Source organism: Lepidochelys kempii, chromosome 10 (assembly GCF_965140285.1).
Source record: "Lepidochelys kempii isolate rLepKem1 chromosome 10, rLepKem1.hap1, whole genome shotgun sequence".
NCBI lineage: Eukaryota > Metazoa > Chordata > Testudines > Cheloniidae > Lepidochelys > Lepidochelys kempii.
This window is the reverse complement of record NC_136389.1, coordinates 69,735,223-69,807,311: the sequence shown is the minus strand read 5'-3', so window position 1 is coordinate 69,807,311 and position 72,089 is coordinate 69,735,223. Positions and strand designations below refer to the sequence as shown.

Genomic DNA, 72,089 nt, shown 5'->3' with positions numbered 1-72,089 from the left:
CCTTAGAAAACTATTTACTGGTAGCTCCTTTACGTGGTTGTAATGCAGTAACATGTATTTGGGGCCTCAAGTGGCTCTCCCCCACGCTGCTGTAGCTCACAGGATGAGCCTCAGATTTCTTAGGGGTGATCCTACATATGGCAGCTGAATTATAAGTGGCATTAACAGGCTCTGAAGGGGCTGTAATCCAGTCCTCCTTAAATGGTTGATGACCATAGGGCCTGATCTTAAGTCCACTGAAGTCAATGGAAAGACTCCCATAGGTTTCAATAGACATTGGCTCATACTCATAGGATGACCCAACACTCTCACAAATCTTGGGAGACAGGCCAGTCCTTGCCTACAGACAGCCCCGCAACCTGAAGCAAATACTCACCAACAACCACATACCACACAACAGAACCACTAACCCAGGAACTTATCCTTGCAACAAAGCCCGTTGCCAACTGTGCCCACATATCTATTCAGGGGACACCATCACAGGGCCTAATAACATCAGCCACACTATCAGAGGCTCGTTCACCTGCACATCCACCAATGTGATATATGCCATCATGTGCCAGCAATGCCCCTCTGCCATGTACATTGGTCAAACTGGACAGTCTCTACGTAAAAGAATAAATGGACACAAATCAGATGTCAAGAATTATAACATTCATAAACCAGTCGGAGAACACTTCAATCTCTCTGGTCACGCGATCACAGACATGAAGGTCGCTATCTTAAAACAAAAAAACTTCAAATCCAGACTCCAGCGAGAAACTGCTGAATTGGAATTCATTTGCAAATTGGATACTATTAATTTAGGCTTAAATAGAGACTTGGAGTGGCTAAGTCATTATGCAAGGTAGCCTGTTTCCTCTTGTTTTTTCCTACCCCCCCCCAGATGTTCTGGTTTAACTTGGATTTTAACTTGAAGAGTGGTCAGTTTGGATGAGCTGTTACCAGCAGGAGAGTGAGTTTGTGTGTGTATGGGGGTGGGGGGGATGTGAGAACCTGGATTTATGCAGGAAATAGCCCAGCTTAATTGTCATGCACATTGTGTAAAGAGTTATCACTTTGGATGGGCTATCACCAGCAGGAGAGTGAATTTGTGTGGGGGGGTGGAGGGTGAGAAAACCTGGATTTGTGCTGGAAATCACTTTAGATAAGCTATTACCAGCAGGACAGTGGGGTGGGAATAGGTATTGTTTCATATTCTCTGTGTATATATAAAGCCTGCTGCAGTTTCCACGATATGCATCTGAAGAAGTGAGCTGTAGCTCACGAAAGCTTATGCTCTAATAAATTGGTTAGTCTCTAAGGTGCCACAAGTCCTCCTTTTCTTTTTACTCATAGGGCAGACAATTATGGGAGGGATGAAGGTGTGGGGATGATGAACATTTCATCTGCGGCATGGAGGACTTTCCTGGAAGTAGTTGCTTCCTTCATATTTTAACTTTCAGTGGACTATTATTATTATTTTCTTTTAGAAGATCTTAATGTGTAGTATTTGGCAATGAGTCAGGAAGCCACCGGGAGACAGATTGCAACAAAAATTCACCTGAAATCAACTTCTACTTTACACAGGTTAGAAATATCTTCTCTCTCCAGTCCCCAGTATGGAGGTAATACCTTCCAAAGTCCTAACAAGAAACAAATATGTCTGTTTCAGAGTAACAGCCGTGTTAGTTTGTATTCGCAAAAAGAAAAGGAGTACTTGTGGCAACTTAGAGACTAACCAATTTATTTGAGCATAAGCTTTCATGAGTTACAGCTCACTTCATCGGATGCATACTGTGGAAAGTATAGAAGATCTTTTTATACACACAAAGCATGAAAAAATGGGTGTTTACCACTACAAAAGGTTTTCTCTCCCCCCACCCCACTCTCCTGCTGGTAATAGCTTATCTAAAGTGATCACTCTCCTTACAATGTGTATGATAATCAAGGTGGGCCATTTCCAGCACAAATCCAGCGTTTAACAAGAACGTCTGAGGAGGGGGGTGGGTAGGAATAAACAAGGGGAAATAGGCTTGAATAGAGACTGGGAGTGGCTAAGTCATTATGCAAGGTAACCTAAGTTAATTGTATCCAATTTGCAAATGAATTCCAATTCAACAGTCTCTCGCTGGAGTCTGGTTTTGAAGTTTTTTTGTTGTAACATCGCAACTTTCATGTCTGTAATCGTGTGACCAGAGAGATTGAAGTGTTCTCCGACTGGTTTATGAATGTTATAATTCTTGACATCTGATTTGTGTCCATTTATTCTTTTACGTAGAGACTGTCCAGTTTGACCAATGTACCTGGCAGAGGGGCATTGCTGGCACATGATGGCATATATCACATTGGTGGATGTGCAGGTGAACGAGCCTCTGATAGTGTGGCTGATGTTATTAGGCCCTGTGATGGTGTCCCCTGAATAGATATGTGGGCACAGTTAGCAACGGGCTTTGTTGCAAGGATAGGTTCCTGGGTTAGTGGTTCTGTTGTGTGGTATGTGGTTGCTGGTGAGCATTTGCTTCAGGTTGGGGGGCTGTCTGTAGGCAAGGACTGGCCTGTCTCCCAAGATTTGTGAGAGTGTTGGGTCATCCTTCAGGATAGGTTGTAGATCCTTAATAATGCTTTGGAGGGGTTTTAGTTGGGGGCTGAAGGTGACGGCTAGTGGCGTTCTGTTATATTCTTTGTTAGGCCTGTCCTGTAGTAGTTGACTTCTGGGAACTCTTCTGGCTCTATCAATCTGTTTCTTCACTTCCGCAGGTGGGTATTGTAGTTGTAAGAATGCTTGACAGAGATCTTGTAGGTGTTTGTTTCTGTCTGAGGGGTTGGAGCAAATGCGGTTGTATCGCAGAGCTTGGCTGTAGACAATGGATCGTTTGGTGTGGTCAAGGTGAAAACTGGAGGCATGTAGGTAGGAATCGTGGTCAGTAGGTTTCCGGTATAGGGTGGTGGTTATGTGACCATCGTTTATTAGTACTGTAGTGTCCAGGAAGTGGATCTCTTGTGTGGACTGGACCAGGCTGAGGTTGATGGTGGGATGGAAATTGTTGAAATCATGGTGGAATTCCTCAAGGGCTTCTTTTCCATGGGTCCAGATGATGAAGATGTCATCAATATAGCGCAAGTAGAGTAGGGGTGTTAGGGGACGAGAGCTGAGGAAGCATTGTTCTAAGTCAGCCATAAAAATGTTGGCATACTGTGGGGCCATGCGGGTACCCATAGCAGTGCCACTGATTTGAAGGTATACATTGTCCCCAAATGTAAAATAGTTATGGGTAAGGACAAAGTCACAAAGTTCAGCCACCAGGTTAGCCGTGACATTATCGGGGATAGTGTTCTTGATGGCTTGAAGTCCATCTTTGTGTGGAATGTTGGTGTAGAGGGCTTCTACATCCATAGTGGCCAGGATGGTGTTATCAGGAAGATCACCAATGGATTGTAGTTTCCTCAGGAAGTAAGTGGTGTCTCAAAGGTAGCTGGGAGTGCTGGTAGCGTAGGGCCTGAGGAGGGAGTCTACATAGCCAGACAATCCTGCTGTCAGGGTGCCAATGCCTGAGATGATGGGGCATCCAGGATTTCCAGGTTTATGGATCTTGGGTAGTAGATAGAATATCCCAGGTTGGGGTTCCAGGGGTGTGTCTGTGCGGATTTGATCTTGTGCTTTTTCAGGGAGTTTCTTGAGCAAATGCTGTAGTTTCTTTTGGTAACTCTCAGTGGGATCAGAGGGTAATGGCTTGTAGAAAGTAGTGTTGGAGAGCTGCTGAGCAGCCTCTTGTTCATATTCCGACCTATTCATGACGACAACAGCACCTCCTTTGTCAGCCTTTTTGATTATGAAGAGTTGTTTCTGAGACTGTGGATGGCATTGTGTTCCGCACGGCTGAGGTTGTGGGGCAAGTGATGCTGCTTTTCCACAATTTCAGCCCGTGCACGTCGGCGGAAGCACTCTACGTAGAAGTCCAGTCTGCTGTCTTGACCTTCAGGAGGAGTCCACCTAGAATCCTTCTTTTTGTAGTGTTGGTAGGGAGGTCTCTGGATTAGTATGTTGTTCAGAGATGTGTTGGAAATATTCCTTGAGTCGGAGACGTCGAAAATAGGATTCTAGGTCACCACAGAACTGTATCATGTTCGTGGGGGTGGAGGGGCAGAAGGAGAGGCCTCGAGATAGGACAGTTGCTTCTGCTGGGCTAAGAGTATAGTTGGATAGGTTAACAATATTGCTGGGTAGGTTGAGGGAACCATTGCTGTGGCCCCTTATGGCATGTAGTAGTTTAGAAAGTTTAGTGTCCTTTTTCTTTTGTAGAGAAGCAAAGTGTGTGTTGTAAATGGCTTGTCTAGTTTTAGTAAAGTCCAGCCACGAGGAAGTTTGTGTGGAACGCATTATTAAGGATCTATAACCTATCCTGAAGGATGACCCAACACTCTCACAAATCTTGGGAGACAGGCCTGTCCTTGCCTACAGACAGCCCCCCAACCTGAAGCAAATGCTCACCAGCAACCACATACCACACAACAGAACCACTAACCCAGGAACCTATCCTTGCAACAAAGCCCGTTGCCAACTGTGCCCACATATCTATTCAGGGGACACCATCACAGGGCCTAATAACATCAGCCACACTATCAGAGGCTCGTTCACCTGCACATCCACCAATGTGATATATGCCATCATGTGCCAGCAATGCCCCTCTGCCAGGTACATTGGTCAAACTGGACAGTCTCTACGTAAAAGAATAAATGGACACAAATCAGATGTCAAGAATTATAACATTCATAAACCAGTCGGAGAACACTTCAATCTCTCTGGTCACGCGATTACAGACATGAAAGTTGCGATGTTACAACAAAAAAACTTCAAAACCAGACTCCAGCGAGAGACTGTTGAATTGGAATTCATTTGCAAATTGGATACAATTAACTTAGGCTTGAATAGAGACTGGGAGTGGCTAAGTCATTATGCAAGGTAACCTATTTCCCCTTGTTTATTCCTACCCACCCCCCTCCTCAGACATTCTTGTTAAACCCTGGATTTGTGCTGGAAATGGCCCACCTTGATTATCATACACATTGTAAGGAGAGTGATCACTTTAGATAAGCTATTACCAGCAGGAGAGTGGGGTGGGGGGGAGAGAAAACCTTTTGTAGTGGTAAACACTCATTTTTTCATGCTTTGTGTGTATAAAAAGATCTTCTATACTTTTCACAGTATGCATCTGATGAAGCGAGCTGTAGGTCACGAAAGCTTATGCTCAAATAAATTGGTTAGTCTCTAAGGTGCCACAAGTACTCCTTTTCTTTTTGCAAATATTTCTGTGGCACTGACTCTCAAGATTTTATACAGCTTTTTGTTTAGCTGTGGTCAAATAAATCTTGCAAGTGGTTACCTGTCACTCTAGCCACTGATTTCACCCATCAGTCTAAGAGGAACCAATGTCTAACCACATAAAGCAATGTCTAAACAGATAAATGTGAAACAGCATTCCTTTGTCTGGGCAGCTTTTCAGTATTCAGCTAGACTCTCATTCCCTCACAAGGGCTGAGTTGGAAAGACAGCCCCTAATTTAGTAGGTTCAATTTTTCACCTGTAATTAATTGCACCAGTATTTGTGTGCCCACCTGTTAATTGTAATATGCTGCTGATGTAACCTGATTGTACCTGACAATGAAGTGACTAAATCCTATCCTTCGTACACACAGTTACCTGTGGGTGCAAAAATTATGCCCAGTGTGGGGCTCATTTATAAATGGACTGTTCACCAATATTCAAAATTTGAGCTGTGCAGGGTCAGCTGTGATTGGTTAGACAAGTCACATTATAATGATTCTCTGCCCTGACAGGATCAGGCTGCAACCACTTTTGGTTCAAATCCTTGCATGTGTGAATTTTAATTTCTATTCCTATAAACACTTACTCCAGAAACATTGTGGTTTGCTTTCTGCAGACATTTGTGCCACTCAATCAGCTGACTGTGGGAAGTAAATACAAAGGAGAGTCAACACAGTAGAAGGAAACACATTCAATTTACACTGATGTTCTCAAAAATGTTTTTCGTTATTCACCTAGCTCTAGAGTTATATCCTGCTTTGTTTATAAATATATTGGAAAAAAAAATCACTCTTGCCTAGAGCTGGCACGAAGTACTGTACTTTCAAGAATTTGGCATATTCTTCAATCAGCACATCTGGCAGGGGCGGATATCATTCAACAGATTGATTTTTCAAGCAATGCTATGCCAACAAGCCTTTAGCTGAACAAGAACTTGTGCCCATTATCACTCACTCGCTGATTGCCATTGCCAACTCTAAGACACATCTTTCTAGGGGATGGTCTTATGCATGCTGGTCACAAAAGCCTAGTTAACAATATTGATACCCTACAGAGATTTCAGAGGAAGTGCAAATATGAAGTGCCTGATAAAAATAGCAAGCTGCAGGTGAAATATTGCTAAAAGCTGCTTAACCATATAATCCTTGCAGCAAGTTTGAGTACTTGATTTCAGAGACAGGCAAAGCTCCTGCCCTTACTATGAAACAGAGGAATAGAGAAGAAAACCAGGGGAGTTGTTTGGGGGAGTGAAGGACCTCTGGTATAGTCAGACAATCCCCTTCTCTTGTTCAATAAAGTGTTAATCCACTGGACTTCTAGCACGGAGCCATGCTTTTGTTCCCAGCTTCCTGAATATCCTACAAGTGTGCACAGAGACATTCAGAGGAGCCATTATGGCAAGCTGGCAAATGTCAAAACATCTTTTTACTTAGGTTATGATCTCTTTAGGGCAGGGATCTTCTCTTTGTTCTGCATTTGTACAATGCCTAGCACACTGGGGTCCTGGCCCATGCCTGGGGCACCTAAGTGCTACCACAACACAAATAATATTTAAGAATAACAGAGAGACAAGGAGGGTGAGGTAATATCTTTTACTGGAACAACTTCTGTTGGTGAGAGAGACAAGCTTTTGAGCCCTCATCCTCTGAAGAAACCAGCAGAACACTTTCAAAAGATGAGCCTGGGAGCTTAAATTCATAATTTTGTGAGAAACTAAAAATTATGGACTGAACAGAGATACTGAATTTATGGCTTATTACAACAATCTGCAACCCACTAACAACCTTTCCCCACCCACCCCCTGCAAGCTTCTTCCCTGCCCCCTTCCTTTCCTCCCTCCCTATGACTGGAGGGGTGTTAACAGGCCACTTCATCTTGAATGGTCCCTTGAAATATATATTAACTATTTATGCTAAATAATCTGTTCCACCTTCTATTGAGCTGTGACATTCTGAGTAAGTTTCTCAGACCTGAAGAAGAGCTCTGTGTAGCTCAAAAGCGTGTCTCTCTCTCACCAGTGGAATTTGGTCCAATAAAGGATGTTACCTCACCCACCTTGTCTCTCTAATATCCTGGCAATGACATGGCTACAACAACACTGGTTTAAGAATAATAGCATTTGATTCTCTTTACTGGATGGTTCCTAGTTAGGATGATGTTTGTGCAGATACAGTAGTTGAGTACAGTAATGTCACGGCAATGCAAAAACTGTTCTCTTGTACAACATAGTAAAAGACACTTCTCAGGAGCTGGCACACGGTTTTAAAACTAATTTCATCAGGTCCTTGGAGGGCTCCTGGGACAGCTCTGCAATTGGTTGGGGTTTTTCAAACTTGTGTATATGTGCCTAGAGATTGCAAGAAATTGAAATAAATAAATAAAGGCTCTGCAAAGACTTACACAAGAGCTCATCTGTGACGAGTCTCTTTGGAGTCAGTCACACTACTAGGCACTTCTGTAAGTCTTTGCAGGGTTGGGGCCTAACTTACTGTGTGGTACCTGTGACACAGGGGTCCAGTGGTGGTTCAATACTCTGCGTCAGCAACTCTTGTCAGGCCTGACAGAATCACTACACGACACTACACTACATCTACAACCTACAGTCACTACTCTGTTGTCACAATATATACTCAAAAGGTGGCATGTGATATATCACTGGAAAACTAGTAACTCCTTGATCATTAATATTCCGGTGTGATCTATGTATGGGGGTGTGTACAAAGAGTCATGGATGTGTGCTAGAATCACATTCTTAAAATGTGTTTGGCAAACGATGCATAAGCCCAACTACGCCTAGACAAAGGAACCTGTATTTGCTTGGTCTGACCTGCCCGTCATCAGGTAGAGTCAATGAAGACACATTTACATGCAAGCTAAACAAAGCCATCCACAGAGCAAGTGGGGAAAGATGGCCACTTAACAATCTCGAGGGAGGATGGATACTGCACCCCCAGGAAGCCTTCCTGCCTCTTGAAGCAGGTTCAGTGAACCCTGGGAAGAGATAAGCAGAGGGAAAAAGGCATTTTGACATCCATCACTTGAGGGACTGAAGGGGTCAGAGCTCTGGAAATCACAGAGCACTGGCTCCTTCAGCCAAGGGGCTGAAGTCTCTGGGAACTGAGGATAGGTGAGAGGCCTGTTTAGGCAAAGATTGTAACTTGTTGAAATTAAGTTTTGGTCATAAAGTGTATTTACCTTTGTTTCTTTGTAACCCTTTCTACCTTTATTCCTTATACTTGGTATCCTTTAGACCTATGACCTTTTGTTTAGTAAAGTTTTTACTATAAACCAATCCAGTGCTTTGACTGAAATGAGGTTTTGTCAAACGCCAGTTAAACTAATGAGCTGCTGTTTACTGTCTCTTCAAAGGAGCAGTGAATTTAGTGATTTCTGTGCGTTCCAGGAGAAGGCTGGACACTACAGGACAGCCAATTATGGGGAAGTTCGGGACTGGGGGATTTGCGGGTTCACCTTGCAAAGCATAACCAAGGTTGGTGGAAGCCAAGGTGGGGTTAATGAGCTATGAGCATGCCTGAACTCAGGCTGCAAAGCACAAAGACACTCAGGGTTCCCGGGGAGGCAGTAACTCAACCCCTTCCTGGTCTGGGTTGAACCCCCAAAGTGTCACAGTACCACAAATTCATACAGAGAGTATCTGACAATAGAACTGAAGCTGGAAGCATTAAGCTGTAGCTAACTGTTGACAACATCAGTTCAGTGCTACTGATGGTATTAGTAACAGTGGGAAAGTTTTGCAAAATTGTATAGACAAGACTTCAATGAAAAAACAAGATTCCGCAGGCTGAAAAAAGTGATCAACAATGACATGGAACCAGAGCACTTAAGGCAAAAAGCTCATGAGGGGTTTTGTAGGAGTCTGCAATGATGCTGAATAAGGTAGATTCTCGCTGGAATAGCCCATCCTCAACAGTCACTTCCACCTGTGCCAAGTATGGGCACTAGGATTGCAAAATGCCACCACTGATGTGAGCGGGGGAAGCTCTGATCTGCACGCCCACTTTGCATGCGCGGAAATGACTACACATGCTACAATGCAGGGGAAAACCAGGCCCCATGTGAGCAGGATCAGGTCCTTAATGTCTTTCCCATGGAAACCTTTGCACCTTCCTCTCCTGACCATGCCTGTCTGTGCAGTCACTACAGCCCAGCATCAGGGCCAAAATCTGGTAAAGAGATTTTTGTCCCACGAAAAGCAGCATGTACAAATTGAAAGGACATTTATGAAAAAATACGGCGATTAATATTCATTAATTAATATTAACGTAATGGCTGTTACACTTGAAGAAGTAATATTCAATTATATCAGTACCAGAAATGCCCTCCCTTTTCCTTATTACACTATGAGAATGTTCAAAGAAAATACAACTACCCCTTGGAACCCTGAATCGGTTTGTCTGTTAAGAATGGGAATCGGCTGTAAAGCAACGTGCTGTCATTTAAAACTTATGAAATAAGTTGTATGGATCCCAACCTCAAGGTGGACATCTAATCCATCAAGTGTGTGTTCTGTTTAAGTTGTTACAAGCCACTAAAGGAGAATAGCTATAAAAGAGGTGACAGTAGCTGCTTAGCTGAGCTTAGGAATATGCTAAGGAAGATCGGAGGAAGGAGGGATTCCAGAAATGAGTGACAGAGGAAAAAAAAAAAAAAGAAAGTGTACAAAGTGATAGCAGGAAAGAGGCAAAGGGAAAGTAGACCAAGGCAAAGATACAAAACAAAGTGGGGAAAGGAAAGAGAAGATGATGAAAATAGAATTAGCTTTAAAAGACAAAACTCCCATTGAACCCACCATTGGATTTGGGCCGAAGGAAAGCATAAAAGTGGGAAGCAGGAGTTAGACAGTTAAGGGAGGAAAGTGAGACTCATTACGAACCTTCAGACTCACAAAATGTTATTGAAAGTGGTGTGTAGGGATGATATGTTAAATGCTCCCGAACTTGGAATTGTAGCTCCCACCTTTCCCACTAACTCCTCCTCCTCCAGGTCTCCGACACAGCCACAAAGAGACACTATTTATCCCCACCCTCTCTTGAACTTCCCTTTCCCCATGTAGCTGGGAGGACCTTGCTGGCATTGAGAACATTATTCCTCCCCACTGCCAGGAACTTTTGTAATGATCATATTGCATGTACAAGTTCAAAGCATTTTTAAAGCATTTAAAACCAATTTTTGCATGTCAAGGTTCCTCCCCCACTCTGAACTCTAGGGTACAGATGTGGGGACCTGCATGAAAAACCTCCTAAGCTTATCTTTACCAGCTTAGGTCAAAACTTCCCCAAGGTACAAAATATTCCACCCTTTGTCCTTGGATTGGCCGCTACCACCACCAAACTAATACTGGTTACTGGGGAAGAGCTGTTTGGACGCGTCTTTCCCCCCAAAATACTTCCCAAAACCTTGCACACCACTTCCTGGACCAGGTTTGGTAAAAAGCCTCACCAATTTGCATAGGTGACCACAGACCCAAACCCTTGGATCTGAGAACAATGAAAAAGCATTCAGTTTTCTTACAAGAAGACTTTTAATAGAAATAGAAGTAAATAAAAATAAAGAAATCCCCCCTGTAAAATCAGGATGGTGGATACCTTACAGGGTAATTAGATTCCAAAACATAGAGAACCCCTCTAGGCAAAACCTTAAGTTACAAAAAAGATACACAGACAGAAATAGTTATTCTATTCAGCACAGTTCTTTTCTCAGCCATTTAAAGAAATCATAATCTAACACGTACCTAGCTAGATTACTTACTAAAAGTTCTAAGACTCCATTCCTGGTCTATCCCCAGCCAAGACAGAATATAGACAGACATACAGACCCTTTGTTTCTCTCCCTCCTCCCAGCTTTTGAAAGTATCTTGTCTCCTCATTGGTCATTTTGGTCAGGTGCCAGCGAGGTTACCCTTAGCTTCTTAACCCTTTACAGGTGAGAGGAGCTTTCCCCTGGCCAGGAGGCATTTCAAAGGGGTTTACTCTTCCCTTTATTTTTATGACACATGTACAAGTTCAAAGCATTTTTAAAGCATTTAAAACCAATTTTTGCAGGTGCTGAGCCCTATGTACTTGAAGGCCATGATTAAGTGTGCCTTTTGAGTACTATAGGCTACAGACAAAGGGAAGGTGTTCAGAGTTTCCTCAAGCATGAGCCTGTATTCAGAGTACCACCTCTGTCTCCATTTCATTCTCTTAGGGGAAAGCAAATTGACAGACGCTGGAGTGGCTGAGAGAAAAATACTCTCAGTTGCAAAGCATGTAATTCAGAAGGCAAAAGCAGCGTGTTGAAAAGCTGCACCTCAGGGAACCTGCCAGGTAACATCCTAAGGCCAGAACTTCAGTTTCAGACAGTGATGATACAAAATACCACTTGACAAATTTAGAATTGCCTGCGTCTGCAACCACTGCACACAACTGGACGCAATATTATTGGATACAAGCCATAACCTGAAACATCTCCCTCTACCCTATCCTGGGAAAGATATTGCAGATAAGGTTCTTTATATCCGTCCCATTAAAGCCTTACACTCTCTAAATCGCTGCAAATTCAGGCAAAGATTTTGTTGTTGGCTGTTTGGTAACACAGCTACAATTCTCAACAGGCAAGTAATGCAGGGTACTGGACAACGTGTAACAAAAATAAACCCTCACAGGAGTCAAAGCAATGCTCTTAATGGGAACTGTAGGTCATGCTAAGATGTTGTGATTAATCTTACCAGTGTGTTCTCAGTGTCTTGCAAAAAAATTACAATCTATGCAACATGATACATTGACAAGAGTCCTGTCAGGCTAAGGCTGAGAGTAGCAGTGATTAAAGCGAGTATAAATTACAAACCACAATGCATACCACAATATAACTGAAAGGCCTTTTTTGATTTGAGCCTTCTGCTGCCCCGTGGACTAGCCCTACCATCTACTGTTGTGATGGTGCCTCTGGTGCCATATGGATCATGTACATGCTGCTGTGTCTTTGCACTTTAGTCTAAAGGCGTTAAAACAATTTCAGATGCCACCTTTCCCCCTTTCAGCCATCTCATAGTTGGGTTTGTGAATTTTACAAGTGGTAGCCAAGAAAGTGAGAGCGTTTAAATATATAACCATTTACTAACCCCCTCCTCCCACACATGCATTTATAAACACCTTCAGATGGATGAACTCTCATTTTTCTAACTTGTTAAATGATTTACATGAAATGTTTTGGATAAGACACCAGTTCTTCAGTGTTTACCCCCTTCTATTTCCCTCAGCATGGAAACTGATAGCATTTGGCTCTAATGAAGTTCATTCAGCACAGTATAACGGTTCTCAGGCTTTCCCTGTGAGCCAAAGGGACTGGCTACATCCTTTATTAATCTCTTCCCTGATAATTTTCTACTGACAGGATGCCTGTCCCAAATATCGCAATAGGTGAATAGATTCTCATTCAAACTACCTCCGGTCTCCTTGCACGATCAAGTGTAAGCCCAATTCTTCAAGGCTGCATGGCTAAATGTGTGTTCAGTTTTACTCATGCCTCACTTAGGTGTGCAACCCCTTTTCCTCCAATGCATGTAAGTCAGGGTAGTGCAAGCACATCAGGGTGGGGATTGGGGTTTGCACACCTACTGTCAAGGTTCCTCCCCCACTCTGAACTCTAGGGTACAGATGTGGGGACCTGCATGAAAAACCTCCTAAGCTTATCTTTACCAGCTTAGGTCAAAACTTCCCCAAGGTACAAAATATTACACCCGTTATCCTTGGACTGGCCGCTACCACCACCAAACTAATACTGGTTACTGGGGAAGAGCTGTTTGGACGCATCCTTCCCCCCAAAATACTTCCCAAAACCTTGCACCCCACTTCCTGGACAAGGTTTGGTAAAAAGCCTCACCAATTTGCCTAGGTGACTACAGACCCAGACCCTTGGATCTTAAGAACAATGAACAATCCTCCCAACACTTGCACCCCCCCTTTCCTGGGAAATGTTGGATAAAAAGCCTCACCAATTTGCATAGGTGACCACAGACCCAAACCCTTGGATCTGAGAACAATGAAAAAGCATTCAGTTTTCTTACAAGAAGACTTTTAATAGAAATAGAAGTAAATAGAAATAAAGAAATCCCCCCTGTAAAATCAAGATGGTGGATACCTTACAGGGTAATTAGATTCAAAACATAGAGAACCCCTCTAGGCAAAACCTTAAGTTACAAAAAAGATACACAGACAGAAATAGTTATTCTATTCAGCACAATTCTTTTCTCAGCCATTTAAAGAAATCATAATCTAACACATACCTAGCTAGATTACTTACTAAAAGTTCTAAGACTCCATTCCTGGTCTATCCCCAGCAGAAACCAGCATATAGACAGACTGAGACCCTTTGTTTCTCTCCCTCCTCCCAGCTTTTGAAAGTATCTTGTCTCCTCATTGGTCAGTTTGGTCAGGTGCCAGCGAGGTTACCTTTAGCTTCTTAACCCTTTCCAGGTGAGAGGATTTTTTTCTCTGGCCAGGAGAGGATTTTAAAGGGGTTTACCCTTCCCTTTATATTTATGACACACCCCCCAAATCTCAGCTAGGGTGAAACACTGGCTGGGATTTCTTCCTGGAGCTCTAGGAAAACAGAGTTAATAAGACACATGTATCTCAAAATATACTACCAAGTACATAAAGACTAACAATATTTTCTACATCTCAAGGACGATTTTAACCAGTTGATTCTGGGAAACTTTCACTGGAGAAAGAAAAGGAGGACTTGTGGCACCTTAGAGACTAACCAATTATGCTCTAATAAATTGGTTAGTCTCTCGAAAGCTTATGCTCTAATAAATTGGTTAGTCTCCCGAAAGCTTATGCTCTAATAAATTGGTTAGTCTCTAAGGTGCCACAAGTCCTCCTTTTCTTTTTGCGAATACAGACTAACACGGCTGTTACTCTGAAACCTTTCACTGGAGAGTGCATCAGCCACTTTGTTAGAAGCTCCTGAGATGTGTTGGATGTCGAAATCAAAATCTTGGAGAGCTAAACTCCACCGAAGAAGTTTTTTGTTAGTTTCTTTGACGGTGTGAAGCCACTTCAGTGCAGCATGGTCAGTTTGCAGGTGGAAACGCCGTCCCCAAACATATGGGCGTAGCTTTTCCAGAGCTTAGACAATGGTGTAACATTCTTTTTCAGTGACTGACCAGTTGCTTTCCCTCTCAGACAGTTTTTTGCTGAGAAACACTACAGGGTGGAATTCTTGATCAGGTCCTTTCTGCATTAAAACTGCTCCCACACCACGCTCGGACGCATCTGTGGTTTCTAGGAACGGTTTGTCAAAGTCTGGGGCCCTTAGTACAGGATCAGACATGAGTGTCGCTTTAAGCTTGTTAAAGGCCTTCTGACACTTTTCGGTCCACTGAACAGCATTTGGCTGTTTCCTTTTGGTTAGGTCTGTCAGTGGGGCGGCGATTTGGCTGTATTGTGGTACAAATCGTCTGTAATAACCGGCCAAGCCTAAGAAGGATTGAACCTGTTTCTTTGACTTTGGGACAGGCCACTTTTGGATAGCATCCACTTTGGCCTGTAGGGGGCTGATAGTTCCTTGACCCACCTGGTGTCCAAGGTGGTTCACTCTGTTTAGGCCTATTTGACACTTCTTAGCCTTAACAGTTAGTCCTGCCTCCCTTATGCGCTCAAGGACTTTGTGTAGATGTTCCAGGTGGTCTGCCCAAGAATCCGAAAATATGGCCACATCGTCAAGGTAGGCAACTGCATATTCTCCTAATCCCGCTAGGAGACCATCTACAAGTCTTTGGAAGGTGGTGGGTGCATTTCGCAGCCCGAAAGGGAGTACATTAAATTCATACAGCCCGAGATGTGTGGTGAAGGCTGACCTTTCCTTGGCAGATTCATCTAGCGGTACCTGCCAGTACCCCTTGGTGAAGTCCAAGGTAGAGATGAACTGGGCCCGTCCCAGTTTCTCTAATAGTTCATCTCTGCATGGCATTGGATAGTTGTCTGGATGAGTTACAGCATTTAGCTTACGGTAGTCCACGCAAAAACGTATTTCCCCGTCTGGTTTGGGAACTAGAACCACTGGAGATGCCCATGCACTTCCAGAGGGGCGGATTACACTCATCTGTAACATATCCTGGATCTCCCGTTCTATAGCAGTTTTAGCTTGAGGAGACACCCGGTAAGGTTGGACCCTAATTGGGTGAGCATTACCTGTGTCAATGGAGTGGTATGCCCATTCAGTCAGTCCTGGGGTGGCTGAGAATGTTGGCGCGTAGCTAGTGCACAGCTCCTTGATCTGCTGTCGCTGCATACGCCCAAGGGTCATGGAGAGGTTCACCTCTTCCACACCACCAGCACATTTCCCTTCGTAGTAGACACCTTCAGGCCACTCAGAGTCGTCTCCTCCCTGGGCTGTAAACTGACAAACCTTTAATTCTCTGGAATAAAAGGGCTTTACAGAATTAATATGGTACACCTTAGGCTTTCGGTTGGAGGTGGGGAATGCTATGAGATAATTAACAGCTCCCAGGCGCTCCTGGAATGTGAATGGCCCTTCCCACGATGCTTCCATTTTATGGGCCTGGAGCGCCTTTAAGACCATGACCTGGTCCCCTACTTTGAAGTAACGCTCTCTGGCATGTTTATCATACGAGGCTTTTTGCTCTTTTTGAGCATCCTGTAAGTTTTCTTTAGCAAGGGCTAAAGAGGTTCGGAGAGTGTTTTGTAGGTTGGTTACAAACTCCAGAATGTTAGTTCCTGGAGAAGGTGTAAATCCCTCCCATTGCTGCTTCACCAACTGTAATGGCCCCTTAACCTCACGGCCATATACAAGTTCAAATGGGGAAAACCCTAAACTGGGGTGTGGTACAGCTCTGTAGGCAAAGAGCAACTGCTGCAACACTAGGTCCCAATCATTGGAGTGCTCATTTACGAATTTACGTATCATGGCCCCCAAAGTTCCATTAAACTTCTCCACCATGCCATTTGTTTGATGGTGGTAAGGAGTGGCAACCAAGTGATTTACCCCATGAGCTTTCCTAAAGGTTTTCCATAGTTCCTGCCAGGAAATTAGTCCCTGCATCTGTGAGGATGTCGGAGGGCCAACCTACCCTGGCAAAAATGTCTGCTAGTGCCTGGCACACACTTTTAGCCCTGGTGTTGCTTAGAGCTACTGCTTCCGGCCATCGGGTGGCAAAATCCATGAAAGTCAGTATGTACTGCTTTCCTCTGGGTGTCTTTTTCGGAAAAGGACCCAGAATATCCACAGCTACTCGCTGAAATGGAACTTCAATGATGGGGAGTGGCTGGAGAGGGGCTTTGACCTGGTCTTGGGGTTTTCCCACTCTTTGGCACACCTCACAAGACCGGACATAGGTAGAAACATGCTTGCCCATTCCCTCCCAGTGGGATGACCCCCCCAAACAGGTCTTTGGTCCTGTTCACCCCAGCATGGCCACTACGGTGATCATGGGCTAAGCTCAAGAGCTTGGCCCGGTATTTAGTTGGAACTACCAACTGTCTCTGAGGATGCCAGTCTTCCTGGTGTCCCCCAGAAAGAGTTTCCTTGTATAAAAGTCCTCTTTCTACAACAAACCTGGATCGATTAGAAGAGCTGAGAGGCGGTGGGTTGCTCCGTGCCGCCGTCCAAGCTCTCTGGAGGCTTTCATCTGCTTCCTGTTCAGTCTGGAACTGTTCCCTTGATGTTAGAGACATCAGTTCCTCATGGGATTGTGGACCTAGGCTTGGTCCCTCTGGAAGCGATGTAGGTGATGGGGCTGTTTCTGTTGACTGTGAACCGCTCTCCGCTGATGCACTATGTTGGGATTCAGGCTCTGGCTGAGCCTCTTGTGTAGGGTTATGGGCTGCTGCCAGTTCAGGTTCGGTGGGGCCCTCTGGTGTTGAGGTTGCAAGTACTGGATTCAGTGCTGACAATGGGTCTGGTGTTGGTTGTTCGGCTGGTTCCAGTTCTGGGACTGGTTTCGTCTGGGTCTCTAGGACTGGATCCACTACTGCTGTTGCAGACATTGGCCTGGGGTCCGGGTCCATCCTCTCTGACTGGGTCCTGATAGAAGTTTCCAGAATAGAGCTAGGCATCATGGCTTGTTTAGCCTGGCTACAGGTGACCATTCCCTCCCTCTTGGCCCGCTTCATATGATTGGCCAAGTCTTCCCCCAACAGCATGGGGATGAGATAATCATCATAGACTGCAAAAGTCCACGTTCCTGATCAGCCCTGGTACTGGACAGGCAACTTGGCTGTAGGCAAATTGAATGAGTTGGACTTGAAGGGTTGAATTGTCACTTGGATCTCTAGGTTGATTAAATTGGGGTCCACTAAGGAAGCATGGATAGCTGACACTTGTGCTCCGGTGTCCCTCCACGCAGTGACCTTCTTCCCGCCCACACTCACAGTTTCCCTCCGCTCCAAGGGTATCTGGGAGGTATCTGGGCCTGCGGACCTCTGGTGTGATCCCGGTGCAATGAACTGTAATCTGTTGGGGTTCTTGGGGCAGTTGGCCTTTACATGCCCCAGCTCATTACATTTAAAACATCATCCAGCTGATGGGTCACTGGGGCGAGGTGGGTTGCTGGAGAACGGGGTGGTGGGACGATAAGGGGTGTGGAGGGTTCTTTGGGAGGTATGTGGGGCTTTGGGCCGCCCCTGGTGATAGGGTGTGGTCTGGGGTTGTCCCTTCTGGTCTCCACTCCAACTGCGGCCAGTTTTCATCTTCTCTGCCACCTCCACCCATCTGGCTCCAATCTCTCCTGCCTCGATTACAGTTTTGGGCTTCCCATCTAGAATGTATCTTTCTATTTCCTCAGGAACACCCTCTAAGAATTGTTCCATTTGCATTAGGAAGGGCAAATTTACTGGAGATTCAACACTTGCTCCTGATATCCAGGCATCCCAATGTTTCACAATGTGGTAGGCATGTTGGGTAAATGACACGTCTGGTTTCCACCTTAGGACTCTGAACCTCTGACGAGATTGCTCGGGTGTTATCCCCATTCTGACTCTTGCCTTGGATTTAAACAGTTCATACTTGTTCATGTGTTCTTTAGGCATTTCAGCTGCCACCTCAGCTAAGGGTCCACTGAGCTGCGGCCTCAGCTCTACCATGTATTGGTCAGTAGAGATGTTGTACCCAAGGCAGGTCCTTTCAAAGTTTTCTAGGAAAGCCTCAGTATCATCGCCTGCCTTGTAGGTGGGGAACTTTCTGGGATGGGAAGTGGTACTTGGAGAAGGGTTTGCTAGGGTTTGTTGGGATATTCTGCTGAGCCTTTATCTTCTCCATCTCCTCCACATACTTCCTCTCTTTTTCCTTCTCCTCCAGTTCTTTGTCCCTTGCTTCCATAGCTCTCCTGTGAGCAGCCGCTTGGTGTTGTTCTGCCTCTTTCGCTGCCTCCCTTTCTTGTTCCTTCTCCTCCTTCTTCAGCCGCATGAGTTCTATCTGTCTTTCATGTTCCCTTTGTCTTTCCTCAGCCTGAAATCTGGCTAATTCCAGCTTTTGTCGAGCTGTGGATTTTGTCATTCTAACCTGTCTGTTTTTAACTAACTTTACACCCGAGGTTTAGAAATAAACAAACAAAACTTGGCTGTAAAATTTTGCTGTGCTGGAATAGAATACCTATTCTCTGATAGTGATTGTCAGCCTACAGAAAAGGACAATTCCCTTTGTCTCTGCTCTGGCTCCAAATCAAAGCAAAAAAACCTCCAACTACTTGGAAACCTGCTTACCAGCAGCCCAAAGGAAAAAAAATTCCTTTTCAAACTTGTGCTCCTTGTAAAAAATCAAAATCCAAAAAAAAAAAAAAAAGCCCCTGCCACTTTTGTCTCCAGGCAAATGGGTAGAACACCCCCCCCCCCCCATTTACTTTTAGGGGAAAAAAATACTCTGGGTTGGAAGACTGTGAATTTCCCTGCAGGAGTTAAGTACCCTGCCTCCAGGCAAAGAAAACCTGCAATTCCAAAGATAATCCCCTTTTGTCTCTGCTCTTTCCCCAAACAGAGAAAAAACAAGCTGCTTTCAGTTTCAGCTGCTTTCTGGACTTCCTTTCCAAAGGAAAAAAAAGTTTCCTTTTTAAAATCTGTATTTCTAGTTCAAAAAAATCTCAACTGGATTTTGGATATTTTCACCCCACTTCCTGGACCAGGTTTGGTAAAAAGCCTCACCAATTTGCCTAGGTGACTACAGACCCAGACCCTTGGATCTTAAGAACAATGAACAATCCTCCCAACACTTGCACCCCCCCTTTCCTGGGAAATGTTGGATAAAAAGCCTCACCAATTTGCATAGGTGACCACAGACCCAAACTCTTGGATCTGAGAACAATGAAAAAGCATTCAGTTTTCTTACAAGAAGACTTTTAATAGAAATAGAAGTAAATAGAAATAAAGAAATCCCCCCTGTAAAATCAGGATGGTGGATACCTTACAGGGTAATTAGATTCAAAACATAGAGAACCCCTCTAGGCAAAACCTTAAGTTACAAAAAAGATACACAGACAGAAATAGTTATTCTATTCAGCACAATTCTTTTCTCAGCCATTTAAAGAAATCATAATCTAACACATACCTAGCAAGATTACTTACTAAAAGTTCTAAGACTCCATTCCTGGTCTCTCCCTGGCAGAAACCAACATATAGACAGACTGAGACCCTTTGTTTCTCTCCCTCCTCCCAGCTTTTGAAAGTATCTTGTCTCCTCATTGGTCAGTTTGGTCAGGTGCCAGCGAGGTTACCTTTAGCTTCTTAACCCTTTCCAGGTGAGAGGATTTTTTTCTCTGGCCAGGAGGGGATTTTAAAGGGGTTTACCCTTCCCTTTATATTTATGACACCTACAGTAAATCCAGCCATGAACTCTTAGACTTATACTTTTCTGAAAATGTGGGCCTTAATTTCCAGCACATGCCAACCTGGGGTACAGAGGTGAATGCTTGAACACTAGGTATGTTTTACTGCATTCATTGATATTGCTGCTGAACGGGGGATTTGTCAATGATTAGAACTTTTCTGTGCACAGGGCTCCTGGGCTAGGACAAATCTGACCATCTAGCCCTTGAACTGGGAATAAAGGCATATTTTCTAGTTTCTGAGTGCTTCCAAACGGTCTCCTGTGTGAACGGGGTAATGGAGAGACCCTTAAAACCAGTGAATTGTTCACATTCTAATTACCTGGAGGCATGTCCTGTAGGAAGTGTAATAGGGCTAAAGTCCCCCGACTGTGCAATTTACAAGCAAATGGTTGTTTATACACATAAAACAGCCTTAAAAGATGGCTTGGTAAAATGGTGGCCAAAGATGCAGACATTCCCTTTATAATGATTTTAATTGATTGTGATAACGAATATCCAATTAATACCCTTTTCTCTGACTGTAAAGACTTATTCTAGCATTTATTTTCCCCTAACACTGTTTGTTTCATTGTGCATAATCATCTTTGTAGATATCATAAGTACTATGTGCCTGATTCAAAGGCCAGAGGCAATGGAAAGATTCCCCATGGACTTTAGAGGGCTTCAGATCAGAGCCCATAGCTTTCTGATTATTTGGAAAGCAGAAAGATGAAAACAAAGATTAAATCAGAATATACTCAATTAGTAATTTTACACCAGGTTGTCCAACAACATTTGTATGTCCTCTCTCTGGACATCCCTTTTAATGTTCTCTGTGTATGTGTGTTGGGACAGAGGAAGCTCAGTATTCTAGTTTCAAAATAAAAGGCAGTAAGGATGGAACATGTTTTAAAACATTGCCATAAAAAAGGCTCCCCCTTTAAATACTAGAATTTTACTTAACTCACATCCCTTCTAATAAAAAGGGATGTGATTGTCTGAGTCCCTCGGTTCGCTGAGCTTACACGACAAAGACGTAATGCTTTTCACTTCTGTACAAAGTGTTTCATCCAAGGGTCTCATAAGTGCATTATGAACGTGTGTAAGTATTACCGTAGCTGTGATATCCATTTTAACTGTGAGCTCTTGGGACAGGAACAGTCCTTTTGTTCCGTGTTTGCACAGCATCTAGCACAATGGAGTTCTGGTTCACGACTGGGGCTCCTAAATGCTACTGCAGTGCAAATAAATAATAATAATTGTGACGGGATCCCCCTGGGGTGCAGCCTGGGATCATGGGACCGCTGTGCCCTCTTAACTCTCTCCAGCCTGGGCTGTCTTTCACAATGCCTTACTAGTGACCAGCAGCAACCCCTCCAGGCACTGTTATCACTCAGCACAACCACATGTGATGACCCCACACCCAGCGAGATTGCATGAATGCTCCCGGAGCCACTCATGAATCACACAGAGAAAGGCACCTGAGACAAATCCCCCCAGCTCACAGAACTGTACCCCAGGAATATACCATCTTGCACTGCTCAAGATGAGCAGTGCAAATTTATTAATTAGTTCACCACTTCAACAATGGAAAGTGGAGATACACCAGCCTTTGTACCCTGAGCAGATTTGCCCCACACGTCATACAAACTCACTGGTAAAGATAAACAGTAAAACAAAATTATTGACCATAAAAGACAGATTTTAAGTGATATTAAGTACTAGGCAAAAAGTCAGAGTTAGTTACCAAAAGAAATAAAATATAACCACGCAGGCCAAACTCTCAGCCCTGTTAGACTGGGCAACAACTAAATTAAGCAGTTTTTCTCACCCCACTGGATATTGCAGTCCTTAGTATACAGATTTCACCCTTGAAATCTGGGACAATCTCCTCTGCTGGAGTCTTGTCTTCTTCTCAGTGTCTTAGTTGCTTGCAGCATAGGTGGGGGATGGAGAAGGGCCAAGCCTGGGCCCCCTGTGTTCAGTTTTATACCCTCAATCCACTCCATGTGCTTGTAGAACACAAGTCCAGGCATGTCTGGGGGGCACTGCTGAGTCTGCAGGCAAAGTTGAGCAATCCCCTTGGTGTGGCCTCATGCAGGTGAGTCATTGAATTGTAGCTCCCTTGCTGGACAATGGTTGTTGATGAGTTGTTTCATACCCCACCTGGGTGTTGGCTACTTTCCTTGCTGTTGCCTCTGGGGAGCGAATATCTGGCTGATCCCCCAATTTACAGCATGTTTTAGTGACAACCATACAACAAAATTCTCATAACTTCACATGCATTAATGAGATACATTTTTGGATAGAAAAATGACTTTCAGCAGATCATAACCTTTCCCCTGATACCTTCCAAGGCATGCTTTATATGTAATATCACAATTATATACAGATGAGGAATGTGGAGGCTTATAGCGTGCTCCCCCAAGGTACAGAATGTCACAATAATTATCCCCATTTTACAGATAAGGATACTGTTTACAGAGGCTAAGTGATTTCTCCCAGGTCACACAGTGGGTGTCAGAGTTGGATATAGAACCCAGAGCTTCTGATTCCCAGAGCCATGCTCTAAGCACCATGACCTTTGCACCATTATCATCAGGGTTCTCTAGGGCAGTGTTTCCCAAATGGTGGGTCCCAAATCACCAGTGGGTCACAGGAAGGCTCTAGATGGGTCACCACATGCAGGGCTAGATTAACTCATAAATGGGCCCTGGCTAAGGTAAATGTACATTTCTCCTGGCCCAGTGCAGAGGGGAGGCCCCATGTGGGGATGTTGGAGAGTGAGCCTGCCCTGCACTGACCCACAGGGGAAGTGCCAGGGTACAGGGTGCTTATATGTAATGGTGGGTCACAAAAAAAAAAAAAAAAAAAAAAGATAAAATGCAGCTGGTGGGTCACCTTAGTAAGAAGTTTGGGAACCACTGCTCAAGGGACTCCAAAAAATGATCCTATTCTTAGTAGGGGTTTTTATGTCACTCTGACAGGGAGACAAGAAAATGTAGCACACATCCAATTTGCACTTGGTGGAAATGACTACACTGGGGCAATGCAGTGCAGTGTAGTGGTAGCCATGTTGGTCCCAGGATATTTGAGAGACAAGGTGGGTGAGGTCATATCTTTTATTGGACAGTGGAGAATGAGGCCCGTTGACATCAATGGAGTGACGTGAATCAGACCCACAATATGTAGTTTTACAATGCAAATGCACAATCTGATTCCTGATGCTCGAGATGTGGAACTGCTCACTGTCAATTCATTTTTGCTGTATTCGCTGATTTGAGAAATCAGCAAAAGTTCACTTACAAGCAAGCAGCTGCACTCACGGGGAAAGACTGGGAAGGGCTATGAAAGCAAGTGTGCAAAAGGAAGCTGTTCTGTAGCATGTCGTTGTTCTTTGGATGACTAGGGTTTTTGTTTGTTTGCACAGCTAAATGGAGTGCTGCTGGTCTCTGAGACTGAAATTAAATTAGGTTCAAAATATTCTGGTGGTCAGTGGATTAAGAGACTCGTTATTACCTGGCCCATGGCACTTCTTGAAAGGCCTTTGGATGACAGCTGCAGAGCTAGATCTGTTTGGGTGGTGCTGCACACACAGAGCGGTGTGATTTACAGTGAGTTGCACTGGCCTAATACACGGGCTCTTACTTGGAAATCAAACCAGCCTGCCCTGCATATTGGTGGGGGACTCTTGTGGTCACGTGACAGACTCTCCATGCAACCTGGGTACCAGTGACAACTCTAGGGGCCGGCAGGAGGATTCGGAGCCGGTTTGCCTGGGGGATTCCAGGAAGGATGGGGGGGGGGGGGGGGCTCTGGACGAGCTGACGATACACTCTGACATCCCTGCTGGCTGCAGATCCCTGTGGGCTGCAAAGGGAGTTGGGTCTAGACAGACAAACAAGGATTTCTTCCCCCCCCCCTTCTTTGCGCCTTACACACCCGATGTAAGTGACCAGGAGAGCCTGCGAGTCCGCACTGCCTGCGGACAAGCCGCCCAAGGCGGGGGCTCATTCGGCCCCTTGGGGGCAGCAGCCTGGATGCCGCATCCCTTGTAGCTGCCCCTCTGCTGGGGTTTTGTTCAAACTCAGCCCGGTGCTTCCTTGGCAGCGGATTTCTGCCCCAGCCCAGCCCCGCTTGCCTGGCTGAGCTCTGGGAGGACGAAAGGGGGGTGGGGTGAGGGGAGCGGCTCTCCAGCGGAGGGGGAGCGGGCTGCGTCCTCCCTCCCGCCTTGCTCTGCCTGCGATGCTCCGGCTCCCGGGCCCTCCTAGCTGGGGAAGGTCCTGAGCCGCTGACGTCTTCCACACAAAGGCAGCGCCAGGAGCAGCCGCCGCCGCCGCGTCCGGAGCTGCCCGCAGTGGCGCGCTGTGCTGGGAGGGGGGCGCTTGGCCAGTGCCAGTGCCAACCTGCTGCCCCCCTTTGCAATCTCAGCCTGGCACCATGGGACCCTGCGGTGGCTTCCAGCTGAAGCAGTTCCTCCTCCTCCCCGCTGGAAAGTCTCTGCTGCAGCAGACAAGCCTGACATGAAACGGAAAACACACACACACACACACACCCAAACAAGAGACAGGTGGCAACTTCAAGGTAAGCGATGCGCCGGCCGGCCGGGGCTGTTGCTTGGTAGAGCGGGTACGAGTCTGGAGTCCTGGGCGCTGTGGGACGTGCTGCCAGGCGGGGGAAGAGGGGTTATTTGCAGGGGATTGAGAGGAGAGAGACTTGCCAGAAAGAAAAAGGGGTCCAAAGGCTGAGCCCTCCCCCCAGCCCATGGCACCCCATTGCACAACCAGGCTGATCCCTACTATTTCCAGCACATAGGAACGTATCTAGCTCTCATTTCTTAGGAGTAGGGGCAGGGGAGAGGGGGTGAGGGTTTTTGGGGGGTAGTCCCCAGTGTCTACCTTGACCCAGTAGGTAGTCTTCTGTTCCCTTCTGTTCCCCTGTTTGGGATCAACAACATATGAATCCCAAAGTCTAAGTTACAAGCCCTGCAGTCTCCCTGGCTCATTTTAGGCATCATTTCCCTTTGCAGCCTTGTAGGGGAAAGAGAGAGTCAAAATGTTGAAACTCATCTGGCGACTTTGGGGACAGCTCCACTTCGAATCCTGCTACAAATCAGTCTATTGAGAAATGGAGGGAATAATGTTCCAACCACTTTGCCTTTTCCCAGGTGCCACTGTACCTAGCCCGAGGGAGCTCAGCAGGATTGGAAATAATGGGGGTTGGCGGGGAGATGAAGGGGGCAATAACTAGTCCCCTGGCTGGAGAAGCAGAGATCACTGGATCTGCAAAGCAATTTGTGCAAAGTCGGCTTTGTTAGCTCTGTACCTTGCAAAATGGAAAAGCAAAACCCAGGTTGGCCAGAGACAGGGTGAAATATTTTGGGGCTCATTTGTAACTTGATTAGCTATTTCAGTGTCTGTTACAGTTTGCAAGGATGCCTTGTTATGTGCAAAAAAATTTACTTGAAGGAGTTCTGATATGTTATTGACAGGACAGTAGTTCCATGTGTGTATATTGCCAATGATTGCTGAATAATAACCACAAGGAGTGATGCAGTAATAAATCAAGTAATTCATTCCAGTTTTAGAATGATAACTTTCACTTTTCCATGTCACACTGAGGATCCGAATGCAGGGTTTCAGTTGCATAACTGAACAATGTAAGTGTGAATCTGAGCATTATTGTGAAAGGAAAATCCTGTATCAAATGGCAAACATCGTTCAACTTGAGCTGTGACACGGCCTTGAGAAAATGCTGGCTTTATTTGCAAGTTCAAACTTAATTTATGCACTGGTGGACTACAGTAGGTGCTGAATTTTGTGGGAGTTGTTGACTGAGTGCTGAGCGTTGTACAACATCCATAAAACAGTACATTCTGCTTTCTTTGGGAAGCCAGGTTTGTAAATGGAATAGTTTATAAGGCTTGTTTCATACACAGTAGCCAAGAAACAGCAACTTCTTTCCAAGCCCATCTAAAAAAACAAAAACAAACCCAACTCCAGCTTAGATTTGTGGAGAGGATGCTCTATGTATCACAGAGCACAAAGCATGCTTCATTTTATGCAGAATATGCAGAATTACAGAAAGCCGTTGGCCACAGCTAGTGAAAAAGCCCCAGGCTGTATGGCATTCTTCTTCTTAGAGTCTAGAGGAGTGAATAAAAATCACTCTGCTGAGGCACACTGCCAGCAGAGAATTTCTTACCTGCCCCGGAGGGTGGGAGTCAACACAGCTGCTGAAATCACAAGGTGACAGTCTAAATGAGACCAACATGTCAGAGGATGGTTGTGAGCAGGATTTGGTCTTGTGAGTGGATGGAGGAAAGGAACAACTACGAATAGCATGGACTGGGGTACAAAAGAGCCAAGGAGTGAGGCAATAAAGCATTGTTTCCAGAGTATGAGATCCTGAGAGCGGGTGGGGTAGGAGTCAAAAAAAAAAAAAAAAGCAGCTGGAGATGCTTTGTGCTGCAAGGTTTCTGAATGCGGTGACATGAAGATGGGTTTGTGAGCACAAGAGAAAAGGCAAACGACAGCCCATATCAACATTCTGTGTGGGGGCTGTGGCAGTGTGGGTTATAGCCGGCACCACTGGGACAAACTGAAGATTTATGAGTTCAGATTAATAGTGAAACAGCATAGTGGCGGGGGGGGGGGGCGGATTTGAATTAGTGTTCTTCAGCACTGAAGTAACTAGCTCAATGTGTGTGAATTTATGTGAATATAGCTCTGTCTCTCTATCAATCTATCACCTCTGCAGTAGTATTATAGGGTGGCCCATTAGTCACTATAAAAAAGCAGAGAGGGCTGTTTTTCTATTAGCAAATTAACGGCAGAGGGAAATGATGGCTGTAGCAACTGCATCTGTGCATTAGCTGCACCTGCTGTGGGTAGTGGGAAAGGGGCAGAGCAAATGTCAGAAACACAAATAGGAAGGAAGGAAAGAGCTGGAGAAGAATATGTGGATTGTCAGTCAGTGGGCATAATTCAGGCTCAGCTAAGGAACCCTCCTATCCGATAATTATTCATGAGAGTACAGTGGTGGGACTCTGTCAAGCCACACGTGCGATTCGTCTGCCACAGCCAAGCCCCCGCACAATGGACATGGGCTTTTACAGGCATAACAGAGGGCAGATTTGTTTACACATGTGGGTGCTGCTGAATGTAGTGGCAGAAGCAGCAGTGGTTCTGGGAGAACAATCTACTGGAGATTTTGAATTCCCAGTGTAGATAAATTAACAAAATCTGAGTCTGAGTACTTATTTGGGAGATGAGGAAAAAGAGAAATATATTCTGGCTCCTCCAAGGGGAAGGACAAAGAGCAACGTACACAGATTTCCCACAAGGGCAGAAGTCAGAGGAGAGAAACCGCATGGAGGAGTTAAGTCCTACCACAACTAGAAAATAGGCAGAACATGCCCACTGCAGAACAGAAAGTAGTCTTGGGAATGAAAGATGGAATGTTAATACTCCAGGACTGCTTCTGCAACAATGGGTTAATTTTTTCTCACATTAACATGGGAGAAATATTCAGTGTTACTCCATGTAGGGTAAAAAAGGGTTGATCTGTGGTAAGCCTAGAGCTCATTTGAACACATTGAGACTTGGCCCCCATTGACTAGCGGTGCCATATGATACTATATGTATCTGTGCAATGGTATAGGTGTGCTATTAGGGCTGAGAAAACTGACTCTTAGGAGAGAAAGCTCTCTAGCTCAAAGTGACCCTCCCAGTGTTAACATTTAATCTTTTATGACTTGATTTTATTAAGTAGCTCGTTTGGTCAGAGGCCATATAGCAGAAAACAAACTACCAAAACCATCTACCTCTGACACACCATACACGTAGATTTACCCTTGTGCACTAATCTAAAATATCTTCTTATACATATTTTGGATCCTTTACATTGCTGCATGTATATGCATGTGTACCTTATACAATCAATCATTCCATATACGCACACACATATAAATATATACACATTATACAATTGTGTTCCACATCCTGCCTTGAGACAGAATGAACGGACATCTAAGACAATATGTGGACAAATGCTTGGTTACTTAGATTTGACGGCTTACTGGGTGTCATTTCAGAAAGCATCTGTCTCAGGTGCTACAGGGAGTTACTGGTGGGTTTTGCCTTGACAAAGACCACACATTAGCTAACATGCTATTAAAAGGTGTGAACACCAAATAAAGATGTGGTTTATGCCCAGATTCTTTTGCCTGGTTTTATTATCTCAGACAATGTGAAAAAGGGGTACAGAATATGCTATTTTACACAGGACTTGAAACATTATTTTCATTGTCAGAGTCTGCCAGTGTATGGTCTTTCTAGCAAGGATGACTGTACTGATAACATTCTTCTGGCACAAACTCACAAATTCTGTACTCATTTTAGTACCTCCGATGAAGTCTGTATATTATGAGGATCACTACACAAGATACACAATTTACCCAAATTCAGACCAGATGAGCCATCGCAATGCAGCTCTGTTACACGCACACCAAAAGGCCATTCATACGACTGCATGGGGAACAGGCAAAGGAGAACGCGTTCTAGCTCCTAGACAGTGCACATTTACGGAACGCCGCCGTCAGATTTTGCAGCCTGTCTTTTAGACCAGAATGTTATTACCTGAATGTCTAAAGCTAGGCTCCGTAATCTGTACCGCCCCCCTAAAAAACCAGTATCCTGATTATCAGAGGTGCTGAACATTAAGACTTCCCAGTAACTCAGTAGAAGTACGAAAATTAGGCCAAACTTTGATTTTATTAATATAATACTTATATCAATGTTTGTCAGTAGATCTCAAAGCACTTTACAAATGAGGCCATTATCATTACTTCAGTTTTACACAGGGGGAAACTGAGCCACAGAAGGGTAAAGTGACTTGCCCAGCATCACAGCTGGGAATAGAACAGGTGTGTCCTGGGTCCCAGTCAGATGCTCTATCCACTAGGACACACTGCTTCTGCTTATATGAAGAAGGATGGTTTGGGAGCCAAATTTTGGCTTTGGTCATCTGTATAGAGGAAACCAATACCTTGGTGCTATTCTAATAATAGTTAAGTGCCAGCTTTGTGCTATGTAGCCCATGAGACAAAGTATAGCCAATCTTTACCCTGAATACCTTACTCCTCAAGACAGAGTAGGCAGGATGTATTCGGAACTAGAGGAGTGAATGGAGTGCGACTTTCAAGCAACTTACCATTAGTGACTCACTGTTTGCATGCATTGGGAAGGAAATGAGCCTGTAGCAGGGGCCTGTATGGAGAGAAGGCAGTGGCATAATAGGGGGGGTATTCTGTGTATTTAAATGCGAAAATGCATATCCACACGAGGGGTTGAGAGAAGCTGTGAAGACTTATTGAAGATAAGGTTTTGCCTTTTCTGGTCTTTTGCATGTTGGTGGTGAAAATGGCACATTTCAAGTCTGCTGGGCTGGCAGAGCGGTGTGGCCATATTTGACTTTCAACACCAGGCATCCCCATGGCCTCTTGAAGAGGCAGCTTTCCACTGGGGATTACATTCCCCCCCTCCCCGAACTGTTCCATGTGAAGTAAACTCTCCAAGTATGTTGTGTTTTTGCTGGCAGTTAGAATTATTTGGGCCCAACACTTCATGAAAGTCTCACTTTTAAATGGTGACACATCAGAGGAATACAAAGAAGTGTTGATGAAGAGGTTGTGCCGTGGAGCACACACTAATGAAGAGAAAAGGGATGTACCCATCCTCCTGTAGCCCAAAGGGTATGTCTGCACCCCAAATGAAAGTGTCATTGTAGCTTTAATCTAGCTAGCACGGTAACAAAGTGCCGGTGTGGACCCGAGCATGGGCCAGCAACCCAAGTACACACCTGGTTTCCCTGGCAGGCTTGGGGGAGAGATAGCTAGGCCATAGTGAAGCCCATACTGCCACTTCCTCCTACCATTGTTACCCCATCTGCTAAATTAAAGCTAGTACAGGTATGTCTACACACACTTAATTTGTGATGTAGAGCTGAAGTATTACTTTCAGCGCTACTCTCTTGCCACCCAGCTCTTAAAAGCAAACATACAAACAGTAGCAGCCCAGGAGAATCCCCAGGTCTATGGGTCGCTGAATGTCGGGTTTGCGTTCAGTAGGACTGCTGGCTTGTACTGCAGCTGCACAATTTCCAGCATATCGGGCCAGCTGGAAGGTGCTTCTTAAATCAACAAGCAAGTTTGAATGTACATTTGATTCATAAAGGCAACCTAGACTCTTCCTTTGGAAGATGCTGCTGTGGCATTTGCTACTGATGCGGATATATGCTGGCCTCTGACACTGACAGTGGATTACTAGTGTGTAAAAAGAAAAGGAGTACTTGTGGCACCTTAGAGACTAAGTCCTCCTTTTCTCTTTGCGAATACAGACTAACACGGCTGCTACTCTGAAACCTGTCATTATACTAGTGTGTAGTGTCAGTTCAAGATGAAAGGCTACAACACGCTGAAAAGAAATCCCATGTTCTAGAGCAGCACTCAAAAGTCCTGACATTTCTGACTGGGAGATGACTTTCTTATAGATAATTTAAAAGAAAAATACCACAAACCTGACTTCATAACTTTGATGCTTTGCCATTTGGGTAGATACACAGCAGTTTATATGGTGGGGAGAATAGTTTTAAGGGCTGGACTAGAGAGGAGAGAGAGTGGGGAGATACCACAGCACTTTGGGTAAGGATTTTTGCCATTCCTGTAAATAAGAATAATACAAAGATTGTGACCAAACATAGAAATTGCCAGATTGGATCAGACCCATCCATGGTCCATCTAATCCAGTATGTCAGCACAAAATATTCAGATGAAGGTGCAAGAAACCAAAGAGTAGGCAGGTGTGGAATAATCTGCCCCCCCCATGAAGATCTCATCCTAATCCCTAATAGTTAGAAATTGGCTTAAGACCTGAAAGCACAAGGCTTTATATCCCTTCCAACATGTTTGTTAGTTTTATGTACTATAAATCTGGTTATTCTGGTTATCCATATAAGTGTCCATTTCCACCATTCTCCTGCCATTTATGGATGGCAAATGGGGCTCCATTCCCCATGTTTCTCTGGTAGTATGTCATAGTCGAGGACGTTCTCTGCCCTTGAAATAGCCCATTCTTCAAACTAAGCCAATTGGCAGTCAGCCATCTCTCATTTCCTGGATGGGTTTCAAGATCTAGTGGGAATATATTTTTAAACAATTTCTTCCCCTTTCTAACATTAGTCCACATTTTATTCCTGAAGCAAGCTTCTCCTAGGCTTACAAGTATGGTGGGTTATCTTAAACTCACAGTCCTTGAGTCTCAAAGTTAGGAAAACCCATTTCTGCAAAGCACCAAAAAAGATCATAAAAATACACAATTCAATGTCAGGATTATTTGCTCAAGTAAACTGCTCAGCTAACTCCTCCCAACATCTCATAGTTTGTTTACCTGAGTCTTCCTGAGTGTCACTGGCAAATCAGATGTGGAAACATCTGTGCTTCACATAATGTGGGGGCTGCTTTTTGATTTAAGAGTGAGGTACTGCAATTATAGCCACATCTGAACCTTTCAAATCCTCTTACAGATTCATAAGCCATTGTGAGAAAGTCCGTTAGCAAGTATGTTCAGATTTTATGTCAGCAGCTTTCTCATCTCTGTGTAGCTTGTGTTGATATTTTAGGGATAGATTGTGCAACCCTTACTCATGTCGGTGACTGCTCACATATGAGCACACCCATTGATGTCAATGAGATTATTTGGGTGAAATCCTGGTCCCACTGACTTCAATGGCAAAACTCCCATTTACTTCTGTGGAACCGGGATTTCACCCTTTGGGTGTGTGTGTAAGTGCTCACCAACATGAGGACAGGTTGCACGACCTAGCCCTAAATTTGTATGGCTGGTTAGTCAAATTCCGTGTATGGCTGAAAGAATGTCCTGGATTTGATCTAAAGGGGATTTACCATCTTTTCTGTTTGCTGTTGTGTGAACTGCAGAACTGGAGTACCGTTTTCAGGCTAAACAAGAAAACTTAGCACACATCAAGCATGGAGACCAACCAGGAATCCTCGCTCTTCCTGGTGAAGATTCTGGAAGAGCTGGATACCAAGCAAAACACCGTTTCTTATCAGGATCTCTGCAAATCACTGTGTGCAAGGTTTGATTTGTCCCAGCTAGCCAAGCTCAGAAGTGTGCTCTTTTACACAGCTTGCCTGGATCCTAATTTCCCAGCGACTTTGTTCAAAGACAAAATGAGATGCACTGTAAACAATCAGCAATCAAAGAAAATCATGGTTGCAGCAGATATAGTAACAATATTCAACCTCATACAAATGAATGGGGGAGTGGCTAAGGAAAAACTCCCTGTTGCACGACAAAAAATGAGGAAGAAAGAATCAGTTGAGTCCTGCAGGTCTGACACAGAAATATGCAACGTGGTGGATTGTGTGACTAATTGCGAGCTGAGAGACAGAGAGTTTAACAGGGGCTACTCAGGTAGAAGGTCTTCCAAATGCAGGAAGGTGGATTGTAAAGATTGTCAACAATTTGTACCTACTTCAGAACCTAACTTTTTGCTTGGTGTTAATAAGGAAATGAAAGGCCGAGCTGCCTCGCTTGATAGGCTGCAGGCACTAGCATCCTATTCCATTGTTAACTCTCCGCCCTGTGAAATGCAGAGCACATACTTCCCAATGAACATTGAGAACGAGTCAATCTCTGACCAGGACTCATTGCCTATCAATGCAGCTATAAAAGAGACTTTTATTTCAAATGATGAGCCATTTGTGTTGCAATCATGTGTACAGAAAAGGAACATATTCAAGGAGGATTTTCATAATCTTATCACAATATCTCCCAATTTAATGCTGCCCAATAAAAAACCAGAAGATGGACCTGTAGAGCCTCAGAACAGGAAAGAAATCTCCAAACAGGGTTTCTTCAACCACAGTTTTGAAATGCCGTACAGCAGCCAGTACTTGAACCCAGTTTATTCTCCGATACCAGACAAAAGACGAGTAAAACACGAAAGCTTAGATGATCTCCAAGCTTCTACATACTTTGGCCCAACCACTATACTTGGACCTCAAGATACAAAAAGATGGGCAGGAAAACCGATTAAACAAACTGCATGGCCAGCAAAAAGCTGGAGCTTAAACACAGAGGAGGTACCTGATTTTGAAAGATCCTTTTTCAGTAGGAAGCAAGCTGAAGAGAAGCAGCGATATCAGAGTTCAAACAACCAGTCACCAAGTTTTCCTGCAGCAGATAGGCACCAAACCTATCTCAATCCCAAGGATCAAACACCGATTATGCAGGCTAACTATGCCGTGAAACAAAATGGACACAAACCCAAGGAAATTCCCTCCATCGTAGACATGGAGAAACACGAGCCAATCAAAAAGTTTAGGGATAAAAGCATTAACTGCACTTCTGTTCAGCTGCTAAGCATTGACAAAACCACCAGTGTTGGGACACAAACAGAGCAGCAAGGGTTGGAACACAAAAAATGCAAGGAGTTATGTGCTCCAAGCCAAACTAAGTATGGTGAGAGGCACTCTCTAAAGCAATCAGATGATGACTCTGAAATTGTGAGTGATGATATCAGTGACATTTTTCGGTTTCTGGACGATATGAGCATCTGTGGATCTACAGGAGTTATGCAATCCTCCTGTTACAACAGCACTGGGTCACTGTCTCAGGTACGTAAATCTGATTGTGAAAGCTCTCCTGAACACAATTTAACTAAAATAACCAATGGGAATTCTAGTAACAAGCTAGATAAAGTCGTCCGGGCAGATATCAACAATACAGATGATGAACTAAAAACTAGTGTCTGCAAGTTAGTTCTCAGGATTGGTGAAATAGAAAAGAAACTAGAATCTCTGTCAGGCGTCAGAGAAGAAATCTCCCAAGTCCTGGGAAAACTAAATAAGTTGGATGAAAAAATTCAGCAGCCAGAGAAGGTCAATGTACAAATAGATCTTAATTCCCTGACGAGTGAGGTTCAGTCAGATGAGAGCACCTCTCCACGGGTATTTCAGTGTCATAATGCTTCTCACGGAGGCAAATTGGAGAATAACCCTGACTGGTGCTGTTCTGATGTCAGCGGAAGTAACAGCGAAAGTCTTCGGGTAAAAGCCTTAAAAAAAAGTTTATTTACCAGGAGGTCCTCACGGTCACTGACTGAGGAGAACAGCGCCACTGAATCCAAAATAGCAAGTATTTCCAACTCTCCTCGAGACTGGAGAGCTATCACATATACCAACCAAGTTGGCATGACAGAAGAGGAGATGAAAGACAGAGGTGGAGTTGAAAATAAGGACTGGCACAGGAAATCCAAAGAGGTAATTTCTATTTAAACCTACATAATAAGCTTTTTTTTTTTTTAAAACCACTCTAGCTATGATTGTCTTTGGTGATAATATGAAGCTTCAGGGCTTGGTAATACTCTGCCTATTGTATTATGCTAGTCTTCATAGTTATCATAATTGAATGATTTCTTACCTATACTTCCTTGGCAACTGCACAGTATGAAATGGTCAAGCTGTTCCTGAAAGCAACCAGCTCTTTAGAAAGGGACAGGTTTGAATGGCAGGTTCAGGAGAGAAAGTCATTCATATAATGATCACTGGTGGTATAAGGACACGGAATAATTAAACAAGTGAAAAGAGAATAAGGAAAATTGTGACCATCTGCAATACTCTTCTTTTTAAAAGGGATAAAGTAAAAAGTCTATTTTGGTATCTTCTTTGAAAAATTATATATTTAAAAGAACCAGAAAAAGATATGACTTGCTCTGACTCTCCTAAGAAAAAATCCTAGTATGCGTACACTAAAATACAAACTGTTAATACACTTCCCTTTTCCTCTGACTTTCCCAGTCATTTACATCTATCCTAACATGTATTTTAAGTCTCCATTGTCTAGACTACACCATTGCTGCAGTTCCGTTTCAGTTACCTAGGAGGACGTGGTTCCTTCCTCCCTGCAACTAACCACTCCCACCTTTGGAAATTCTATCATTGGTCAGCAGCCCCTCTGATTGCTGCTAAATTTAAACCTTGGCTCCTCTACTGAGCAATTTGTATTTCACTGAGATTAGGGCCCAATAGACAGGGCTGCTGGGTCTTGCAACATTTCTTCAGAAGTCAGGAACACATTGCAGGGTGTGCTGTGGCCTGTGAAGGAGGAGTTCTTGGAGGGAATGGGGTGGGGTCAGAGACTTCCTGGGGAGAAGGGAGAACCAGGGGTTTAGTGGATGTGTGTGAAATGAGGGAGAAGAAACCAAAGATTTATTGGAAGGTTGTAGAAAAACGGTGGGGAGGGACCCTCAGTAATTTGAAGCATCCAAACTTTCATAGGTTTATCAGAGCCAGCGTGAACCTCTGGACCTTTAGCAATGCCCTGATCACTAATTAGAATGTGATCAAATGAACATCTGTAACACTGGAGCAGCACTGTGGAAAGTCTGGTGTAAGGGCGACTGTTCACGTCGTATGGTTCCCCTTCCCGTCAGTGTCAGTGCGGGGAGCAGAGTTCCCTTGGCAGAGGAGTGTCTTCAAACAGCCCTCTAGTCCAAAGGCTTTCCAATTCAGCAAGTCTTATCTACAGCAAAAGCATCCCAGAGCAGTTTATCTAACCTGTAAGCAGTTCTAGGATCAACTTTTCAGCTGCTACCTCTAACTTTGTGCCCACAATAGTGCGAATGCAGGTTTGTGCTTGTGACAATCAGTCTATTGGTGAGAGCAAGGATGGAGATTGGATTAAGGCCAGCTGAAAGCTTGGCTCTGGTTTGTGGGTTTGTTATCATGGCTTAGGCAGTCTCGAGCTGTAGAGGTGAAAAGAAAATCTCTCTCCCTTCTCATATTTAACCCCCCCAAAGTCCTCTTTATTCTCTGAAATTCTTTTGAACCTCGTTGCAGGCAGACAGGCAGTATGAAATACCACAGCCACATAGACTCTCTAAACAACCAAAAGATGCTTTCTTGATTGAACAAGTCTTTAGTCCTCATCCCTACCCTGCATCACTCAAGTCACATATGAAAAGCAACCCACTCTACACAGACATGAGGTTGACAGAACTGGCTGAAGTTAAACGTGCCCAGCCATCATGGACCATAGAAGAATATACCAGGAATTCAGGAGATAAAGGCAAGCTTGCAGCTTTGGATCTACAAGTGAGTCCTGTTTGTTTCATTTTAGTGACACAATTGTGAAGGATGTTTACCAGAATGTTTATTTAATGGGGCATTTGTATAGCGCAGGAAGTTAAGCCTTCAACTTTTACATTGCTGGCTCAAGATCCATCCCAGACCAGTGGTGAATAACAACTGTTAACGTTCTATCACTGTTCTGTGGCCTTTGAAATAGTTGATGGTTTCAGTCCATTTCCTAATGGACAGTTGTCTATAAAATCACCACCACCACCGTTGGAACCTCGTTAGATGTCTCGCAAGAGGGGTTAAAGAATGAATGGACGTAGAGAATGAACTGAGCATTTATCCCCCAAATGGTGGTTATTCTAGGTCAGTTTTGATGTGCGTTAGTAAGGTGGGGTGGGGCAGAGAAGCTGGCATTGCTGCTGATTCGACTGTACACGTTCTGTGCATATTGTACATAGAGAACGAGCATGCAGGGCTGTCAGTCTAGCCCTCTTCACAAGCATGAAATTCACTAAAAATAAGGAAGGGAGACATTTTAAAAACTCTTTTAAAATTGAACATTGTTGTTATGGCATCTGGAGTGAATATGAGAACAATAGTCTCATGAAGAACTGCTTCCTAGATCTTGCTAGAGAACTACCAGCATGCACTTTGGACTTGTGTACATGCAACAAACAGAGCAGGGTGAACTATTAAAGGACATGGGTCCGAAACCCAAACATGGATCCAAACATTCTCAGACCCTGGGGTGTTTGAAATCCGAACCTGCATGGCACATGGTCCCTACCTTCATAGCAGACTGAACCAAAACTACGGAACTGAGTATTCCCGAACTTTGGGATATTCTAAATCTGGATCCAAATTTTGATCCCACCTCCAGTGAAAAGGACTGAAATGTAATTAGCAAGAAAACGTTTGACCACTAATTTCACAGAGAAATGTATAAAATGCCATTCAAGCCATGCTAAGGCACTCGCACAGAGACTAACATTTGGTGACAAAACACAAGACAGACCGTTACATGAGAAATCAGCTTGGATTTCATGAGTGTAGAACATGGGATAAGCAATTTTTTAGAACAAAATATGGATTGTTTCCCCATATGGAGCACTGCAGGGCTAAGAATGCCACCAGCATCACTTCATGTACCTTACACAATCTGATATCAAGAGTGAGACAGCTCTAATTCTCCACTGTGTCTGAAATGTGCTGGAGTGGAGAATGATGGCCATGGGGAGCTGGTTGAGTTTCTCTGATCTTTGGCTGCCTGGCCCCTGTGGAATTTAAAGCAGCAGGGGGTCACTGGCATATGGGTCATATTGAAAAACCAGGGAGGTGGGCGGGCTTGCTAACGGCCGCTCCCCCAGCCTAGTGGGAGGGACCACTGGACCCAAGGACCAACTGATTGTGGGGGACAACTAATGAAAAACAGGGGTCGGAGTGAAGGTCATAGGTTCAAAACAAGGATACCGGATGGGGACCACTGAGCAGAGAACCCCAGACAGCCCCCACTGCTCCTCAAAGCTGTCAAGGGAGCCAGTGGATGCTGCCCAGTGGAACTCTGCCCGGATGCGTGAAACTAGAGAGGAACAGAAATAAGCCCCACTGTCGCAGAGCACTCCCTCGTCCAACATCCTCCTCCTAGTATTATAGATGGAAACTTTGGCCAGGGCCAGGAGGAGGTTGACGAGGAGGTCTTGCGACTTCTTGGGGCCTCGGATAGGGTGTGCAAAGAGGAACAGGTGTGGGAAGAGGTTCTGGAGGAGCTGTAATAGGGGCTGCAACCTGGCGCATTCAAGATAGGCGTGCGCCAGGTTCTCCTTCACACCGCAAAAGGAGCAGGCCTCAGGTATGGGGTGAACCATGCCAGGTGCGTGCCCGTGCTCACGGCTCCATGAAAGAGCTGCCAACCGATTTCCCCAGTGGGCCGTGGGATCAAGGGGAATAAAGGCTGGCCCACCAGGGCTCCTCACCCTCTTTAGGTGGAAGATAGTCCCACCACTTGGTGTTGGGGTGGAATGCGAGGGTGAGGAAGTGCAGTGTGTGGAGCACAAGAGTGTATAGATGGTTTCTGGGCACGGTTCAAAACCAGACCAGCTGCAGGGTATGCAGCCGGCTCGGGGTATGGGAGCGGGGAGGCTGTGGGGGCTCGCAGAACAGGGGCCGAAGAAAAATGTCTGGAGGGCCAGAGGTGAGGGGTGGGTGGGGAGCACCCTCTCGCAGCGTTTGCCACAGGAAAACGAGAGAATTGGGTGACAAGGCGGCCTCCACCTCCTGGAGTACGCTCCTAGGGGTCGGAAGGGTGAAAAGCCCCATGCGTCGACTGAGCACACGGGGCGCCACCCAGTCCCCACTGTCGTAGTCCAGGAGGTCTCCAACTCTGGTGGTTTCTGCCAGGACCAACTTCCGACACATCGAGGGAGACGCTGCCACCTGCACACGTAGATCGAGGTTGTGTAGCAGGGGCTCTGTGAGGAGTTCCACCCCCTCGGTGGCCACAAAGGACCTGGTCACCGAAAAAAGCTTCCAGGTCCGGAGGAGGTCCTGGTAGAAGACCGGCAGCTCGGAGAGGTCCCGTGGAAGACCTCTCGGATGGAGAAAAAAGAGCTGCCGGTCATATCTGAGCCCTCGGAGGCAGCGGAGGAAGGCGTGCGCCAACGTGCTCTGCGCCGGACTACATGCATCATAAAGGAGCCTCTGCAGGGTCTGGAGGTGGAAGACATGGACCTGGCTTCACAGGCAAACCAGGCCCTGTCCTCCCTCCTCCAGGGGAAGACTCAGGACCCCTGCAGAGACCCAGTGCAGCCCCGGCCAGAAGAACTCCAAAGCCATCCTCTGGAGCCTGGCCAGGATCCTTGGGGCCGGGCTCAGCGTGTTGAGCCAGTGCCAGAGCATGGACAGGACTAGCTGGTCCAGCACCAGCGCCCTCCCTCGCAGGGAGAGACACCAGAACAGTCCTGTCCATCTCCGCAGCCGCTCACCCACCCTGGCTTCCAAATCCTGCCACTTCTCCGGTGGAGAAGGATGCATGGCGGATAGATAAACGCCAAGATAGAGCAGTGGACCCGTGCTCCACCGGATGGTTTGAAGCATACAGGCATACAGGTGGCATAACAGACCTTACACTAGTGGAGGATCAGGCATGGTGGAAGACCCCAGCACTACACTCCCACCCCCAGAATATCCCTGACATGAGCCCTCCTCCCACTGTGCTGGGGGAGGAAAGGACAGTGTCAGCTGCCACAGGACTTGACTCTCTTTGCATAAGGGAAACTCTCTGATGGCAGAGTTCTCCACCAGCTGTCTCTGGCCATTTTAAGGCTACTTAAGTGATCTTAGCAGACCAGAGAAACCAGTCAGTATATTTTGACAGTCACGTGTACTTTGTATTGCCATGACGCAATAGCAACAACTTGCTCCTCTGCCTCCAAAGAACTGTCAGATTACTACGTCTGCTCTGCAAAGCCCATGTCTAGACCCTATAATGAAGCTTACTGACAAACTTAACCTGGAAACAGACACTCACTGATGTGTGTTTTCTTCCCAGCGACTGACTTTATTAGAACTGAATGTAAATACATTATGCTTTAATCAACATTCTTATGGCTGGCAATGAAATGGAAAAAGAGCTGATTAACAGTAATGGGTTTTTTTTTTTTACTAATGCTTCTTCCTCCTGAGGTCAGTAACAAGTCAATATCAAGGTCGGTAGGTCCAAAATTAGTTGCCTTGAAAGTACAGCACAGTTTTGTTTTAATTTAACATGCCTTTCAGAGCTTTATAAACCTGTCAGTCCTCTTCCCTCTATAAAACGAAGGCTTCGGCTTCCTCTAGGTGAAGATTCTCAGCTGGCTGACCCACTCACAAGACTGTTTTCAAACTACAAGGGAGAACATATATATATTCCATATGACATATACGTTGGGTGTCCATGAGATCCCACTGCTCTGCTATTCTTATGAGGAACCAGGGTACAAGAATCCTACTTTCTGAAGCCTTCAAAGAACAAGTCACATTCATTTTTCAAAATCCTATATGTTCAGAAGAATAGAATAGGCAGAGCAGAGAAAGAGTACTCATGTGCCAGCTCAGACTGCGTCAATAGTCTGATTTTTGGCTGAGTGGCACTGGCAGATAGATCTCCATTAAACAATGTCAACGGTTACTTGATTCTAATTGTCTAAGGGTTACTATAGTAGCTGTAAAATCACTTTTTCCACAGGCCAAAGTAACTCAGTGCATAAAGTAAATGGGAGGAGCAAGCTTCCAGACACTAGCTACAATACCTCAATTAGCCAATGAAGGGCTTGATCCAAAGTCCACTGAAGCCGTTCAATGAGCTTTGGATCAGGGCTATAATGGAGTACAAAACCCGATACAACTATAACATGACGATCTCACTCGAAATTTGAAAAGCATCATTTATTTATTTATTTCTCAAACAAAAGAGGCTTTTTTCGAAACTTAAAACTTTTGCAAAAAGCTTTCATTTTTTTCAGAATGTTCAATTTTTCATCAAAATGGTTTTAAATTTCGAAATTTGTTTTGTTTTCCCTTTCCTGCCTTTTTTTCTTTATTCCTTTTTACAGTTGAGTGTTATGGAAGGAATGATGCCTAGGGCTTTTCCTTTTCCTTTTGCTGCTTTGTAACTTTTAAAAATTTCCTCAACTTTGGAAAAGTTACCATGTGGCAGAAAGAAAAATGACAAAGTAGGTGACCCCTCCACCACCACCAAGAAACCTGGACATTATTCATTTTACTGCACTCACTAGCAAAAAGGAGAGGAAATGGAAAAAAGAAAATTCAGATTTGTTCGTATACATATTATATATACACACGCCAAACGTTCTTCCATTTTGAACCCTGCAAAATGGAAACCCCTCTGGAATTTTGCCATTTTTCACAAAATTGTTTTCTGTTTTTCAGCCAACTCTAGCTCTCACCTTTTCATTCAATCATATTACATTTAGAAGAAACTATGAGTATGTCTACACTGCAATTAAAAACCTGCAGCCCAAGTCTGGAAGTCTTCATTGCAATGAAACAGCCCTGAAGCCCAAGCCCTACGAGCCCAAATCTGCTGGCATGGGCTCACTACGGTTGTCTAATTGCAGCGTAGACGTACCCTGAATGGTTCAGTGGCAAAGTCTATTAGTTTTTAAATGTACTATTACAATAGTGTGAAACATAACGGAAATTAAACCATTAAAACCTGAGCAATCAGCACTGTATATTACTGCCAGTGAAACATACAGATTGTGCCCTAAGGATCAAATACTGGGGTACAAAAAGGCATCCATGCATGAAGATGGTGAAATTCTGAATATGAAGGTGTGATACATGGGAGTAGAATGTATGCTGCATGCCCACTTCTCCTCCCCTCACCACCAAGCATGTGGAAACTCATAGTGAGCACCAGTATAGTTGTGGGTCTACATAATTTTGGAGGATGTAGCTGGGTAGAAAAGGTAGAAGCTGGAAAGTAGCCACACTGCCCTGCATGATCACATAGAAAACCCATGGTACTTGTTTAAAATTTCTGCTGATAGTTGCAGTATTATATATTCAGATCTTGCAAGGGGGAAGCAGTCTGCATCTGTGAACTGGAGGGCTAATGGCAGCATGGCCACTAAGCCAAATGTACAGTCATGGTGGGGAGAGGAGCCTGAAAATCACAGGAAAGAGGCTCACCTTTTGTGGAGATGCCCTGGGTTCTCCTAATGGTCTGACTGGGCTTGGCCATGTTCCGAAGGTTCACATGATTGGTAGCCCACCGCTAGACATTACTGTACGCTGGGGTTTCTGTGGTAATTTTTGTCTTGGTTTGGTACATCCTGTGGGTTTCTATCTGTAAAGGGGATCATTGGGCTTTAAAAGGAGGAGAAGAGAAAAATGCGAGATCTTAACATCCATATGTGGTACATTATGATGGAGGTGTGTCTTTCTAAAATAAACACACGCACAAAAACTTCTACCTTACTTGGACCATTATGTACAATGCACTGTTCATCGCTAGAGAATAGCCATCCAAGAAATTGTATGAGGAAGATGAGGAGACTTCTCTTGTCATGCAGGTCCTAGTAACGAGGTTAGGGTTATCTCTGTAAAACTGAGTTTATGAGCCAGTTAAGAAAAGTTTTCCCATCAAGTAGGTTTTAATAATCTTACAAATGATAATAGACTAATGACCACCTCAATTATTCAATGGATTAAAGAGGTTTTACTTAGACCGAACAAAGTTTCCAGGAACCCAATAATACATAAGAGACTTTGGAGCCACAGGGTACTGTTATGACTTGACAATATGTTGCCATCTGTTTCAGCGAGTTCATGAAGCTGGTAGAGGGAAAGATTGTGACAGTGAGACAGCAGCATTAACCTGACTTTATCTCTACAGTAGACACACAACCAACCTTGGAAAGCTTCAGTCCTGCCTGAATTATTCTGACAGAGCCCAGAGAATTAATTTTTTTTCCTTTTGACTTTTAGACTCAAGAATCTTTAAATCCAAACAACTTAGAATACTGGATGGAAGACATTTATACTCCAGGCTATGATTCCTTATTAAAACGCAAAGAAGCTGAGTTCAGAAGAGCAAAAGTCTGCAAGATAGCTGCCCTGATTGCGGCTGCAGCTTGTACAGTTATCCTGGTCATTGTGGTTCCCATTTGTACTATGAAATCATGAATCTGTGGACAGCCCCGTGAATTCCAACTGTGTATATACATTCCAGATATTTCATTATGTATTTTAAACACCTTGTGGCAAAATTGTAACAATTTGCTGGGGAAGAATGTGCTGAGATATCTGGTGAATAGTGTAAATGACAAAGATAAATTTTTGAAGAGTAGTCTTTTAAATAACAAAACACCTGGCAGAGTTATGGTAACTCAGTTCAAATTTTAGAAGTGTGTTCCCCCCTCCCCAGAGAATCAATAAATCATTTTACAAAATTGGAAACTGATGGGGATCCAGACAAAAGAGAAAAGTTGTCTCAGCTGTGTGGCATTTAATGAAGATATGGATACTTGGCAGTTGCACTGTATAGAGGGGAATGTGCTATATGCATTTCATTAGGGAGCCAAGAGAAATATTAAAGCACTCTACAATGTGAAAAAATATGAATGTATTTTATTTGCTTGATCATTTGATTGAAAGCAGATTGTGTGATCGTGAAAGCAGATCATTCCTATGTTTAGATTCAATGAGGGCTCTTTATTACCGATCTTGCCCTGAGACCCGTTTTATTATCACTGAGTACTTAGGTGAAGTGCCATGTGCTGCAGACCAAAAAGATTATGTTTTAAAGCAATCAACAGAGGTTTCAGTGGCTTACATTGGAATAACATTTGTGAAGAGTTGGCAAATGCTCCCTGCCAAAAGGGTATTCTTTACCTCCACAGACAATGAAAATGTCTTGATTTCACTCCTTCCAGCCAACTGAACTGGCAAATCCAAGTGACACTTATTGCTCTGTTGCGGTTTTTGCGAATGTAATCTGAACAGTTATAATTTTGTCACAAGTCTTCGTGCCTTTTAGAATGTAGATTAATAGAATTGATTAATTTTGATATTTTTAATCCATAATATAAATCACAGCATAGTAGGTAACCAATCTGGATTATTTTCAACACGCCTTCTTTACAGGTTTGAGTGCTTACCAAATAGCAGGCTACTGAGCACTTATATTAAGGGCACAGGTTTTCAGCACTAGTGAAAACTTGCTATTAATGCAATACATTCTACACAGGGGTTATTTAGCTTCAGTATGAATATTGAACTTAAAGAATAACATTGTGACTCTGTTGTATAGCAAGCGGTCTACTTGGTCAGCATGTCCTGCCAGAAACATTGATTTAATGCTTTAGCCTGAATCAGGGGTACAGGTTAAGGGAAGACTCAAATTATGACCTAAGTAGCCTATTTAACCCATGCCTAAAGAAAACAAATACCTGTACAATATTTCTCTTGAGTCAGACAGGAATAAATAGACGTTTTAAAAGCTCTTTTCAGGAAATAACATGATCCTGCCCTTCCTATTTTAAAAGGAGGAAACTTTTCTTAATGAACACCCATAAATAGGATACTCTGATTTATTTAGAAGCAGTTCCCAACCTGGTTATGCAGGTGTGCCACATTGCTCATCGCTGGTGGGTATTTCAGGTGTGCCACTCCCTCACCTTTCACCTTTGGTGGTTGAAAAAAGTGAATGAAAAGCTGAGTGGGAAGAGAAGATATATGACCATTTTAAATTTGCATCAGTTCCTCCTCCTCGTTGGAGAACTATTCATGCATTATGTTTTATTTATGGATAGGAGACATCAGCCACCATTGATCTTTCAGCAAAAAAACCCACTAATTTCTTATATATGATTGGGTGTCACATCCATGTATATCTTATAAAGATCAGCCCCTAATCTTAGTCTTGGATCTACACAACTCTGAATTTTGCAGGAGTGCAGATCATGATCCAAATGTTCTGGTTTGGGCCCTTTTCTAATATCAAGCTTCCTCCTTGGACTAAGGTGCTGCGGGATGGAGACAGTATGGTAACAGAGGGCTGCATTTTTCATTGGGTGGTATCTAGACTTTAGAGATTCATGTTAAAAAGTGATAATTTAGAAACCACAGCATTTGTAACAGTATTACCAGCACTGTTACAAATCTGGCTAAGAGCTATTGTCTTAAAATAATTAACATAATGCAATGAGCCCTGACATGTTTTACCCAGCATCCGATTCCGTAAGTACAGCAGTTCATGGCAGGTGGATCCATAAAGTCCTACATAGAGAATATACGTTAGGTGAAATTTTGACTGTACTGACCTGCAAGAATATGGTGGTCAATCTTGTGAACCAGTTACCACACTAGTATATACTGTATACTATATGATAGACTTTTGTATTTAAAAAAATTAAAGATATAGGTACATTGTAATCCTTGGTGTAATTGAATAAAGTGTACTAGACAGTGTTACTCAATTAAAATAACGATGAACATATTGAACTGTTTTTCGTATTTATGCCTTATAAATAAAATTGTTATATACATTATGAAATGAGACTGCAAGTAATATAAAAGAAATTACATTCTGGGGGGATAATTCTGCTCCCCTTACTCAGACAAAAGAGACTCACTGAAGTCAGCTGGATTACTCATGTGAGTAAGGAGAGAGAGCAGGATCTGCCCCTGATAAAGTTTATAGGGTTTTCTTTTTTAAAAATGGGGCATTTGCTTAATGTAACATGTAACAAATGATTTTCTTTTATAAAATTTATTGTACAACATTGCCTTTTGATTCATTTAAATATAACACGAAATAAATGTGAAAATTACAAGTGTCCTTCTAAGTCTTAATGAAATATATAAATAATATTTGATCACTATGTCACTTTTCCTTTTTTCCCCAGGGACATCAAGATGGTGTGAAAGTCTCAGCGCTAGAAAACTAACCATTCTATATAGTTTTTGGCAGGATTTTTAATGGATTTCTCACTTATGAAATAATAAGATGGAAAAAGATAATGAAAAATTAATTTAAAATAATAGCTCCTTTGCATAAAATTCCCAGGGTTTATGGGAGATTAGCTCTCTGACTCTAATAATATTTCATTTGATAGGTTATTTCATGTCTGCGTTATGCTATATCATCAATTATTTTAACAGGGTCATAGTTAATATTTTGGTGTCTACTCTCCATGTACATTTACACAGATACTGTCTGTTGTAAGTATTAATGCATACGTGTAGCATATAAATACTCACATATCAGTAACTGAAGAAGTAGTCTGTGTAAGCTAAAAAGCTTAATCGCTCTCACCAACAGAAGTTGGTCCAATGAAAGATACGACCTCAGCCACCTTGTCCCTCTAATGTCCTGGGACCGACACAGCTACAACAACACTGCATACACATATCAGCAGGCAGTTTGTTTAGGAGCTCTACAGAGATTTAAATGCTGCTGGATTTGTTAATAAAACCTGGACGTTTAAGATTACCTGGTTTTAAAGAGATAAAAGACAGTGCTGCACCACACTGATGATTTTCTAGCACCAGACTATAGAGAAGAACTTCAAAAGATACCTGACAACACTGAAATTAAAACATATCACAAGTTCTTGGCCACCTCCTCTCTAAGGAAATACCCCCTTTGAAGGCTTATTTCCAAATTAGCTTAGCCTAATAGCAGCAAGATCTTCAGAAAAAACTCCTTAGAGATCCATTAAAAAAAACGTTGTCTTACAAACCTAGTGCAGGATGGAGGTTACTGGTGTGGTGGAATGTATTCATTTCCATTCCCATCTTTGCAACTCATTCAGGGCCTAATCCTACAGATGATGAGGACTCTCAACTCCCAAGGAAGTCACAGCGTGGAGAGTGTTCAGTACATGGAATGTGGTGCTTAGCAGTCTGGAAAATCAGGCCTGAAATCCATCACTTCAACACTAGAAGAAATAAATTGTATCATTTCACCTATTTTAATGGGGCAAATCCTGCCCCTTCCTTCCAGTGATTGCATGCAGCCTGAAGTGCAGCAGAACTGGCACGGGGGGGGCTGGGGGGGAAGAATGGGAGAGCAAGATGTGGAGAGTCCCATGTTGTCTCTGTGCAACCCCTGCAGGTCATGGAGCTGTATGGCACTGGGCTGCATCCCCTATTTCCAAAAAATGAGATTGATTTGAAAATCATCATACTTTTATAAAATAACTTCAGAATCATTGTATTGGGTTTTTTTAGCCATTCAGGTGAATCCAGGGTATGTTTTCAGGTTTTGCTCTGTAACCACAATGGCTAAAAACTTACTTTTAAAAAAAATTAAGGTTGAGATTCTCACACAATCACATGAATCCAGGGGCTGGAGCTTTAAGAAATACATCAAATATCACAAGCCTCATGATAACAATCACAAAAGTTGGCCACACGGCATCTTTGTACAGAATGGAAGGGTGTTTGAGGGGATCTACACTGATTTAAATCCCCATTCAAAGGGCATTATGCTATGGAGCCTATAGCAGCTATCAGGTTTTAGTAGTGCCACTAATTCTCACATAGTATGGGGGGAAATGCTACATGCAACAGTGCATCTGTGCCAAGGACACAATCCTATGGATTTTGCACTTTGAATGTATTGTTCATAGAAATCAATTGTTCTGGATGAACACACACTTTATTTCAGATATACTTGTTCTGAATATCCCTTTATAACTCATAAAAGAGCCACAAGAAAAAGTACTGGATCGTAGGGCCAGATCCTGCCCTTTCATGTGCTCATGTGACTGCATCCCATTGAATTCACACATCAGAGGACAAAATTTAACCCCCAGCCTGCTGAATTGTCTACCATATGTTCCTGTACAAAGTAAAGGTCAGTTTCATCAGTGTACAATTTAGAAAAACTCCCGCAACTGCTTGTCTTTCTTTAAAGGGGCACCTGCTTTCAGCAAATTTTCTCTTTGTTGTCTTCACAGGACAGAATGTTAAATCTTACAGTACTGCTGGAGCATTAACTGTAAAACCAGCTTGATTGCTTTGATTCATTATCGGCAATATGGACTCGCGGTAGACTGCCATGTAAACATTCCATGGCCACACCTCTACTCTGCCTAGTACCTGGAGCCAAACGCTCGAGAAAGAGAAGTGAACGGTCTCCATGCAAGTCTCAGTCATGCTTTTCCAACAGGTAAGTCCCCCATTTTTTTTTGTTTATTGGTTTTTCCTGGAATCAGAGATCGCTATTTTTCAGCATAAGCCATGACTATGAGAGCCACAGGCATGAGTCAAATGATCCAAAAGCGATCCTGGCTTATGCTTTTTTACAGGCAGAGGTGGAATGGGGTCTAGTGGATAATGCACTGGATGGTGACTCAGGAGATTTAGGTTCTATTCCCAGCTCTACCTCTAGTCTGCTGAGTGACCTGGGGCAAGTCACTTAAAATCTTTCTGTGCCTCATATTGATATTTGTAAAACACTTTTAGATCTACTGATGAAAAGCTCTGTATAATAGCTAGGCATTGTTAATAATAATACTGCTTAATTAATGGGAACGGGTATCCAAATCCCTTAGCTTTGAAAATTTCACCTTGCATGCAGCTTTTTGTTAGACCTTGTGTGGCTTTACTGTAGTTTCTATTAAATCGTCTCAGATCTGTTTGAACCAATCTACTTTCACTTTCCATTTGCCCCAGGCCTTCAGACTTTTGTAACAATTATGCCCCAAGATCCATGCACAAAGAGGACCCAGAGTTTCATAGATCTCCCCATGCTGTGGGTTAGGGAGCCATCTCTGCAGCAAGGAATGCCTTTTCTACCCAGATCCCCTGAAGGACTCTTTATGGGTCCAGGTATCCATGTAGCAGAGGTGCAAGTAGTAGATGCGGTTAGAAGATGTACATGGTTCCCCAACGGGTTCAAAGAGGTTGCCTTGGACACGTTACAGCACTGGGCTGTGTGTTCATTTCCATTCTTTCTCTTAACTGTGGGAAACCTCTTAAATTAGAGGAGAGAGGGCCCTGGGGACAACATCACTTCCCAGGAATGGTGGGAGGCAGCTGGGGACAAGTATGGAGGCAAAGAACTTTTGTGTAGAAGGGCCTGGCCTCCAGTTGTCCACCGTGGGAGATGCAGGTTTGTGGGCAGGCCCCAGAGCCTGTTCTGGAGGCGTTGCTCGGGTCCTTAGATATTTGGTCAACGGTGAAATCCTGCCGTTCCCCAAAATGAACACAGTTTTCCAAGAGTGAAAATGTGTAGTATGGAAGGTGAGGGGAGAAGTCTGTTTTGGGACAAGCTGTAAGGGTATGTCTACAGAGCGAAGAAAAATCTGCAGCTAGCCCTGCCGGCTGATTCAGGCTTGTGGGACTCAGGCTGCGGGGCTGTTTCATTGGTGTGTAGACTGCTGGGCTGGAGCCCAGGCTCTTGGACCCTCCCACCCCACAAGGTCCTAGAGCCTGGGCTCCAGCCCAAGCTTGGAAGTCCACACAGCACTGAAACAGCCCTGCAGCCCAAGCCTGAGTCAGCTGGCACAGGCCAACCATGGGCATGTAATTTTTGTGTGCAGATATATCCTAAATGTTCAGACCTTGGCCATGTATGTCAAAATTCTGCACAGGCACAAGGCCTATATGTCACTCATGCAGTATCGCCATTCAAAAATAATGAGTCAGACCCCAGAAATCAAGAGACTGCCTTAGGAATCATGAGATTTATAAACAAATTGGGGGTTCTTTTTATTTGCTGTCTGGTGTTGGAGTATTTAGGGCTCACATTTTCAGGCTTTTCTCCACAACCAGGAGGGCTAGAAAGTTACCTATTTAAAAAACAAAAGTTGAGATTCTCAGGTAATGCCGTGATTCCAACAGCTGGGGCTTCAACAGCAAACAGCATTAGATGTGTAATAAAACTATGAGAGTTAATAACAGTTCTTAAGCCCTATTTTGAGCAGGTAAGTGGTGCATAGGGCCCCCTTATGCCTCTCTGGATAGGGGAGGATTTTACCTCACTTTCATTATAAACAACAGACATTAGCTTAGATTTTTCCCTTTGTTTTACTGTGAGTGAAAAAATGGAAAATGCCCATCATGAGACAGGCAAACTCACAAACAGTACCCAAGAAATGCCAATGAACCTGCATAGATCTGGAAAAAATGTCAGAGGAGAAGTCTCTGCGGACAAGGTTTGCTGTAAACTCTGCTTCAGTGGCAACTAAATCTCTGCTTATGTTGAAAATCTTTTGATCTGGCTTCCTACAGTGCCGACTCATTTGCTGCAATAAAACAAATCTTTGTTCTGGTGAGTGTTTTTTAACCTACGTAGAGAGGGAGGAAAAGAACCAAGCAAGTAATCTGAGCTATAGCTCTTCCTTCCTTGACCGAATAATGAATTATTACTGTTGAACTTTAATCAGCCTTTCCTATAACTCATTTTTTGAGATTGTTATCTTTTAAGAGGCTTGTAAAATTGCATCACTAAAATTATCAGTGCATTGAAAATGTGTCTACATGCATTAATTCAGTTTGGGGCCACAGTCTTGCTATTGCAAAGTTTATAATATGATGGTGAGGTTTATATTATGGCAAGTGATTGTTCAGTAAAACAGAGCTTCGTGTTCTCTCACACTTGCTGTATATTTAATTCCTTGAAATGGCAATTCATTAAAGAACATAGTAGATGCCTGTTAAAAAAGAATCCATACTATAATATACATACACAGAGAAAAAGATATCTATATCTTATGATACTATAAGCTGGTTCACAGAAGGATTTCAGTTTCTTTGTATGTTATTTCACCTACAATTTCAAAGGCAGACGGTCCTTCTGTATGCAATAGGTTAAAACTGCAGTTCTTGAACTGTGGCCCATGGGGCAATTATTGGTGGACAACAGAGAGCTGGCATAGGCACAGATATTACCACGTGAGTTACATAGGATACAACATGAAGTTTTGAAGCTGCTGAAGATGAAGAATTTTATCAGTGTTCAAATTAGTTGAAATTACCTGTAGTTAGCTCTACAGTTTAGTTTAGTTTGTGCTCAGCAAAAAAATTAAGCAAGCTCATTTTATAGGTTCAATTAATATTTGTAATCATTATTAGAAATCAGAAAGGCCCACAGACCTGGCATTTCAAGTAATGAATGGGTCTAGGTTTGGGAACTCTTAATAAATTAAGTAAGTTTGCTTTTCTGCAGTTTGAAGAGATCAGAAGCTTCTGGGGAATATTCTTCAGAGAACAGAGATGGGAATTCAGGAGATACCTTGTGATGTTTTCCTTCTTCTGAAAGGCTTTGTTTGATAGCCAGAAGTAACTCAGTGGTCACACATTCTTGTACAATATTCCAAGGGGTTTATCAGATGATATCTGATCACTTGGGACTCAAAGAAAGTGGTTGAAGTGTCAAACAACTGAGTGTGCACCTGTTAAACTGAATTACGCTATACACTAACTGTATGGTACAGTTAAATTGGCTCAACACCATAATCTCCACCTTGCTTGCTCGCTCGATAACATAACTCAACAACACAATAAGTCACAGCAGTCTCCATGGAAGCAGATACATGGAAAAAGAGTAGTTTAAAGAAAAACCCTATACACTAAAACATCTACCTCATGTGTCTCCCCAGGGGCAGGAACCAGGTCAGTGACAATGGCATTGCTTTCTGCCTTCCCTGGAAAGCACTAGTGGATAAAAATAACTCATCCATAGATGGGAAAGGTAGAAGTGGAGGAAAGATAATATTGTGTTAAGGTACTAACGGCTCTGCCATAGACAAAGGATCTGGGCAAATCACAATCTCTCTGGGCCTCAGTTCCCTGCCAGTTATTCCACCATTTGTCAGTGACTGTTTTGCCCTAACACAATAGAGCCCAGATCTCCGTTGGGGCCTCTTGGTTCTACCATAATACAAACAATGATTAATTACAACAACAATGGGCCTAATTCATCTCAGGCATAACTCCATTGGTGCTGGTAATGTTACAGAGCCAAATTCATCCCAGGTGTATGTCAAAAGTGTTTCAATGGCATGAAGCATAATGAAGGGGACAGAAAATATTTTAGCTGAGGAGAAAAGAAAAGAAAAGAAAAGGATGAAGTGTAGTGTTCAGTATCTTAGCTGCTTAGATCCCAGGATGAGGAGTGTGGTATAAATACTGAGATAGACAACCAGTGAACATCTGCTATGGGCCATAGGATCAGAGCACAGCAGGAACAAGAAATTCTTGGATCAGTTATCAGAGAATTGGAAAACCCAGGATGCTGTACTCTGGGGCTGGGGTGTGTGTTGGGTTTAATACCCAGACAGCTGTTGGATAACAAATACGGCTAATCATGGCAATAATGTACAGTCCTAATTCATTACAAATTCACTCCCATATGTTTAGACTTGTACTTACAGTAGGAAGTGAGTGAAACATCCTTATGTGTGAAACAATGGAACGGAGTAGCTAGCTGCTCATCAACAAATAGCTGGTACAGGGTCAGCCATGTCTTGTGTAAAAAGATAATCTTTAATATGTTATAGATTTTAACTGAATAGTTCAGAATACATGGAAACTTTTCGGGCAGCCTCAGTGAAAAATGTTTCAACAATTGCCATGTTTAAAAAAATAGTCAGGAGATGCTGATTCAGACCATAATTTGTGTCCGTAACTTTTGCTGATCTCGAAAAAGGAATTTACAAATATAAATTCATTCTGTTGTACTGAATACACTTAATATGGCTCACTTCTGCTGATCTAGAGGTGGGAAAGGGTTTTTAAAAAAAAGCTTAATGCATTCTGGAATTAATGCATTCTGGAACCAGTTGCTTAATGCATTCTGGAAATGAAAGAAAGGGTGATGAGGTTTTCGTTGATATAGCTATATGGCATTTTCCTCAGTCACAAACAATCATTTTGTAATCATTTTTAGAAATCAGAAAGGCCCACAGATCTGGCATTTCAAGTAATGAAGGGGTTTAGGGTTGGAAGTTCATAATAGCCCCAGAAAAGTACTGAGAGCTCAAAATAGAGCGAATATTGTTCTGAAAAGGAACTGTCCCAGCCACTCAAACTTTAAGGATGCTGCACAGTTAGCTACTGATCATTTCAGTGCAGTTTTCTCCCATTTATGTGATTCTCTGCTCCCTGAGTATGGTTATGTGCACTACCTAATCATCCTATGGTTATTTGTCAATAACTATGCCATAAGCGGGTCACACAATCATTCTTAACCTATCAGAGTGCAGGGATTTGCATAATTACAGTACTATTATTCCTTAATTACAGTCTTCTGAATATGCAAATGTATCTGCACTGGCTATTATAATCTCTCTGCTCTGATTTGTTCCCCTGTGAAGAATTTTTCGAGCTATTTGCTAGCAACAGAGAGATTCTTGCCTCAGCATCTTATTCCCTGGTGTGGTGGCAGAAAAAACTTAAAAAGTTGTGTGAGTTAGAACAACAACAAAAAGCAAGGGGAAATAGAGCCATGAAACTGATGAAAGGGAAAGTTTTGTTTAGACACAATCACCTCTTGCCTCATAATTCCTCCTTTAGGAATATGTTTGATATCACTGAAGTCAAATAGAGCAGGACACCACTCAGAGCGTCACTTCTGCCCTCCTTCCCCCCTGCAGAACAGCGGGATCTAGCTGTGCAGTATGGATCATATTTCTGTTTCCATGATTGTTTCCCCTGGGAAATCACAGCTTTGAACCATGATATAAACAAAAAATAGTAGGCCAAATCTTCAGCTGGCATAAACTGGTAAAGTTTCATTGATTTCAGTGGAGCTATGCTGATTTAGATCTCGCCCTTGTAGGTATCCGAGGGAAAAGCCTATACAGGGGAATGGAGAGGGGAATAACCGTACTTGCAGCTAACACCACCTCAGCCCTCGGTCTCTGGATTTATTCAGCCCAGGCTACAGTTGCTACTTTGTACATAAGAAGGATCAGTGAATGGCTGTGTCTTAAGTTGGTCTCTGTATTGTAGAACATGGCGTTTGTGTGTATATCTAGGGCATGAGATGTTACCTTAACCCCCAAACCTATAATTAACCTTGTTTCATTTCAATTAGCAACATTTTTCTACGCTGATGTTTCTTAATTCTAATATTTATTGATTTTTCTCCCATCTCTTGCTAAAAAATAACTAGGGTCTTTATGTCAAAGAAGAAATTATTGACATGGGAAAATATCACTAGAATAGTAACATTAGGGCCTGTTTAACTTCCTCTGCCTAATTTGCAAAGCATAGGTAAAATTCCAGTCCCACTGAAGATAGTGGCAAAACTTCCATTGAGTGCAGTGAGACCAGGATTTCTCCCAGTGTTTCCTGCTTGGTAGAGAAGAACAACGGTTTGGAGCTATTATCTTTGAAAAGTCCATTAGTGATTATCTTTGAAAAGTCATGGAAGACGGGAGAAATTCCAGAAGGCTGGAAAAGGGCAAATATAGTGCCAATCTATAAAAAGGGAAATAAGGACAACCCAGGGAATTTCAGACCAGTCAGCGTAACTTCTGTACCCAGAAAGATAATGGAGCAAATAATTAAGCAACCAATTTGCAAACGTCTAGAAGATAATAAAGGTGAAAAGTAACAGTCAGCATGGATTTGTCAAGAACAAATCGTGTCAAACCAACTTGATAGCTTTCTTTGACAGGGTAACAAGCCTTGTGGATGCGGGAAGCAGTACATGTGGAATATCTTGACTTTAGTAAAGCTTTTGATACTGTCTCGCATGACCTTCTCATAAACAAACTAGGGAAACGCAACCTAGATGGAGCTACTATAAGGTAGGTGCAAAACTGGTTGGAAAACCATTCCCAGAGAGTAGTTATCAGTGGTTCACAGTGATGCTAGAAGGGCATAATGAGTGGCGTCCCACAGGGATCAATTCTGGGTCTGGTTCTGTTCAATGTCTTCATCAATGATTTAGATAATGGCATAGAGAGTACACTTATAAAGTCTGAGGACGACACCAAGCTGGGAGGGGTTGCAGTTCTTTGGAGGATAGGATTATAATTCAAAATGATCTGGACAAACTGGAGAAATGGTCTGTAGTAAACAGAATGAAATTCAATAAGGACAAATGCAAAGTACACCATTTAGGAAGGGACAATCAGTTGCACCCATACAAAATGGGACATGACTGCCTAGGAAGGAGTACTGCAGAAAGGGATCTGGGGGTCATAGTGGACCACAAGCTAAATATGAGTCAACAGTGTAACACTGTTGCAAAAAAAGCGATCATTCTGGGATGTATTAGCAGGAGTGTTGTAAGCAAGACACGAGAAGTAATTCTTCTGCTCTACTTCATGCTGATTAGGCCTCAGCTGGAGTATTGTGTCCAGTTCTGGGTGCCACATTTCAGGAAAGATGTGGAAAAACTGGAGACAATCCAGAGAAGATCAACAAAAATGATTAAAGGTCTAAAAAACATGACCCATGAGGGAAGACTGAAAAAATTGGGTTTGTTTAGTCTGGAAAAAAAAAGTAAATAAAAAGGTTGTTACAAGGAGGAGGGAGAAGAATTGTTCTTCTTAACCTCTGAGGATAGGACAAGAAGCAATGGGCTTAAACTGCAGCAAGGGAGGTTTAGATTGGACATTAGGAAAAACTTTGTAACTGTCAGGGTGGTTAAGCACTGGAATAAATTGCCTACGGAGGTTGTGGAATCTCCATCATTAGAGATTTTTAAGAGCAGGGATCGCTCAGTGGTTTGAGCATTGGCCTGCTAAACCCAGAGTTGTGAGCTCAGTCCTTGAGGGGGCCATTTAGGGATTTGGGGCAAAAATTGGGGATTGGTCCTGCTTTGAGCAGGGGGTTGGACTAGATGATCTCCTGAGGTCCCTTCCAATTCTGATAGTCTGATAATTCTGATTCTATGACGTGGAGAAGAATCATTTTTCTTTATGCAAGCAGGATCCATGTTTGGCATTTTAGAACATGGAGTAAAAGGAGAGAAATGCAACATGAAATTTTACTGTAAATACCTTCCTTTAGGAGAATCCTACTAAAGGAAGTGAAGTTTGCTGATCAAGAGGTGCCCAAATGACCACACTGGAAACTGAAGTCCTTTGTTTAGTCACAAAGTAGGTTAAGTCCAGACAGCAGCAGTGCAAACTTCTTTGTACTATCCTACCCCGCCCAATGCAGAGGAACTCATCCACGAAGCTTTAGGGTTAAGAGGGTTAGACTGCCCTTCCTCAGTACTTGACCTTCCTGAATAACCAACCACTCATTCTGGTTTACACTGTATAGATCTTCAAGCCACTGCACAAATCAGAAATGAAAGAACAGCTATAGGGATGAAACCTTTTTGAAAACTACGTAATGGAAATATTCTGGTTAAAAAAAGGAAAATAGGCTAGTCAAACAAACATGCCTTTTGCCTCTTTCCATGTCTATTACTCTTTCTAGGGCCCATGGCCCTCACTGAGCAAAGCACTTAAGCATGTGCTTACCTGTAAGCACAAGTAGTCCTGTTGAGGTCAAAGAGATTGCTCCTACGCTTAAAGTTAAGTATGTGGTTATTCATTTTGCTGGACTGAGACCCACATGAACACAGTAACAGAGTTAGTAGCATGTATGCAAGTTGACAGCAAAGCTGGAGAATCCCAACAGTGCATGATACGACTTCACTACTCTGAAAGAATGTGTAAAAGCAAATAAAATGGCTGCATGATTGCCATTTCCATTCTGTTCATTCAGCTGAACTCATGCTTCATTAACACTGCAATATGGATTTCATTTTAAACAGAACCCTACTGGGCATATGATGTCATTTTACTTGTAAAACGAATCCTTACCAAAAGCAATACAATTCCTTTCACGGACGTGCCATGACATACTTTGTGCTAAAAACACCAAAAGAGAAACCTTTGCATTGCACTTGCTTTCCTTAATGATCAGGAGAAGGCATTTCAATGAGCAGGTGATTATATTGGGATCTCAAGTTGACGGATACCTAGTTGCATTGTTTAATTATACAGCAAAATCCCAAGTACCCTCTTGAACACCACATATTAAACTGTGGTGCCTTCCTTCTCGCATTTTGTATCAATGACACTTTCAGAATACAGCTGAGTGTTAAAGTCTTTGTTTCTCAATATCCTGGGGCGGGAGCGGTGCAAGGGGAGTGGGTTTTGCACATTAGCAATGCTACGTCCCTGCAGCAGGAATGCAGCAGCTGGAGCACAACCCACACTCCACAGTACCTGGCTGCAGCAATCATAGAGCAGTCACTGATCGAACAGCACCGTGAAAGCTCGGCAAAGGAGAAGGGAACAACAAACAGTATTGCTTCCGACCGTCAGGAAAGAGGACACTCCCCTACTGTAACGTGAACAGCGTATGTAACTTGTAGTAATATCACAGTAGATGCTGAATTGGCTGTACTGCTGTTTTGCTAGAAGTACATTAGGATTTTGGATAGAAAAGGAGCTATCACAGTTCAGGGCAACTGCACCCAGATTCACCCTCAGTAGTTCAGTAAGGGCTCCCACACTCTGGCTTCCAACTCTCGCCCCTCTTGGGTGGAGAGCTATGTCTGTCTTCCTTCGGACGGAGGCATTCCCAGGCTGGACAGTTCCCCGCCTATGCTGTCATTCCTTGCACAGACAGGTTGTCCTAGGACAGTGGTTCTCAACCAGAAGTACGTGTACCCCTGAGGATACGCACGCAGAGGTCTTCCAGGGGGTAAGTCAACTCATCTAGATATTTGCCTAGTTTTACAACAGGCTACGTAAAAAGCATTAGGGAAGTCAATATGAACTAAAATTTCATACTGACAATGACTTTTTTATGACAGGTTTCAGAGTAGCAGCCATGTTAGTCTGTATTTGCAAAAAGAAAAGGAGGACTTGTGGCACCTTAGAGACTAACCAATTTATTTGAGCATAAGCTTTCGTGAGCTACAGCTCATGCTCAAATAAATTTGTTAGCCGCTAAGGTGCCACAAATACTCCTTTTCTTTTTGTGAATACAGACTAACACGGCTGCTACTCTGAAACCTGTCATAGAATCATAGAATATCAGGATTGGAAGGGACCTCAGGAGGTCATCTAGTCCAACCCCCTGCTCAAAGCAGGACCAATCCCCTGTCATTATGCAAGGCACTGCATTTAGCTGTATGGAGTGGAAATCTATCAACTTCATGAAAAAACTCATACAGATACAGACAGACATCATCTTCCTTTCCAACTGCAAACAGATGGACATCATACCAAAAGGACTGATGGTAAAAAATCCATTACAATCTACATACCACACAGACTATGCTGACAGCTTGTGCCACATACTCTCAAAGAAACTGCGGAACCACCTGATCAACATCCTCTACAGCAAACAGGGAAAGATTAAGAATGAGCTCTCAAAACTGGATACTCTCATAAAAAATAACCTTCCACACAAACTTCCTCGTGGTTGGACTTTACAAAAACTAGACAAGCCATTTACAACACACACTTTGCGTCTCTACAAAAGAAAAAGGACACTAAACTATCTAAACTACTATATGCCACAAGAGGCCACAACAATGGTTCCCTTAACCCACCCAGCAATATTGTTAATCTATCCAACTATACTCTTAGCCCAGCAGAAGAATCTGTCCTATCTCGGAACCTCTCCTTCTGTCCCTCCACCCCCACGAACATGATACATTTCTGTGGTGACCTAGAATCCTATTTTCGACGTCTCCGACTCAAGGAATATTTCCAACACACCTCTGAACAACATACTAATCCACAGAGACCTTCCTATCAACACTACAAAAAGAAGGAGTCTGGGTGGACTCCTCCTGAAGGTCGAAACAACAGACTGAACTTCTACATAGAGTGCTTCCGCCGACGTGCACGGGCTGAAATTGTGGAAAAGCAGCATCACTTGCCCCATAACTTCAGCTGTGCAAAACACAATGCCATCCACAGCCTCAGAAACAACTCTGACATCATAACCAAAAAGGCTGACAAAGGAGGTGCTGTCGTCATCATGAATAGGTCGGAATATTGGATGAAGTGAGCTGTAGCTCACGAAAGCTATGCTCAAATAAATTTGTTAGTCTCAAAGGTGCCACAAGTCCTCCTTTTCTTTTTGACTTTTTTATACCGCTCTATATACACTAAAGCGTTAGTACAATATTTATATTCCAATTGATTTATTGTATAATTATATGGTAAAATGAGGAAGTAAGCAATTTTTGAGTAGTAGTGTGGGGTGACACTTTTGTATTTTTCTGTCTGATTTTGTAAGCAAGTAGTGTTTAAGTGAGGTGAAACTTAGGGGTACACAAGACAAATTCAGAATCCTGAAAGGGGTACAGTAGTCTGGAAAGGTTGAGAGCCACGGTCCTAGGACACCTGCTTACTTTCCTCTTCAGAGACAGAACAGTGTAATTGCTACACATAAAAGTACCCACATGGTTCTCTCTCAGCAAGCAAGATGGCTGCTCTGGGAGAGGCCTCTCTAGGCACGCTTGGAGGACCTAGCTGCAGGGCTCCGTTTCTTCTGCACAGCTGGAAGGGTTTAGTAGGACCCCTGGGCCTCCCATAAGGAGCTTCATAGGCCAGGTGCACCCTGTCAGAAGTATTTAGCACAGAAACTGACTTATCTTGTTGCTTTGAAACTAAGGGTGCCATAAACAGTACGTTTCTAAAGAAAAGCACTTACCAAAGTACATGTATCAGAAGTAGAGCGCCCAAAGGCTGGCTTGATTGCACAGGAACGCACTGAAAGTTAAGTCAGCAGTCCAGAATTTCAGAAGGTAACTTCTTCGGGGAACTCTCCAGATAGCAATTTCTCTAGCGTAACTCCTAATTTTTGTGAGTGATTTCTCTAGTGCAGAGGTGGGCAAAGTATGGCCCACAGGACCGTCCTGCCCGGCCCTTGAGTTCCCGGCTGGGGAGCCTAGCCCCCGGCCCCTCTCCTGCTGTCCCCCCTACCCCACAGCCTCAGCTCGCCGTGCCGCCAGCGCTCTGGCCTGCCACTCCTGCCGGTAAGGGGGCGGGGAGCTTGGGGGTTGGATAAGGGGAAGGGGGTCCTGGGGGGCAGTCAGGGGACAGGGGTGGTTGGATAGGCATGGGAGACCTGGGGGGCAGTCAGGGAGCAGGGAGCGGTTGAAGGGAGCGGAGGTTCTCGGGGGGCGGTCAGGGCATGGGGAATGGGGGGTTGGATAGGCGTGGGAGTCCCGGGGGGCCTGTCAGGAGGTGGGGGTGTGGATAGGGGTCGGGTAGTCAGGGGACAGAGATCATGGGGGGTTGGATAGGGGGTTGGGGTCACGGGGGGTGGTTGGGGCGGGGGGTCCCAGGAGAGGGTGGTCAGGGGACTAGGAGCAGGGGGGGTTGGATGGGTTGGGGGTTCTGAGGGGGGGCAGTCAGAGGGCGGGAAGTGGTAGGGGGTGGATAGGGGGCGGGGGCCAGGCTGTTTAGGGAGGCACAGCCTTCCCTACCCAGCCCTCCATACAGTTTCACAACCCCGATGTGGCCCTCAGGCCAAAAAGTTTGCCCACCCTGCTCTAGTGTGTTGTTCGGAACAGCATTTGAAAGAGGCTTCAGAAATGAAGCCTACTGCCTATAACCGCATTACTGATCCTGTTAAGCATTGCATCCTGCACAGGCATCTACACAGAGTTTCATTATGGAGTCAATCACTTCTGAAGTACCCAGATCTACATATAAAAGATCCACAGAAAGATTCTAGAATGTACTTTTGAATGACTCAATCTAATGAATCCACCCCCCCAAAAAAAAAAATCCCAAAGGTTGGGATGGAGCCACAACTCCACATTTGGAAACCCTCTTCCAGACTTTTAGTGGCTCTTCATTTGGAGCCCCTGGATCAAACCCAGCCCTGTGGTTTTGTTTCTAGGGTCCTTATTTCCAGCTCCAGTTAGTGCATGAATCAAAATCTCTTGAGATTAATTTCTCATGGTATTTCTTTAAGAAAGATATAGAAAAACTGGAGAGACTCCAGAGGAGAGCAACAAAAATGATAAAAGGTTTAAGAAAACCTGACCTATGAGGAAAGATGAAAATCTGGACATGTTTAGTCTTGAGAAAAGATGACTAAGGGTATACCTGATAAGTCTTCAAATATGTTAAGTGCTGTTATAGTTACTCCCCTGGACTCTGTAACTGTTCTCTATGTCCACTGAAGGTAGAATGAGAAGTAATCAGATTAATCTGCAGCAAGGGAGATTTCAGTTTGATATAGGAAACATTTTCTAATTTGGAGGATAGGTAAGTACTAGAATAGGTTTCCAAGGGAGGTTGTAGAAGCCGCACCGTTGGAGGTGTTTAAGAACAGACTGGACAAACACTTGTTAGGGATGGTCTAGGTATATATAGTCCTGCGTCAGTGTGTGTGTGTGCAGGGAATGAACTAGATGACCTCTTGAGGCCCCTTTCAGCCCTATCTTTCTATGATTTCAGCCCACAGATGGTAGAGATATTGAGACCCTAAACACACACACACACACCCTGCAAATGCGCTGTGTTGTTTATTAACTTTTGCAGGTATTTTCCCCACCAAGATAGGTGGTCACAAATGAAAATCTAGACACACACTATTGCCCTTCCTCCCAAGCAGACAACAGAGCACAGGCTTAGGGTATAAGATGACAACGATGTCCAATATGTTCAGCAGAAAGGATTGTGACAGCAGCTATTGAGAGCTGACACTAGCTAAGATAAGCTTCCGATACGCCCTCTACTGAACCCAGCCCCGACATGTCCCACCATGGCAGGCAGGGGCGGCTCTACCAAAGTTGCTGCCCCAAGCAGTCGCCACCGAATTGCCACCGCCGCAACAGAGGCGGAGCTGCTGCCCAAAAGCCACCGCCCCGGGAACAGCAGCGGGGCCGCCGCCGAATTGCCTCCGCGGGACACGGACTGTCGCCCCATTTTCAGTGCAGCCCCATTCTCAGAGCCAGCCAATGCTCCGAAGAGAAGCCATTTCTTGCTGAAGTGCCTGATTATAGGACATGTTGCTAGGATTTTCCCTTCCCTCTCCCCTGAACTCTGTGTCTGGGCTAGTATGAGTGTTTTGGAGAAGGCCCCACAGCTTGCTAACACTCTCTTAGCCCACTTCTCTTTTGTAATGGGGAGGAGGTATAGAACTTCTTCAAACCTTCCTTCAAAAGCTACTACTTACAGCATCCCCCTAAAAGTATCCTCCTAAAATCTGCTCCTTCACCCCAAAATTAAGCTGCTAGTGATGGGAGAAATCTCAAACTGACAGTAAAACAAAGAACATGCCATTTCTGGGTGCAATAGCAGGTTTTAAAAATAAATTGCCCTTGGGTACAAATAGTTAATTTGATTGTGAAATTTTGCTCAGAGCCAATCTGCAACAGTCTCAGGAAACACTCCATCACCACCGGGCAATACTTTGCTACTATTGCTTTCAGAGCCAGCCATATTTTTATATAGTTCATAATTAGGACTAAGCAATAAATAGCTTATTAGAAGCTATGTTCTTCCAGTGAACTTGCAAACCATGTGAAAATGCAGAGGACGAGATCAGCCATGTGCTTTGTAAGGCTTTAAGAGCCACATTCTGATACCCTTATTTTGAATAGCACTTTATTCAACAAATATTCGCGTTTAAATAAATGGAACTACTTGTGGAATGAAGTTAGGGTGACCAGACGTCCCGATTTTATAGGGAGAGTCCTGATTTTTGGGTCTTTTTCTTGTATGGGGTCCTATTACCTCCCCTACCCCCATCCTGATTTTTCACATTTGCTGTCTGGTCACCATAAGTGAAGCTGTACCCAAATGAATCATATTAGAATCCAGCCCTCAATTTCTGTTATGTATATGCAGAACTGCAGCAATTTAAATATATTTCTCTTGACAATAGGATGATTTGTACATTGCAACTTCATGTCAATAAGTGGAATTAGTAACACTGTGTCCCACCGCTTTCCCTGGAGTTCTTTGTGTGGTTTGTTCATAATTCAAGTGTTAATATCAGTATCACACTCTCTCTCAAATGAAACCAGCTGCATTCAACAAAATGGTCATTCTTAATGGTTTATCCTTAGCCATGTACTGAGTGGGGGCAGGAATTTTTTGGTAGCTCAATGGCCCTGGTTCGTTATTGCTTGGGGTAGGCTGAGAGGAAGGAGCTGCACGGGCACATCTCTTACCATCATCCAGACTTCTCTTAAATATCCCCTTTTAACTTTTCTCTTCTAATAGTACGACTAAAAACAGATTCTTTTTTATTTCCATACCTATACTTAGCAGACCTGAAACACCGCTGGAGTTCATAACAGCATGGCCTGATTAGAGAAGAAAATGACAATGAGGTAATGTAGTAAACACAATTGCCTTAAAGAGATTCTGCATTGTTGAGTGGTTCCATTTGCTTTTCTAATTCATGCCATTTGTATCATCAGTTGATTTTGTGGGCCAAATGCATCCTCTAGTGTAACCCCATTAAAATCAATGGAGTTACACAAGAGATTAATTGGGTCCAACTGAGACCTGGTGTAAGCAAGCCCAACTTCAGTAAATCAATACTAATAGTTTGAAGACAGTGGAGTCACACTCATTTACAACCAGCTTAGTTTTGGCCCAGTCACTCTAAAACTTACTACTGGATAGGCAGAGTCTCAGTAGTTAATAATAGCCATTGACAAAAGGCGTTGCATAGGAAAAGTCATTTTCATCACCTAAGTGATAAGTGGAAAACTCTGGAGCTCTTTACTACTGTTTCAGGAACATAAAATGGTTGCACTACAAGACACTTGTCGGGATGGAAAAACAGATCTTTGGGGATCATGACTTAGGAAGAATTCATTGTTTCCCATCCTCAGAGGCTAAGGCATCAGAATGTTAATGTTCTCTATAGCTTATGAAAAAGAGAAGAAACCTGTAAATATTTCGCAGCTTGACTGATTGGCTTCCTAGAAATCTTTTCCTGTAGGTTACTGTTACCAGTTCAACATCCCACAGCATCCCCTCCTGGCCAGTCACAATGTTTCAACTGTGTCCTGCCTCAGTTTCTCCTCTTACCACAGGCGACAGACACCTTGTGTCAAATCCAGTTTGATGCCTTTCACTCATGCCATTGCTTTATTTTGTGAAAAACAAAAAGTTGAAGCTCTGCTGCCTCATATAGGCTTTTACGTGTTTTTTTTCCAGACATCATAAAATCACTTTTCTTTATTAATAAACCCAGTGTAAGTAATTGTTACCTGGGAAGCAAACAGTCTTTGTATCTCTCTCTCTTTACATTGAGAAAGAGGGCGAATAATATGAACTTATACTATGTAAAACTTTATACAGTATAAGGCCAATTTATCTGGGGTTGAGGTCCCATTGGGGCTGTGGAGTTGGGTGCTGGGGCAAGTCCCTTTTAATTGAGCATTCCCAAAGCTGAGCTAATCTTGTATCTGTATTCTGCAGAGGGGTGTGGCCCTATCGCCACCTGAGGATTCCCCTTCACTCAGGGCTTATGGTATAGTCCATTATTCAATAGTTCTTCTTGGGTCATACCCTGAGATAGACCTTTTTGCATCTGATGAAGTGAGCTGTAGCTCACGAAAGCTCATGCTCAAATAAATTGGTTAGTCTCTAAGGTGCCACAAGTACTCCTTTTCTTTTTGCGAATACAGACTAACACGGCTGTTACTCTGAAACCTTTTTGAGTCAGTCCTATTTTGTCCAGGGTCTTCAGCCAGGCTACTGCCCACCCCTGGATCCATTGTATGTATGCACACATACCAAATGGGAAATGACTGCCTAGGAACGAGTACTGCAGAAAGGGATCTGGGCATCATAGTGGATCACAAGCTAAATATGAGTCAACCATGTAACACTGTTGCAAAAAAAGCAAACATCATTCTGGGATGTATTAGCAGGAGTATTGCAAGCAAGAAATGAGAAGTAATTCTTCCGTCCACACTGATTAGGCCTCAACTGGAGTATTGTGTCCAGTTCTGGGCAACACATTTCAGAAAAGACAAATTGGAGAAAGTCCAGAGAAGAGCAACAAACATGATTAAAGGTCTAGAAAACATGACCTATGAGGGAAGATTGAAAAAAAAAATTGTTTTTTTTTTTAAGTCTGGAGAAGGGAAGACTGAGAAGGGACATGACAACAGTTTTCAAGTACATAAAAGGTTGTTATAAGGAGGAGGGAGAAAAATTGTTCTCCTTAACCTCTGAGGATAGGACAAGAAGCAATGGGCTTAAATTGCAGCATGGGTGGTGTAGGTTGGACATTAGGAAAATCTTCCCGTCAGGGTAGTTAAGCACTAGATTAAATTGCCTAGGGAGGTTGTGGAACCTCCATCACTGGAGATTTTGAAGAGCAGGATAGTTAAACACCTGTCAGGGATGGTCTAGATAATACTTAGTCCTGCACTGAGTGTAGGGGACTGGACTAGATGACCTCTGAGGTCCCTTCAAGTCCTACTATTCTGTGATTCTCTTTGTCCACACACCATAGAATTCTCCTGGATTTTAAAAGTTCCCTCCTTACTCATTCTGTGCCTAGACCCTGGGACCCCTGCAAGAGTCTATGGGTTTCCTTCAGTTTCCTTTCACCAGCACATCCTAGGATTCCTGCTTGAACCCCTGACTTCAGATTATCCCATCCCTATTCTTATGGTGGGCCTACAGAGCTTCCCCATATTTGCAGCTTCTCCAGCCCCTTTAGGTCCTCCACCTTCTTAAACTGCCCTTCCTCGCTTTGTTGATATCAGCTACCCCTCATCAGATCCATCTGGGAGACACCTACTCCTTCTCAAGGGAGCTGGACCCATTTCCCTTAAAGGAGCCAGTCACCCTGTGACAGTTACATACCTTGTAAGTGAAGGGGAATAAGAAGAGCCAACAAATCAAAGCATTTAAACTGTCCAAAACAATACAACTCACAATCATGTTTTTCAGAATGTGTGAGCCATTAGAACTTCTAATTCTCCATTCTTCTTACAGTGACTAATGAGAACAGGAAATGAGTTGTCCTTTACCAATACATTCCTACAACAACCACCAATGGTACAAAAAAATCTAATCCAGTTTGAAACTTGTAATCCAATTATTTGCTTTTTCTTGGATGTCCTGCCTTGGGTAAAATATTTTCTCTTTTAAAATGGATTATCAGATTTAAGAGAGACAGTGTGGGTGAGGTAATATTTTTTTATTGGACCAACTTCTGATGGCAAAAGAGACAAGTTTTTAGATGTAACATATTCAAGAGCACAAACCCTTACTAGCTAGAGCAGGGATTGGCAACCTTTGGCACACGGCTCGCTGGGGAAAGCCGCTAGCGGGCCAGACCGGTTTGTTTACCTGCAGCGCCTGCAGATTCGGCCAATCGCAGCTCCCACTGGCCGCGGTTCACCGTCCCAGGCCAATGGGGGTGGCGGGAAGAGAGGCCAGCACATCCCTCAGCCCACGCCACTTCCCGCAGCACCCATTGGCCTGGAGCAGCGAACCACGGCCAGTGGGAGCTGTGGTCGGCCGAATCTGTGGATGTTGCAGGTAAACAAACTGGCCTGGCCCGCCAGCAGCTTTTCCTGGCAGGCCGCATGTCAAAGGTTGCTGATCCCTGAGTTAGAGGCACTTTTGACCCACTGCCTTTGATCCAAATTTGCTAGCACTATAAGCTTTCATTTGGGACAGGAACAAGTCTGTTTCACCTGCCAGGTGCTTTCTGAATACAGCACTTTGCCTTTTGATCATCGATATGTATAGTGATGCTTGATAGACATCAGGCGTCACAGTTTATGCCAACTGCACCTGTATTTCCCCTTTAGTGGTTCAACAAGGGCATCCACTCTCAGGCTCCCTAGCTGTTACCTTTCCTGGGTGGAGACCTGAGTCTGTTTGCCTCCTAACAGGGGTATTTCCAGGCCAAACAGTTCCCAGCCTTCACTGTGTTATCCCCAGTAAAAGACAGTCTGCCTAAGCAGGCCTGCTTACTTCTCCCCTCAGAGACCGTACACAGTATAAATGCCTGCCAACACTTATGAGTCGCCACACAGCACTTCCTATGGAAGCTTATTTTAGTCTTAAGGTCAAAGCACTACAGAGAAAACATTTAAAAAAAAATCAAACAAGAGAACCTACACACATGCTAAGAAGTTTACCAGAAATCACCCCAACTCTAATCTGGGCTGTGGAAGGAGCAGCTCTTCAAAACCCCACAGAGGAGTCTCTTCTATGGTCACAAGTCCATACCGGCTTCAGCTCAGAACTAGCACACTCATGAAGAATTTAGTCCATCCTTTAAACATTTTAGGGGTCTTTAATCTGGTGTTTCCACGATCAGATAAATAGTAGACAACGGGTCTCTCTCCTGAGGTGTAACTTTAACAGGCTGGCTTCTGAAGGGAGAATTTGCATTTCCCTCCTCCCGAGTACTTTCTAGGAAATCCATTTCATGTGAATTGTCCCGAAAAGCCGTTTGACATTCCTAATGCTTTCCAGAGATTGCATTAGTCAACCTCTTTGAGAAGTTACATGCAATTCCACAACAACATACACAATTGCATTTTTAATACAATGGACCCCAGAGGTATTAAATGTACTGCATTTTAACTGTTTGAACTGAAGGTACTGTCATGTAAAATGAAAAGGAGTACTTGTGGCACCTTAGAGACTAACCAATTTATTAGAGCATAAGCTTTCGTGAGTCATTCACAACACATACTAAAGCAATAGCAAAGAGCTCATTTCATGAAAATCAGTCAGGAAAAAATCACTGCACATTCCCACCCAGGTGAGTGAGAAAGATTATTCCAACATAACTATTGCAGCTACATTACTGTTGTACCTCACCAAGCCTATTACTTTCAGTGGGCTGCTGGAGGGAGAGGGACAGTAAGGTATAAACTGTGAAGAAGCAAAGCTTAGGTCTTGCTATTACCACCATTAGTGTAGGTAGCAAATAATAGTGTAAATACATAGTCTCATGGGGAGCTAAATATTAAAATTAACAAATAAACAGGACTATAGCCAAAAGGTACTACTCAGAGGGGGCCTGGAAATTACAACCAATTTTATGGAATGAAACTAGGAAAGTGCCTTCCCAATGGGCTTCCTTCTTTGGAGCATCATCCAGAAATGCTCAATGGATAAGGGATCAAAAGGAAAGTAATTGCTCCTCCAAATGAAAACCAGAATGTACTTTGACAATATTTCCCTAAGCTATGAACTGTGTAACAGGAGCAGATGGAGTACCCACTGGAGAAGAAATGCAGTTAATTATTTGTAGTAGGGGAAACCCAAAACTTTATGCCTTGGGTCTGAACATACAGGCCCAAAGAGATTCTCAGCTGGTGTATTCTGGTGTAGCAGCATTGACTTCAAGAGCGCTACAGCAATTTACAACAGCTGAGAATCTGACCCTGTCAATAATTTCCCAACCACTGACTGTATCTTTGTCCTTTTCTCTAGATTTTCCTTGGGGTGTCTCTCTTGAAGTCAAAGTTACACCAGGGATGAATTTGGCCTATTACAACTAGAGACAGGGTTGAGATGCAAGAGTATGGATCTGAAGCCTAAATTTCCTAGATATTCAAACACTTGTTTTGAGGATTACGTATAGACCCATTTTTGGTTACAAGAACTGATTTCAAGAAGCTATGAGAACGATTGACATTTTTTTTCTAGTGAAAATTTTTTACAAAAAGCTATTTTTAGTTGTATTTATATTTAACAAATGTGAAGAATTGTTGACACCATCAAAATGTTTCATTTTTTCCCATGAAAAATATACTTTCTAAAAACAAATCAATTTTTATCATAAACATTGATATTTTTCATTCACCAAAATGGAATTTTCAGTAAACAAAACATATTGATAGCATATTAGTGACATTTTTGATGTGCTAAAAATCATTTTCAAAAACTGGGGAAAAATTGCAGATAAATGAAAAACATTTCAAACAGTTTGAAATGAAAGCTTCAAAATGTTAAATTTTTTCATGAAAAGAGGTTCTCATTTTTCAGCCAGCTTGTCTATCTGCATCTGCTTGTTTGAGACCCATTTGTGCTGGGAAGTGAACACCTTTCTATGAATTTCATAAATAAATCACTGAAGAAATCAGTTCTGCGTTGCAGGGACCTGTCTTATGATAGAAATCACCAACTATGCTTTTGTGTGCAGAGCAGGTAAAAGTGTCCCAGCACAAATAAGTGGGAATAAGAAGGTTGGTACTAATCTAACTATCCTTGTTATTAAATAAGGGGATTTGTGGAGCATGGTGGGAAGCCCTGAGATGTTGTTTCTCTTTGAGCTAACCCCACATTTCTCATTCTCTAGCCAGACACCATGAACACATAAGGATGCATTGTCTGGCCGGGTTAGGTCTATTCAATATGTATTAATATATTATAAAATAAAATAAAAACCACCACAAAATGGTTGATGTAGCTCACTTGCTTATGTATTGTAGGAAAGACAACATTTCAAACTTGTCTTTGTAATGCTGACTAATCACATACTTGAGTGTTCTAGTTTGAGCCTTTAATAAAAGCTTATGAACTTCTAACTCAGATGATTGCAATCAGGAAATGTCTTTTTCAAACACACAAGTTGCTTGCTTTTGTAGCGCCAGAAGAGAAAACTTCCACTAATTCCCTCCACTGATAATTTTTATCTTTGCTTTGCTTGCTGCTTGGGGCTGGATTCAAAGGGATGCTGCATAGATAATTTCCGTTTGTAGAATTTTAACGAATAAATTGCATTTCTAGTCATTGTCTAGGTGAAGGAAGTCCTGGAAACTGAATTTAACAATGTCATCTCTGCCTCCATCCAGGCCCTCTGCTAAAGCCCAAGTGAAAAGTGACTGACCGTTGCTGAGGACAATGGAGCATTCCTGCACTAATCAGGAAGTGAGTTACTGTGCATATGCAACACCTAGCTATGGTCATTACTGCAGCACGTGGGTCACTGCAACTGCTATGGTTGGCCGTGATGCAATGGATCTGTGCAGTTCATAGACCAACACCCTTGCTTGCCCATGCACTCTTCCCCCCGACCCTTCAAACTCCCCATTCTTACGGGGTATGCCATGATAAAGTTCCCTGAAGGTGCCCCCTGTCGAGTGGAAATAGGATAAGTCTGCTGAATTTTGAATTGGAATTAGCCATAAAGTACTGGATTCAAGCCACAAACACCTCCTGTGCTGTCTCGTGTACCTGGTACATTATCACTAACATGCTAACATCCCCAATTAGATTGCAAGTAAAGGAACTCTGGCTTCTGTTATACTTTGTAAAGCTCCATGTATCACAGAAACACAGGAATTAGAGAAGGAAAAGACCAATGAAGAAATACTATAGAGGGTGAGCAGCACCACCGGTGCTGCTGTAATCTAGCATGGTTGTATTCTCTGACTGCGACTCTGTGTGATAGTCTGAGATGTCAACATTGTGAAGGCACGTATGAAATGCCATGTCTTTCGTGCAACATATAAAATTAACCGTTTTGTGATTTTAAAGTACCAGAGATTGGAACATACTGACACGCTGTACTGTGTCCTGTTGGATGTCTGACAACTTTAACCTTCCTGATGGGAACATTAACCCTGGATCGTGAAGTACCTAGCACACCCTTGAGTGTTGTAAAATTAAAGACAGAAGATGAATTTCAGGAATATTTTCCATTTTTTCTATTTACATCCCGTTACTCCTTGCTGTACACCTTGCTCTAAATAGTCAATGTGAATGTTGTCAATGACCTTAATGAGGCCAGGACTGCACCCCTAATGTCTCAAATGGTGCAGGACTGGGACATTAGGGCACTATACTTATCAAGGCTGAGAGTTAAAAGTGAAAAACAACTTTTTGGATTTGGACACACTTTTAGTCTCTAGTGAATATTTGTCTGCAAATCCCAAACTAGCAAATAGTGCCTATATAATTTGTAGCTTTAGCTCAAGAGGCAGTAAGAATGGAATAGGTGGGTTATTTCAAGTCAGGATTAAGGTGCATTGTTATAGCTGTATGGAGTTTATATTTCTTCACCTCTTCCCTGTGGAGTGAGAGGTGGGGAGAGGCTTTTTGGGAGTAACATTCAGACCCCAAAATATGAATATAGTCGGAATCTAATGAACAGGCCAGTTAGCATGCCTACTCCTTTTCATCTTGGAAAGCTTTTCAAGTGCAGAGATTATATTCTGCATGAAACTTCCAGTGCAGAGCTGGCATTTTATTATTTTGGTACTTCACATTGTCATGGTGTATTACAACTGGACTCCAGATGAACCATACTACAAGGCATTGCTTAAAAAAAATCCCTGGGGAAATGCACAGCTTCCCCAAGATTTTAAAATCTAATAAGAAGGATTAGGATCATGATGTATTAATTTTATAATTTTATCATCGACACATACACAGACAGGTTAGGCTTTTTGAATGTGATGATTCTTGATATTAAACCAGTATAAACAACTCATCACCCCCTCCTCCACTAAGCAATTTAAATAAGAAATGAATCATTTGCAAAAGCATGTCTAGTATTACTTTAATAAATGAAATCCATAATCATCCTCTATTTCCCTCAATGTGATTAACTGCCAATGGTCTGTTTGCAGAATGGGGAGGGATTAAAGTTGCTGGTAGAACTGAATGTTGATAGTGAAGAACTGAAAGTGCCAGATGATTTTAGACAGAATACCCAGAAGAAAACAGGCACATGAGAAGAGGAAGAAAGCCTGTTTGTCTGTCTAAGGCAGTGATACTCAGTGGTTCAGGAGCCAAATTAGCTATCAACATTACCCAAAAGACCCACAATAGTGTGAATTCACAGTTTCATTTTATATATATATATATATATATATATATTTATTTCCCAGAGCAAAATGACTGACCCAGTATTGTACAATTGGTTAATAATAAAAAGCTAATAGTAAAAGCATCCAGATTGGTTAATATCATGTGCTGCAAAGAGCTGCAGGAGACCCATTAAAGAGCCACTTGCAGCTCCCAAGCCTCAGTCTGAGTATCACTGGGCTAAGGCAAAGAAACATGTCCCTCTTTATACATGTATAGCTCATGCATCGGAACCCATATTTAATGAGCACAAAACAGCAGATGAATACATTCCCTGTTAATGTGAGCCATATGGGCTTAGCCCTCTTAGCTAAGGAAGGATTTGAATTCCCATTTTACTTTTATGAAACTTTCCATGAAAAATTCTATTGAGTTTTGCATAAATAGACAAAAATGTAATGGGACGCATACTCACCAAGGCTAGGCCTTTGTAAGACATGCTATTCTCCCTACGAGGGTTCTACCTCCTAGACTGACATCTTGACCTCTCTGCTTTCTTGAATCTTTCTCCCGGACCCTCTTCCACAGACG

The 72,089-nt window shown here is 43.3% G+C and overlaps 1 protein-coding gene across 1 annotated transcript; it reads left to right on the top strand.

The window, feature by feature from the left end:
• The first annotated feature begins 24,665 nt into the window (after positions 1-24,665).
• MINAR1 (membrane integral NOTCH2 associated receptor 1) lies at positions 24,666-45,607 on the top strand. The gene is made up of 4 exons (XM_073304124.2): positions 24,666-24,710; positions 32,122-34,470; positions 36,049-36,303; positions 42,778-45,607. Exons 2-4 carry the CDS (start codon positions 32,173-32,175, stop codon positions 42,973-42,975), a joined length of 2,751 nt encoding a protein of 916 aa, XP_073160225.1. The 5' UTR covers positions 24,666-24,710; positions 32,122-32,172; the 3' UTR covers positions 42,976-45,607.
• Positions 45,608-72,089: the final 26,482 nt, after the last annotated feature.

Excerpts from the sequence above, each read along its gene's own strand:
- MINAR1 (XM_073304124.2), top strand. The coding sequence starts at position 32,173 with ATGGAGACCAACCAGGAATCCTCGCTCTTCCTGGTGAAGATTCTGGAA. Across the intron at positions 34,471-36,048 it reads GGCACAGGAAATCCAAAGAG|GCAGACAGGCAGTATGAAAT; the intron begins GTAATTTCTATT and ends ACCTCGTTGCAG. Across the intron at positions 36,304-42,777 it reads TTGCAGCTTTGGATCTACAA|ACTCAAGAATCTTTAAATCC; the intron begins GTGAGTCCTGTT and ends TTTGACTTTTAG.